We start from the raw sequence: 72,089 nt of genomic DNA on the forward strand, positions 1-72,089 counted from the left end.
TTCATTTAATAGGATCTATCATGATTTTTAATTTATTTCAAAAATAAATTGGGGATAGAGAGATAGATGGCTCAGGGATTAAAAGCACTTGCTGCTCTCCCGGTAGGCCTGAGCTGAGTTCCCAGCACTCACACTGGGTATCTAACAAGTGACTCCAGATCCAGGGCATCCTCTTTTGGCCTCTGAGGAAACCCATTCGCCTCATGCATGTGGATATATGTATTACAGACACACATAAAAACTGATTAATTAATGAAAAAAAAGCTTTCTAAATTCACAACTATTATAGAGTAGATAGAATCTAAGTGAAGAACACAAAGTTTGGAATCAGATGTATCTGGTTAAAACTTTTCCTCTGAATCTTCCTATTCAAGCAAGCTTGGGAAAATGTTTCTAGACTGTAAGATAATAGAAGCTTCACAACATGGTTTGAAGGTATGCAACACACAACAGTGTGCTAAAAAAAAATGCTGTTCCCATCCATACCTAAAAATAAAAGTTTTTAGTAATTCAAACCACAAAAAAGTTTAAATTTTGGCAGATTCAGGCAAGGATATTGGAAGAAAGAAAACTTCAGCTATGAAACGAGTTGGTTCAAGAAATTAGTTCACTTTTATTCATGGAAAAATCTGAAGATAATTTATGGAGAACAGTTCCTGTGAACCAAGACCCAGGGTCAAAATAGTAGTGAATCTAAATGGTAAGTGAGAAAGACTCGATTATAGAAAAAGAAATGGCTCTAGCAAAGCCAGGAAGTGAGAGAACTATTTCATGGGTTAACATATGAAAATATATAAACATGGAGAAAAGACAGAATTATCATTTGGGTGCTTTGTCCTGTGTACTTCACATACCTCATTTGGACTAGTGTTCTCAGAAATCCTCAGATGTGGGTATCAGTGTGTCCTTAGCAGGCTCCAAGAATCAATAATCTCAGCCATGAGCAGAATAAAAATCCATGCTCATGATATTCCATCTGTTATGGAATGTCTCCAGCCATTTTATGTTGGAGCACCTGACCCTAGTTAGCAGAACTGATTGGGAAGCTGTGGAACCTTTAGAAGATGGAGCTTGGCTGGAAGAAGCCCATCACTAGAGCAGGCCTCACAGGTTAAGGTCCAGTTCCAACCAAGTCCTCCCTTCTTTCTATTCCCTGAGATGTAATAAGACAAGATACAGCTCCTGCTTCTACAGAGGAAGATCTATCCCCATGTCTGCCTTCCCCTGATGGACCTTATCTCAAACCACAAGCTAAAAGAAGCTCTTCTTCCTTGAAGTTGTTTTTTTTTTCCATGTATTTTGCTGCAGCAACATGGAAAATACCACCTCTACACTTTCATTAAATGGATCATGAAAAATAACTTACTGAACCTTCTGGCCACTTAATCAGTTGCCACTAAAGCAATGAGAGAGATAGAGTGAGTGCGTAGGTGAGTGAACAGATAGATAGAAAGATAGAAAACTGGCTACATGGGGGAGACCGTGGATGGATGGATGTGTTAAGGAGTTTGGATCGTGTGTGAAGAAATTGAAAGGAGGGTGAATTGGATGTAAGCTCTTCTGCCCAAGGCGCCAGTAAAATCTGGCAGTGCTAATAAAGACAAATTGAAAGAAGGAACAATTCACTAAGAAATGGAGAAGAATTCAGTGCTGTGGGTCTGAATAAAATTTTGTATGGGAATTCCCCACTGAAGTACTACTAAATACAAATATGCTCATTGGATGACCATGGCTACAGAGATCAGCCATCTTGTCCCAAGGGCAGGTTTGTTTCCTGAGTATTGGTGCTAAACCTCCAGAGAGGAAGTCAGCCAAGACTGTCACAGGGATCACTGTTCTGCTGGCGTCTGGATCCTGAAGGAAGTAGTCAATTAGTGGGAAAAAATAGGAACATAAATTCTTCAAATATTTGGCAAGCCAAAGAGGCTGTTATTTCAGTTTCCCTTTAAACATTATGCTGGAGTCATTTGAAAATTGATCTCATTGAGCTCATTCACGTATTCTGCCTGGTAGCCCCTCACCGAGGCTCACCGAGGCCCGTGGACTCTGAGCATATTCAGTTCCAGGGTCTCCACCTTCTATTTCCCCAGCTCCTAGGCTGCTTAGGCATTAGCTTCCCAATGAAAGGCAACATTTCACCTGCAGTGCTTACCCGTCCTTGAAGCTGAAGGCTTGAAGGAAATGAGAGACAGAAGCAACTTTTGCCATCTTCATCCCTATGAGCTCCAATTTGCCTCTTTCCCACCCCTCTGCATTTCACACAAATCTTCCTTATCTATCTTCCTTCCCTACTGACTCCTGGACCAGTGACAAAAATGGCCAGAGTGACACATTAAGCCCTCCCCCCAAGAAATCTGGTCCTCTTCCTAGTTTTTAAAAATGTCTTAATGGAATATATTTGTAGCATTTGTTTATGAATTATTTAGGGGTGTGTGGTGGACACCATAGAGCTTCAAAAGCCTTAGATATCTACTATTTGGTTCTTTTTTAAAAACAAAAACTAAACTACAAGTTATGGCAAAGACAACAACCATTTATAGACTGTTATGTCAACTCTACAAGCATGTAAGGCCAATCCCTAAATATTTATGTGTGCACAAATATTTAAGTATTTACATACATTTATCAGGCATATCATTTCTCTTGACTGCACCTAGTTCTTAAAAAGTGGTACTGAGTACCCATGTTACCATGACAGTTTGCTCTCATAGGATTAGCTATACTGAATTGTAATTGATTTGGGTCTCTACCTATATACTCCATTTTTACTGAAAAAAAATTAGATGCCTTCTTTATCTAATACCAAGTGTTTGATACAAGACAAGCAATTGCATGAATGAGTAAGAAAGTAGCAATGGTTGAGTGAATGCACACAGAAAAGGACCAAAGAAAACCTTTCTTTCCTTTGTAAATCCTTTCTGTCTTTTCTAAATCCTATGGCCATGTCCAGTCCACACAAGCAAGGCTTGGCCCACAGTGGTTCACTCTGGATAGTGTGGACCACACTCAACTCAAGTGCAGTCATGCCTGCCCAGCATTATGGGCCATGGACTTCCTTTCTAGAGCCACTGTGTTGTCTCTGCCTCCATAGGAACCAAGTACCATTCCAGAGAGCAAACCCCCTGATTTGACAGGAGTCCATTTGTTGGAAGAGAACTCTGAAGTTACTTTGTGTTGGTGGCCCTCTGCTACTGTTCTGAAGAGAGCTGTGTGTTTGTTGGTGGCCCCCCTGCCACAGTTCTGAGGAGAACTGTATGACAGTGGGCCTTTGCTGCTGTTCTGAGGTGGGTTATCAGGTGCTGGGGAAAAAGGCAGCGGCAGGTGGTGTGCACCTAGGCCATGTTAAGCATCGCCATGTGGATGACCTGAAGCTGGAAGCTGAGCTGGATGGAACCCAGCTCTGTGACAGCTAGGGACACAGAGGAGGTCAAGCCATGTGACTTCTCTGCTTCAGGTCTATGCTTCTAGGATCTAAAGCCCTGTGGTTTTGTGATTGAGAACTTGGCAGCAAGTCAATGGGTTTGGAGACCTGCTTAATAGATTTCCCTCCACCCCTATGTAGCCTCTGAAACAGAGGCCCCCTTTAGACAGGAGGCTGAATTGAGATGGTGTGCTACTCAATAAACTAAGTAAAGAAACATGACAAGAACTATCACTGGCTTAGTACTTACGGGCCCACATGGGTACTAAGCCTTTCAGTGTGTTATCATAAGTGCAGTTGCCACAGCCTTTAGAAACTGAATAGTGTATGTATGTGAGTATGCGCACATAAGTGAGTGTACGTATGTGTGTGCGTGAATTAGAATATTGTTTGCTGTCGATTTAAATAGTGTGAGAATTGGTTTCCTGCCTTAAATCTCTGGCATGTATGCCTGCATGCCTTCATTGTTTTGGTAGCAACAATAAGATCACACTGTATTGTTGAGTACCTGCCATCTACACTGCAACAAGCTCTTTGGATTTGTATGCTTCCATTTAATCTTCTATCTGCGTTTCATAATAAATATTATAGCCATGTGATTACAGAGATACAGGGCCAGAGAGGTTAAGTAACAGGTCTGACATCTCACAGGTTACATTTAAACACATCTGACTCCAAAGCCATTGTTACCTTTGTTTTCTATGTTTAGCTATCTCCCTACTGCAGTGTTTTGAGAAGGAAGCAGATACCTTGTGTCTACCGATACAAAGGTATATCCATATCCTTTCACGTTCATCCTATGAACAAAGTGTAAGCTAGCATCATAGTGGGTTTTTCTGTTAGCACAACCCACATTCAGACACTCGGTAACATTGATAACCTGCCACATGAGAGGGCGATTATTTGTTGTGTTGCTGTCCAAGCTGTGAGGAACTCAGGATGAGTACCCAGTTTTTTTTCCAGGTGAGGACACTGAACTTATAGAGTTAACTGCTCATCCAAGTTCACACTTAATATCTAGCTATCTCCTTGTCAGGTCATCTCTCTACTCCATTGCCACTGCCTCTTCAGCAACTGCTCTTCTCAGAAATTTAATGTGTGTTTGACAGACACAGACAGGCAGACAGACAGACAGACAGACAGACAGACAGAGAAACAGAGAAGCAGAGAGAAAGCAGAGAGAGAATAAAAGAAGGATAAACACAGTTGCAGGAACTGGCTAACAGAAGAGAAGGAGGGTGGGGGGAGCTGGGATGCTGGCATACAGCCTTCCAAATAACAAGCCAAAAGAGACAATATCTTGGTGATGGCTTCCCATGATGGACAGAAGCACATGCAGGCCTTCTAGAGTTTTCCTGAGATGGCCCGCTGCTTCCTTGTAAAACTCCTGTCGGGGAAAGCCTGATCCTGAATGCCCCAGTGCTTTGGACTTTAACAAGCACAGAGAACTGGTGTCACTGGGATCTGGAGCTGGTGCTACCACTCCATTCCCTTTCCCATGGGAAAGGGGCGTCCTGAGCTTTGAGGAGCTCATGCGACCTCCTGTACCGACCTTCCCGTACCATCTCCCCAAGATGCCTTTCAAATCCAATGATGCTTCTCCTGGCACAAATCGAAGAGATCCACTCCTCTTAGCCCCACTCCAATCAGCGAGGATTTGTCAGTGTGAGCCCCGACAAGGGTAGGCGGTGAGAATATATGAAAGAGGAGGCGACCAGAGTGCCCTAGATTCTCAGCCTCCACTATAATAAATAACGTGTGAGACGGGGCTGAGGGTGGGCAGGGAAAAGACGCATCATCCACTCTCATGGAGGTCGCACTGCCCTTCTCGTCTCTTTTCAGAGAAAAGCCTTTTTTATACATGCACACCACACTCACGCACGCACGCACATTTCCCTGTGAGAAGCCAACAAAGCGTTCTGGTCATGGATAGGCCGCTCAGCTTCTTCAGAGTTGAGTAAGATTAAAACAGCCCGACATCTCCAATCTCCCTCAGCTGGCAGTCCATGCTCTTGCATAGGCAGATGAAAAGGGGGCTTTGGGGATGTATTAAAAAACATGTATGGAGATGATGGATGGAGAGAGAAAGCTGGTGTGTGCAGGAATGTGATAGAAACTAATGGCTTTCTGTATTTTTTTTTTTTTTTTTGGTCTTTTGTTTCAGGGCCCATAGTGGTAGTGCATTGGAAGGGTTCTGGAATTTCAGAACACAAAGTAGCAGTTTTAAATAATGAGAGAAGATTCCACATGGAACGCTCATCTGGCTGTGGCAGCCTGTGACTGAATGAGAGAAAAGTGCCCTAGAAGCTATTCATTACGAATTCACTGGAAGCTCTCAAACGAGGCTGGCAGAAGCTGAAATTGAAGTGGTCTCTGACCTAATTTTCTTCTGCATGAAACATCTGCATCAAGGCTCTCTTTGATGTATTCCACTTGGCTCTGTCTACAGGATTGTATCACATGGCCTCCGTGTTGCCTTCTTATTGAAAGACATTTTCAGCCTGAGCAAGGTAATGCTCCATGTTAGCGTTACCCAAACTAATCACTCAATGGGCTCCGAAAATAGAAACAATAGCAATTCAGAGCCACTGTTGTCTGCTGGCTGTTCCTGCAGCTTAGGCTCCTGGTTTTCCAACTTAGATTGCTGGCATTTGCCTCATGTAATTCCAAAACAAAGGACAGAGAAGACAGGCGAGGCCATGCAAGATAACATTGGGGCCAGGAGCACAGTGGATGAGACTCTCTCCTCTTGTTTGATCCTTCAAACCATTGGCTAGGATTTGGGATCCATTTCAAAGCACACAGAGCAGGGTTGAGAGGTCTCTACCTCAGGAAAAGAAAGGCTCTCCTGATTTAGGCGTTGCATATTTTTCTAAATGCTGATCGACAGAAAGGTGTGTGTGTGTTTGTTTGTGGTGTGTGTGTGTGTGTGTGGAGTGTGTGTGTGTGTGTGTGTGCTGAATGTTGACTGCTTTGTGATTCTTGGTGATCTGTAAAGTACTTAAAAAAAATTCTCCCCTTTCTTAAGCTCTCCCATCCTAGGTGGAATTCAGGAATGAATTTTAAAGAGAAATAATGGTAATAATCTCTTTTTAAAGCCACCATAATGAGGCTCCTTCTTTATGCCCGCAGAATAGCTCTTGGCTTTCCCCCACAGAGGCTGCAGAGCATCTTTTTAATAGTACACTCCTTTCCCACCATCCCAGCATTATGTGAAGAACCATGGTGTCTTTTGTGTCCCACCCGCCAAAGAAGAAACCTTTGAAATTCTAAATAACTGTGCTGCAGGTTTTAATGTCTGCTTCTGAGAAGAGCTTGTGAGGCACACTCAGTGACGTAGTAACCTGCCTTTGAGAAGTCTTTGAGACTCCACTGTCCCATGAATTCAGATGACCAAGTAGTCTTGCCCACACTCTCCTGTTCCTCTTCCAGGAAGAACTCCGGACATGATCAACAGCTCCCTTTTGTCCAAATATTGATACTCCCAAGTACAAATGTATGCTTACTCCCTTCCCTTCTGAAGGGAGGGCATCAGCCAGGCAGCATGTGAGCCCTGGTGGGGACTCTGGTATCAGGTAGCTGTCCATTCCTCTGGTAATGGCTGTATAACATACACAACACAGTGGATATCACAACAGATGCACATCCTGAATTGCTACAGAAGGCTGGGGAGCATTAGAGTTGGACTCACTCTGTGGACACCCTTCATCATCAGTAATAATCAGACCAGATGGTTCCTTCCTCCAGGAAGTCTTCCTTGAACATGCTTTTTGTGCTTCAGCCTGGTAAGCTGTCACCATGCCAAAGCAATGGTAGTCCCTCAGTCAAAGCACCTGGAATTTCATATTCTTTGTCTTGTCCACCAGACTATGACATCTTGCAGGCAGGCATGGTACCTATCATTATAGTTACCTAGGCTAACAAGGTCATCCAAAGTTAACCAAGACTTTCCTAGTTTCAGTATAGAAATTCCAGGGTCTTAGAAATCCCTCATTCCTATCCAACTATCCATGCACAGGACATACTCAATAAACATGCTATGAACTTCAAAGAAAACTATCACAATGTCACCATTACCCTATAGACAGTCAACGCTAGGCCTGGCTTGGGGGAGCTGTCCCTCTCCCAAGACTTGGCAAAGACCCGAGCTACTGGCTCTGCAGTCCTGGAATCTCAGCCCTGGACTGAGCAGCCGCTGCCTGCTGCAAGCCCTGTGCTGTGTGCTACTTCCTTGGGTGACAGAAACACGGGTTATAAGGCACATGTTGTAAAGGAAAAAGAGAGGGAAGGAAAAATGGAGTTAGGAGAAAAGAAGCAAGGAAAGAGGGAGAAAAGGAGGGAGGAGGGAAGGGAAGATGAAAGGAGGCAGAGAGGAGAGAAGGGGAGACAGGAAGATAGAGCAGCGAGGAGAGAGGAGAGAAAGGAGTGGAGGGGAGGGGAGCAGTGACAGATGATAAGAGAGGGAGGGGAGGGCAGGCAAGAAGACAGAAGAGTGGAGGGAAGGGGAGAAGAACTATCAGGCCTCCTGGTGCTCAGCCCTTAAGGCAAACCCCCTTCACTGCCCATTTAACCTCATCTGCATCTGTCTAGGCATCCTTTCTGACCCCATCCCCTCCAATCTCCCACTCCCCTTCAGTGACTGCCCTTCCAACCCAAGAAGCCGCTGCCCCTTCTGAGACCCACCTGTCTGGTGTGTTTATCTGTGAGCGTTCATGAAACCCTCTTTGTCTCTGTCTCTGTATCTCTGCAGAGAACATACCCTTGCCACCCTGCACAAATGACTTTCTCTCTCTCTCTCTCTCTCTCTCTCTCTCTCTCTCTCCCCCCCCCCCTCTCTCTCTCTCTCTCTCTCTCACTCACTCTCCTGTCTTCTCACCCAGCCATAATTGTCTTCCTTGTCCTCCTAAGTGCTATTACTACTACCTGCAATATTATGGATCTAGAAGAACACTTACTGAAGTGTGTTTGTCCCATTTCACGTGTTTGTCACTAGTTGCACATGGCAACCAAAACATCAGAAACTCATGGATATGAGTTCTTCAAATTAGAAAAGGAATTGATAGCTTGGATTTTTCTTTTTTCCCCAACTTTGAGTAATTTAAAGCTGGTTAGCCATATACAGATACTATCTACAGTTTTTGGCAATGAGATTATTTTAAAAAGGCATTAACCCCCTGATTTCTCCATTTTGTTTCCTTCTTCACTCCCCAATTTCTAAGCAGTGCCAGGTACAGAGAAGACCTTCAGCCAAATTTTAAGAATAAATTAGTGAGTATAAGCATGAAATTGACATCCGTGATTAGGGCATTTCCCAACGTATCAGAATAAACCCCCATCATCCCAGGCTATGTTTCAAAATGATAATGTGCCTTAGGGAACACATTGGATATGGGGTGCCAATGGATTTTCTACTATGAGTAGTATCATTTTCCTGTACCTCGGTCTTCTTAGTTGTTATATAGGAACATTGACTTCAAAACAGCTGAGATTCCTTAAGATAAATCTTAAATACAGCATCACTTGTAACAAATAAAGTTGATGTGTAGTCATATGCCTTTGTTTGTGAAGGGAAAAATACCTTTCAGGGTGCTACATATTGCCTACATACCAGTGGTCATTATCTTGGATGCAGGGCATCATTATTTGCAGCATATAATGCTTTCTATCCAGGTATGGTAGCTCATATCTGCAATCCCAGCCCTGAGATGGCTATGGCAGGAGGGTCACCATGAGGTTAAGACCAACTTGCACTACATAATCAGTTCCAGGCTAGCCTAGATTAAATGAGAACTAGAGTGAGACCCTGTCTCATAAGACCATAGTCAATAAATCATCAATATCAATCACTCAGTTGATCGATTCTCTAACAAGAGATCTTTAACAAGAGATTATTATCAAATAACTTCCTCTCAAATTGACCAAATTTAATAAATTTTCCAAAAGAGCCTATTTCATGATACATTTTGAGATTTATTTTTATTTATGAGTATATGTGTGTTTGCAACCTGTATATGTGTACCAGTGGGAGACAGAAGAGGTTATTGCATTTCATGGAGCTGGAATCACAGGAGTTCTTGAACTGGAAACCAAACTCAGGTCTACTGGAAGAGCAGCACATGTTCTTACCCAGAGAGCCATCTCTCTAATCCCCCAGATACATGTTAAATAAAAATATGTTCTAAAAGATTCAGAGTCTTTGAAAATTATTGCCTAAGACCAGATTCACTCATATTTTTGAAAGGACAAAGTTTTTGACATGATTGTTTTCTAGCAACTTCTTTTTCTAATATTTTGCTTTAATTTGTTGGATGCAGTCTTAGAAAGAATACAGTATTCATTTCTTCTCTTGATTCAAACAAGTGTTTATTGAATTGAAAATAATGTTAACCATTTGCTTGGTACTAACAGTATATGTCACAATAGGAAAAATAGATTAAGATTATATCTGTAAATCTTTTAAAAACAATACCAAAAACATACATTGAACACTCAGTAAGCATGAGTAGTGGTTACAATTATCGTTATCATATGAACTTTATAGTCATTTAGTAGAGAGAGACAAGAGTCAAGATATATATGATCAGAATTATCTCTAGTAGAAAAGGTTACAAAAGTAAGATCTGTCTTACTATAGGTTTCAGTAGTAACCTATAGTAACCCCAGGGGCAGTCCCTAAGGTTAGACACTGAAGTGGCCCTGTGTCTGGCCCTTTGGTACTAGGATTTCTGGTGGCAATTGTAGAAGTAATGAGATCTGGACTCTAGAATATGGTTGAGTGAGTCCCAAGTGGACTTTAAAAGAAAAAAAAAAGTATGGTCAGACCTCTTAAAAGGATGGAGCTACGATTTCATCTTGTTAGGCAATCTGGTTTGCTTGCTTGCTTGCTTGCTTGCTTGCTTGCTTTTGCCTACTGGCTAATGAAAGTAGTTTATTGATTGTCTGCAGATGCAGGGGGAACATTCCCCCAACTAAGGAAAATCCCTCCCAAATAAAGCAAGTGATCAAGTCCCTGAGGCAGGGGCCACTTTGCATTAGCCAAGGAGGCTGCTGTTAGGAGGAGCTATTCTTTGTTGACAAGTAGGAATGCAGCCAATAATCTGAAGGGCTTAATTCTTTGCTGGCAGCTGTTCACTGGGAACCCACTTGGTGCAAAGATAACACTGGGGACAATGGGAAGCCAAGAGACAGGTAAGCCAAGTGTCCACCTCTAATCACTACAGAGCACAGGGGAGACAACCTAAAGCAAGTGAGCAGAAACAGGAAAGGGTCTAGCGGGTCTCTTCTCTTTCATCTTCTCTTCCTTTCCCTTCCCCCTCCACACTGCAAGCCCTTGCCCTGGGCCTCCCCAAGGACAATAGAAAAGCTGCCCTTGAGGAGCAGCAGAGGATTCTCCTTGCCTGCCCCCTCCCCTACGGTTGCCTAGCTTTGACTTTGTAGAGAATAAATCACAACCACTCCACTCCCTGGTGAAGGTCCCCCGGGAGCTGAGACCTCATCTCCTCCCGGAGAGCCTGCCTGTAACATGGGATTGTCAGGTACAAAGAGCAGGGAAACCTTCAGAGGCCCACACCCCTGTTTGGAGAGCAAGGAGGGTCAAGGGGAATAATTGCTAGCAGTTGAATGTGAGCAACTGTGGACGGATTGGAAGGAAAAAGGTTTTAAGAAGGGAAGAAAGCAAAAGAGGAAAAGAAAAGCCTGTACGCCTCCCCCCCCAGCCCCGCCTTCTCCCCAAACTCCATAGTCTATGCACAGAGAACTGCATGGTGGTCTGGGCCCTTGTAGAACATTTGTGTGCTGGACAATAGCACGGCCTGGCTTCAGATCATCAGCTGCTGGTTTCTGGTTAGCTCTCCCTTTATGTGAGAGTACAATGCGAGCCTTCAGTCACACTGACTCTTGAGAAATACATCTGGTTTTTTCTTTCAGACGCTCTGAAAAGGTCAGCCTGTTCGTTTCTTAGACGCGAGACACCACATATTTTTTTTCTCCCTCTGAACTGGAAAGACAGACCTACACCTTTTCTTGCCTCCTGGTACATAATTAGACATGGTGCTGCTCTCACAGTCAGCCAGCCCATCCCGTGCACTTTGCAGAGACACAGCCCAGCATCCCTGGCTGCTGAACTCCTGGGCTGATCACAAAGGCTCCATACAGTCTCTCCCTTCCCCGCCTGGAGACCCTGGGATTCTCTAGCTGGTTGTTTTGTTAATTATGACAAGGACTCCCCCCAGCTTGCCCCCCAACACAGTGCATGACCAGTGATGCTGTCTGTGGCAGAAGGAAGGATGCAGAATTTTACCCACACAAAACAAAACACACAAGCACACACATACACACACACAAAAAAAAAACCCCTCACATTTTAATCATTTTCACTCCAGTGATGGTTAAGATTCTCCATGTGCATTGTAACATAATAATAAATGTGCCCATGAGGGAGGAATGCTCAGCAGCTGGTGTCTGACAGATTATCTCATTCCAGACAGGCAAACGGTCCATGGTAAGGAGAGGCTGGAGCCTGAAGAGGCAATTTGGCACACATTGGGGTTTCACCTCTCGATGACGGAGGTCCAAGTGGCCCACCATGTCCGGGCCTGCGTTCCTCAGAGCTTCTCTCTGGCTCATCGCCTCCCAGAGCTCCTGACAGCCATAGAAAAGGGGATTATTCTGTGAGCTAATCCAACTCATCTCTCACCCCTCCTCTAGGGCACTCATATTCTAACCTGAAGAAGCAATTATGGGCCCTGCTCTGCTCCCCACCCCCGCATGAGCCCTGCTCTTTCAGGCGTGGTACAAGCTATTTCCTCTCCCCCTGATGTCTTCACATCCATAGCAAATCCCTGTGTTCCAAACCCACCTAGAATCCTTCTGGAGAAGAAAACTAGTCCCTGACTTCCAGAAGCTTCTAAAACATTTATCCTGTTATTTTATTACTCAGTTTTGCAGTCACTTTTTGCCTATGAAGTTCAGCACAGGAGCTGGGGGTGAGGGTATGTATTTTCTAATGAAGCCCATGTGTAGGGTACCATTATAAATGCTTTTCTTCCATGGGCTTGCTTGATCCGCATAACCCTAACAAGGAGAGAGAAAGTGGGTCTTTTCTCATATTGCATGCAGGGTCCCAGCAAAATTTCCCCAAAGTAGCGGGGCTGGAAAAGCCCTGTCTCACCTCCGTTCCTGAATTCAAAACAGGTCGTGGACCCACCAGCCTCTCTGTTCCTATTGCCTTCTTACATGAGATGCTGGGGACCTCCCTTGCTGGGTGGCCATTCTAAGGTTTTAAGGCAATATTCTTTGTCTGTCTACAGGTTTATTTTTGAATGCCAGTTTCCTTCCCGAGTGGACACTTCATAGAGATGACAGCGCTGCCTGCCTGTTCACACCTATCTTCCCAGTTTCTAGAACACTACTTGTCACCCTGTAGGAGTTCGGTCAATTTTTTGATGAGTATATAATGAATGAATTGAGCAACAGCTAGCTATGAGGCCGGTCTATGTTTAACCTGGGTCATGACTGCAGCCAACATCCTGTGAAATGTGCCTCAGAGGAGACAGCGCCCACTGCGAGCTGAAGACATTTGAACAATTATCCCTTGGGCTGCTGACTTAGATGCCGCTTAACCCCCTTCTCTGAGTTGCCCTGGGTATGAGTGGGAAATTAGAATAGCCCTCCCTCCACTGCGTGAGGGAACTGAGGAAGCTGTCAGTCCACTCAAAGAAATAAGTTTCCAAAATCAAGTCTGAGAAGCAGTTTAGCCACTCAGTTTCGGTGGTCTGCATCCCTACTATGTGCTGGCTAGTTACAGACACTGGTAAAATTGTCTCATGGTTGAATATGAAGACCACATCTTAGTCAAACACCATGTAAAGGTAGTGACACCACCTCCAATGGTATAGAGGACAAACCAAACCAAACAAACAAGATCTCTAAGTGACTCTTCAGCCTGCCTCAGACTTGCAGCTTTTGAAGAGCAGCTCAGAGACTTGAGGGCCTGTGACACAGGTAGACACTAAGTGCTAGGAATAGTGTAAATTCTGGGAAGCATTGTCAAGTGAGCAGTTTTGAGATCCCAGTGGTACTCATGAGCATGGTTGAGGTGCTTCAGTGTCAGATGGCTTCAGTGTTTAGCATAAGATAAAGGGCTGCTTCTCAGCCTGGGGTAGGTCACTCACAACCTGTGTGCTTGTCTGATGGGCAAGACAAGGAAAAGACTCTAAAGGAGTGAAATATCCTGCTCTAGCACTTGGAGCAGAGAATTAAAAATTGTGTTTTGGAGTAGAGGTGCGGCATAGTGGGTAGAGTGATTGTATATGCGAGATTCTGGGCTCTCTCCTCAGCACCGATAAACTGGGTGTGGTAGTTCACTCCTGTACTCTCAGCACTCAGGAGGTAGAGGAAGGGGGATCGGGCGTCTAAAGGCATCCGTTGCTACATAGGATTCAAGGGTGCATGACATTCTGACTCAGAAAACAAGCACTCTAAAATATGGATTTTTGCAGTTCACCCTTTCTTTTGTTTATTTTTGTGTTTATGTTAGCATACGAAGACTCCCATTCATCTGTTACTTTCCAGGTTTAAAAGCAGCCATACCTGTTCTTGCATGTCAACAACTAGAGAAGATAAAAGTCAAAGGAAAAACTAATTTCTGGCCTTCAGTTTCTGGATTGGTTAACAGCAAATACTGTCCTACTTTTACTGAGACACTTGACAGAACCCACATTACCCACAACTATGGATTGTGAGTATACCCCGAGGACTCAGAGGGAGAGATGAAAACTTCACTACCCCCCCCCCCCACACCAGAATAGCTAAGCTGAGGAGTTGATGAACAAGTTGCCTTTTGGAATTCTGGTTTTACAACTATCTTATGTGAGGGCCTCCCTTCCACATGTGCACATGCGTGTGAGTGTATGTTGAGTCCCTGAAACTCCACCCTAAAGAATGTCTTCCTATCTTCTGATGACTAAGTCTCACTTTGGAATTGCCTCAGACCAATCTCCAGCAGCTGCAGCATCTATATTGTCCCTCTGACAGGAGGCAGCTCTAACCAAGGCCATTCTAGCCACTGACACTGTATGTTCTGCTAATATTCATAATCACATAAAAGGAATTCCAGTTTTCAAACCCATTCTATGTGTGTGCATGCATGTGTGTGTGTGTGTGTGTGTGTGTGTGTGTGTTAATATTCTCTGATGTTGTCCACATTGGCTAATTGACCATTACTGTAGAAAGGATTTTTCTTTGTACCACATAACAAGTCTGGGCCTCCAATGATGATGTTTATGATGATGATAAAAACAATGAAGAGGAAACACTTTTTAAAAAGAGAAATTAAAAAATAAACAGGATGTACAATTAACTTTAGTAATATATTTCATTTGGCCGTGTATATATCACCAATCTTACCCCCAACAGAATCAAAATATGAAAGTCGTTTATAATATCCTTTACACTTCTTCCCCCTCCTGTCATGCTAAGTCTATAAACTCTGGTATATGTACTTATAACAAAGTAAGACCTGAACTAGTTACTCTTCATGACATCAAAAGCCATATGTAAGCTAGTAGAGACCACATTGGACAGCACAGCATTGTTCTATGCTAGAAGTTTGTCTTGGGTAGAGTTTCTATTGCTGTAAAGAAACACCATGACCACAGCAACTCTTTAAAAGGACATCTCATTGCCATTGGACAGTTTCAGAGGCCTACGTCATTGTCATCATAACAGGAAGCATGGCAGCATGCTGGCAGATATGATGCTGGGGAAGGAGCTGAGAGTTCTGCATCTGGATCTGCAGGCAGCAGGAAGAGAATGCCACTGTGGGTTCTGCTTGAGCATCTGACACCACAAAGTCACCCACAGTGACATACTTCCTCCAACAATGCCACACCCACTCAAACAAGGCCACATCTCCTAATAGTGCCATTCTCTCTAGGCCTATGCGAATCATTTTTATTCAAACTCCTACAAAGCTTTATCCTCCCATTTACTGCCTGCGCTAACAAAGATATTTTTTTATTTTGCGCAAATTTAATGAAATTCTGACACATCATTCCAAAAGCAACCCCTTGTACCATCAACAAAACCAGCTGGCGAGATGCATCAAGATAATTCCTGTTCTTAAACTCCAGAACTCTGTCCAGTTCAACCCTTTTAACCTAATAATCACTGTTTTTGTTATTGACACATTGAATACAACAGTGCCCAAAGGGGTTCTATTCCAAAGATTTCCCTATTTAAAATTTTGCTGAAACAATATCAACTAACCCAGATTCCCTCAGAGTTCCCAGAGTCACCAACCAAGGAGCATACACAGGTTGGTCTGTCTATTCTCCTGCCCCTCTCATCCCCAACCCCCACCCCAGCATATATGAAGCAGAGGACTGCCTTGTCTGGCTTCAGTGGGAGAAGATGCACCTAATCCTGTAGAAACTTGATGCCTTAGGGAAGAAGATGCTGACAGGGGTGAGGTGGGGATGAGTAGGTGAGTGGGTGGGTGGGGAAGCTCCCTCTCAGAAGCTAAGGGGAGGAGGAAAGAGGTAACTGAACTCAGGGAGGGGGAACTGGAAAGTGGGCAACATTTGGATTGTAAATAAAATAATTTAATAAAAAGAAAGAAAGTTTTGTTGATGATGGTGCTGATGGTGGCAGTTGGTTGCTTGTACTGAGGCAAGATGACACTGTCAAGATTAAAAGGATCTTTTAAAGTGTTTCTTTTTTTACTAGAAATACTCTTTATTTACATTTCAAATGTTCCCTTTCCTGGTTTCTGCCCTGAGAATCCCCTAACCCATCCCCCCTCCCCTGCTCACCAATCTACCCACTCCCTCTTCCTTGTACTGATATTCCCTTTTATTGGGGAATTTAGCTTTCTCTGGACCAAGGTCTTCTCCTCCCTTTGATTTCCAACAAGACCATCCTCTGCTACATACGCATGTGGAGCCATGGGTCTTTCCATGTGTACTCTTTGGTTGGTGGTTTAGTCCCTGGGAGCTCTTGGGGTTGGTTCATGTTGTTGTTCCTCCTATGGGGCTGCAAACCTCTTCAGTTCCTTTCTCTAGCTCCTCCATTGGGGACCCTGTGCTCAGTTCTATGGCTGGCTGAGAGTGTCCCCCTCTGTATTTGTCATGTACTGGCAGAGCCTCCCAGGTGACAGCTATATCAGGCTCCTGTCAGCAAGCACTTGTTGGCATCCACAATAGTGTCTGGGTTTGGTAACTGTATATGGGATAGACCCCTAGGTGGGGCAGTCTCTGGATGGTCTTTCCTTCAGTCTCTGCTCCACATTTTGTCTCTGTATCGCCTCCTGTATTTTGTTCCCCCTTCTAAGAAGGACCACAGTATCCATATTTCATTCTTATTTATTCTTGAGCTTTTTAAAATGTGTTTCTTATTAAGATTTCTTTTTATTTTTAGTTATGTGTGAGCATGTGTGAGTGTGAGCACTGGTATGCTCAGAGTCTAGAAGAAAGCCCTGGAGTTAAAGTTAGAGTTTAGCCACCAAAAGTGGGTGCTGGGAACCAACTCATGTAGTCCGCAAGAGCAGGATCTACTCTTAATTACTGAGTTTTCTCTCCACCCTCTCCTTTAGTTCATTGATTCATTTGTCATGTTTGTTTTTCCTATTCTGTTGTTTCCTACATCTGGATGATGATGTCAAGCTCCTTCCTTTGTGATTTATGAGGTTGCGTGCCCCTCCTTTTTCTGGAGCTTGCCAGATGTAGAATGTCCAATAGATCACCTCTGAGCTGCATTTCACCCCAGTGGGACCAAAGAGTGAGAGGACATGCGGTAAAACTCAAGACTGAAAGATGTTGACTTGAGCAATAAGACATGCTAGGGAGCAGGGGAAAGAAACCCGGGAGAGGGAAAACGACAGGAAAGGAGGAAAAACAGAGAACAAAGGAGTCTGCAGAGATCACAGAACGTGACTGCTGATTACAGGCAAGACAGTATTCTAAATCTGGTGGGACAATCAGCATGTGTGGACTGTAAAGGTTAAATGAAATGTTTATTTTATTCCTTTCTCTTCTCCAGTCAGCCTGACTGAATACGATTAACAGAGACATGGCACTTGCTGCATACTAAAATTAGATGTTAGTTTGACTTCCCCAGCATCCATGCACAGAAGCCTATTACACAGAAATGTCTTTTGCAATGAGATCAGCCACCTTACACATCCGCCCTCAACACTGAAGGCCAGGAGCAAGCATGGAGCTTCGATTTCACTGGGTGGGTCGAAGGAGAGGCCTCAGAACCAAGGTCCAGTCCTAGCTCTAGTTTGCGAATTCGAGCAAGGCTATTGACCTCCCCTAGGCACAATCCCTCCCATTCTATACTTACAAGAATTTGTCAGAAAACAAGACGATATATAGGGAGCCACTTGAAATCTCTCATCTTACCCAGAAGGACTTCGGTGATTATATTTCCATTGCCTTGTGTGTCTTGACACTTAAGTTGCTTCTAGTTTACAAAGGGAGAAAATAGAGGCGTGGGCAAGCAAGCCCAGCTCGTCTCACCTCCATTCTTACCCCAGAAGCCAGGGCATGAGATGCAAGCCTAGTCTATGGTCCTGTAGTCTCAGTCTGTATCCTCAAACCTTGTAGTCTTCATTCCAGTGCTATCCCAGCATAATGGCTGTTAGGCCAGCCAGCAAAAGCACCCAAAGTGCTTTTCAGAATTATAACAAAAACATCTGCCTTTAGTAAAGCCTCAAAAGGTTGATACTGGAACAATTGCTTCCCCAAATTTCTTTATATCCTCCATCATTTTTTTCTCTTATGTTCTTTCTACATATAAAAGTAGACATTCTTAGAGTTTGGGTATAAAAATAGCTAATACATGCATCTTTAATTTTTTTTATTAAACATAATGCCAAGAGAAATACATAGATTTTTTTCACTTGCTAAATAGTCTCACAAATAAATTCTAAAATAGTAACACAATAAATAGTTCTTTAATAAATTGGTTTTCAGAAATAATTCATTTTAATCCCTCAGTTGTGGCTTATACATACAAAGCCAGAGGCCAAGTTTATATTTATATTTCTGTGAACAAAAACAGCTAATATCACTTAAAGAGGTATACCTCACACAGGACCACATTTAATAACATGTAATGAAGGCAATACAGCTGAACTTCATAGAGGGTCCAAGCTCCAGAAGCACTTTTAGCTAGGAGACTCTGGGCATGCCACAGCCACCAACTTCAGTGTCATTATCAATAAGGCAGACATCCTTTGTGTTACATAGTTCTTCAGTGAAAGAAAAGAAACAATTCGCACACAACAGTTTTGTAGAATCCAAAGCAGTGTGGAAATTTTCTATTTTTGGCATTACAATTCTTTCAAGTGGAAGTCATGAATACACAGCTCTTGATTGGTGCTCTCCTTGCCACAAGGGTCAGTCTTCCTTTGTGCTAATAACTGATAAAGAAGGCTAAAAGCCCATGGTAATAAAGAGTGTAGGAGACCACCCTGAAGAGGGTGGGACCCTCAGAATAAGAAGTGTGGCCTGCAGTGCTCAGCACTGAAGGACTTGAGAGAAACTGTGCTCAGTCTCCTCATTCCTTGCGTGGGAGAACAGCTTTATTTTCAGTTGCACACAAAAAACTCAAACCCAGACCCAAGAAAATACTACTCACCATTTTCTGCTGCTATTTCTCTTTTATGAAGAACCACTTTCTCTGGGTGGTGGCAGGACACCTGTGTTATGCAGCTTTGAGGAGGTCACTTAAGGACTCTAAGAGCTGGAACAGTAAAACTGGCTTTATCATTAGACCTGACAAGCTGCTTCTCTGCTGAAAACTTCTGACAAGTGTCCTCTCCAGAACCTGTCCAGGTCTTCTGATGGAATTTTCAGCCATATGGTTCTGCAGAGTGTAGGTGCATCTCTACAGGAAGCTTCAAGCTCTCCTTTCTCCTGGGTAGCTGAGACCCATGTAGCCAGGGTAGAAACATCTAGCAAATATGTTTGCTAAAAGTTTTATAGTCATAGGCTTGTCTAGGGCTGCACCTGGAGATCCTCTGGAGTATGATGTCTGTGTGAAGAAACAAGCAACAAACTCTTTGCAGAATTAGGAATTTCACAGAAGTTGCTATTAGAGCGATGAAATAAAAGCATCAGGTACCACACATAAGTGTAACTACAGAACCATGCTCTCTCTGTGCTCAAAACAAAGTATGCCTGGGAGTTGAAGGATAGGTAGACCGTGCTGCACAGGAATTAAAGGAGTATGAAGACAGAGTTACTTGCCATGGATTCAAATTCTCAGAATTCACTAGCCACTCACATCCCACCACTCCTGCAGAGAGACAGAGACACAGAGAAAAATCCCAGGCTAGTGAGCCTGGTATGGGAAGCAGAAAAGGTACCGTGAAAGCTTTGAAAGGAAGGGGCTAAGAAGAGCTAGGGAGCAGAGTGGCGGACCATGGCAGCTGTACACAAGTCAGGCTCCTTTGACTTTCAGTGATGTCTATAATCCCTCCAGAGCAGGATGTCTAAGAAACAGCATAAGGCTATAAACTTCACCTTTATAATGAACTACATGGGTACAGACTCTAGCTATAAATTACCGTGAAACTTTACAGTAGTTACATACTGTGAGCCGTCTATAACTGATGTTAACAGTAGTTTCCACTCATGGTCTCTTGAGGATTAAATGCATTTATAAACACAGATCTTGTAGAACAGTTCTTGTAGATGCATAGTAGGTAAGGTATAAGACCAAGGTATCACAGTCAGTGGAGAAATGACCTGGCTCTAAAATGTGCTCTATTATTGCATTGAGATGCACAAAAGCCAGAAGAGTTTCAATCTTCAATCAATCCCATTCTGAGAACTTCAGAGACTCCCAGAGAAGCTCCTGAACAACACTTGGCAACACTGCTCAGGTCCTGGTTTTGCAGCTATCCTTGTTTGCTGGCCAGGGGCTACCCAGGAAGAGTGGCATCAAGCAGCAGAAGTGTTTACCTGATCCTTCGATTTTTATTTTCAGGTGTATTGTGATCTATCTGCTGGTATCACCTCATAAGCTGATGTGTTAAAATCCTAGCTCCCAGGACTGAGGAGAGGGCTCCAAGGTTAAAGCATTCACCATTCAAGTATGAGGATCTGGATTTGAATCCCTGGAACTCAAAACCTGGTCTCAATTGCATTTGAGTGTATAGTACTAGCACTCCTGTGATAAGATGGGAGATAAAAATTGGAGAACTCATCTGGAGGTTCCTCAGAAAACTGCACATGAGACTTCCGGAGGACCCTGCTATACCTCTCCTTGGCATATACCCAAAGGATTCTCCAGCATGCAATAAAGACACATGCTCCATTATGTTCATAGCAGCCTTATTTATAATAGCCAGAAGGTGGAAAGAACCCAGATGCCCCTCAAAGGAGGAATGGATACAAAAAATGTGGTATATTTACACAATGGAATACTACTCAGCAATTAGAAACAATGAATTCACAAAATTTTTAGGCAAATGGTTTGATCTGGAAAATATCATCCTAAGTGAGGTAACCCAATCACAAAAGAATACACATGGAATGCAATCTCTGATAAGTGGATATTAATTAGCCCAGAAGCTCTGAATACCCAAGGCACAAATTGCATAACAAATGACTCCCATGAAGAAGTATGGAGAGGGTCCTGATCCTGGAAAGGATCGATCTAGCATTGGAAGGGAATATAGGAACAGAGAAAAAGGAGGGAGGTGATTGGAGAAGGGATGGAGAGAAGAAGGTTTATGGGACATATGGGGAGTGGGGGATCCGGGAAAGGGGAAATCATTTGGAATGTAAACAAAGAATATAGAAAATAAAAATATTAAAAAAAATTGGAGAACTCTCACGAAACTTGTAGATCAGCTAGCCTAGAATCTACAGATGAAAAACACATCCCATTAAGGAGACATTGAGAATCAATACCTAATATTGTCATCTGACCTTCTCATGTGGCACATATACTCATGCACATGAATCACACAAATACACATACTGTACATACAGACATAAGCACACACATACACACACATTTAAAAATTACACAGAGAGAAAAGAACTCCTAATTCCTAGTGTGATGAGGTTGGGATAGTTTGGGTTATGGTGGGGCTGACCCATTCGTGAGAACTTGCCCTCCTGCATGAAATCAATGCCCTGCAGATTAGGGCACAATAAAATGTTATTTTCTTTCGACCAAGTGAAATCACAGGGAGAAAGGAGCATCTGTGATTTGAGAATTTGATCCCCAAAAAACACCAAATTCACCAGGACCTTGACTGAGGGCATAGTAGCCTCCAGGACTGTAAGAATGACCTTCTGTTATCTAGAAGCAGCAGCATGAATAGGTTCAGGCAGGGTTCAAGGAAGTCAAGAGGTCATCCCCACTGTAGTTTCTCACTCCTTGAAGTGGTCCAAGCTCCCTGACTCTCCCACGTATCTTCTAGACTCACATTTAGATCAGTGTCCGCTGACGGTTGCTCTGTGGTCTACGTGCTTAGCACACATCCTTCCTGGTGGAGCTCCTAATTCTATTATTGCTGGAGACTCCATTCCAAATAAAGTTGTGGACCCATAAGCACACTCCCTGCCTTTAGTCTTTTTGTTATGGGTAATAGGGCCTTGTCCTCCCAACCACTGACAGTCTTAGAGAGCTTAAAATAGTGATCTTGTGACAGTAGTATAGTTGAAGGGCACTGACACCCACCAGACAGAATTAGAGCTGGCCCTATCATTTATTAATTATGCCTCTTACTAAACCTCAATCAATCTCAATTTCTGTCTAATAGAATGAATAACCACCATGTAGGATCATGATTCAGACTGCAGGCGAAAGGATGTTCTGTATCTAAACACAATGACTATATCACAGCAAGTCCTTCCTAGCTATTGGTTTTCTTTCCTTCTTTCTGGTATTTTGTCCTTTCTAAGCTGTCACCTCCACTTTCCTTTTACAAGTACACTTCTTTTTATAACATTCCAATAAAACTCCAAGTCTATAATAATTCAAACAGATTACTTACAAAGGAGGATGTGATATTTATACCATATTGTGGTCATAGGAGCACCCTGAAATAAATGATAATTTTTCACTAAACCTACATGTTATAATGCTCATTAAACCTTCTAAACATCCAAGCTCTCTCACATGGCCTTTGCCATGCTGGACCCTGTGCCTGGATTCCCTTTCCTCTCACACTCTGGCTCTGCCCTTCCACTCTCTACCAGTTCCCTTCTCTTACAGCTCCAGCTCAGTCAGGTCTCTCTCAAGTGTCTCCTTGTTCTCTTCTCCTTTCCCTCTAGGAACTTATCACACTTTAAAATGACTCCCTGCTCTTCTTGTTAAAATTGTTTAATGTCTATCTTCTCAAAAGACATGACACTCCATAAAGGCAGGAACCATACAATATCTACATCAGACAGCAAACAGGAGAAGACTCAGTAACTGCTAAGTGAATACATGATTTATCTCACACCACTCAACCCAAGATTACACACATGGTTTTTGGCAAGCTCATATCATGGAGGTCCATTTCCAGTTCACCACCATTTTTGTTTCTTTTCCAACATCCATAGTTTTTGTTTTTAATTTTTTAAAATAAGAGATCCATGGTTAGTTTTTATAGCCACAGCTGGTTCTTCTGCCTCTGGCATGCTCAAACTTCTGGCCCTTAGAAAGAACATAGGGTGTGGGGTGAAGTTGTTGGGTTCCTAAAGCCTTGCCGTTCTTTTGAAGATCATACAATAAGTATGGTGCCATGGCCTTTGGGAAGCTCCAGGGCTAGCTGGACAAAACTGAGGAAGATCGTACTCACGAGTCTTGAAGACACAACTTCTGCTTGCTCACCCTAGTGAAGCTGCATACACCTTCAGCTTGGGAACTTCCAAAATCCACACATCATCTGTGACTATCTCTTCAACCACAACTGTTTTGTTCTTTTGGCCAGGAAGCTTTACATTACCTAGGACAGGGACACAGGTGGCTGGTTATTGCAACACATAAATAACCTTTTCATCACAACCTGATTGAAGGTAGAGTTGGTTTATCTGGCCAGAAACCTGTTCAGCTTGACTAGCAGCCTTATGTAGATGCCCTGGCTCTTGGGCTCCTTATGCTGAACCTTTTTGTCCTTGTTGTGGCAAATGTCAACATTTCTATGGCATTTTCTGCTTGGCAAGGTCAAGAAAAACTCACCTTCATTCTTAAGGGGTCTCTTTCATGCCTGCTGCAAGTCAATTACATGGTTTATATAAGTATGCATTATGCACATATACACATGTATGCATGTGTCACATGAGCAGAGATATTTACTTGGATAAACAATGAGTTTTTAAGTCATCTAAAAAAAAAAGGCATGGTAAATGTATAAGAAAAAAAGGATGGTATTAACAAGAGACCTCTGAATGAAATCATGGAGAACTTGATAGCATCATGAGGCACTGGGGGTAATATCCCATGTGCAATGATGTACTAAAAGCATTATTCAAGGATCTTTACAGTTGCCATCTATAGCTGGGATCTAAGGCTATTTCACAGCCCTCTGTATACAGGTCCCACCAGAAGAGAGCTGGTCTCCAAGGAGTGCTGACCCAGGCTTTCCGGCCCACAGGAGGGACAGGCTCCAGCCAGGTACAGTAAGACCAACTAACACCAAAGATAACCAAATGGTGAAAGGCAAGCACAAGAAACTTACTAACAGAAACCAAGGCTATTTGACATCATCAGAACCCAGTTCTGCCACCACAGTAAGTCCTGGATACCCCAACACACCGGAAAAGCAAGATTTGGTTTTAAAATCACATCACATGATGCTGATGGAGGACTTTAAGAAGGACATGAATAACTCCTTAAAGACATACAAAAGAACACAGGTAAACAGGTGGAAGCCCTTAAAAAGGAAACACAAAAATCCCTAAAGAATTACAGGAAAACACAAACAAGTGAAGGAATTGAACAAAATCATCCAGGATCTTAAAATGGAAGTAGAAACAATAAAGAAATAACAAAGGGAGACAACTCTGGAGATAGAAAACCTAGGAAAGAGATCAGGAGACATAGATGCAAGCATCATCAACAGAATACAAGACAGAACAGAGACTCTCAGGTGCAGAAGATACCATAGAAAACATTGACACAACAGTCAAAAAATGCAAACTGCACAAAGCTCCTAACCCAAAACATACAGGAAATCCAGGGCACAACGAGAAGATCAAACCTAAGGATAATAAGTATAGAAGAGAATGAAGATTCCAAACTTAAAGGGCCAGTAAATATCTTCAACAAAATTATAGAAGAAAACTTCCCTAACCTAAAGAAAGAGATTCCAATGAATATACAAGAAGACAACAGAACTCCTGATTGGACCAGAAAAGAAATAATACCTCCTGTCACATAATAATCAAAACACCAAATGCACAAAACAAAGAAAGAATATTAAAAGCAGTAAGGGGGAAACGTTAAGTAACATATAAAGGCAGACCTATCAGAATTACACTAGACTACATGCCAGAGATGATAAAAGCTAGAAGATCCTGGACATATATCATACAGAGCCTAAGAGAACACAAATGCATGTTCAGGCTACTATACCCAGCAAAACTCTTAATTACCATAGATGGAGAAACTAAGGTATTCCATGACAAAACCAAATTTACACAGTATCTTTCCATAAATCGAGCACTTCAAAGGATAACAAATGGAAAACTCCAAAAAAGGAGGGAACCTACAACCTAGAAAAACCAAGAAAATAATCTTCATTTAACAAACCAAAAAGAAGACAGCCACATAAACATAATTCTACCTCTAACAACAAAAATAATAGAAAATACCAGTCACTTTTCTTTAATCTCTCTTAATATCAATAGACTCAATTCCCCAATAAAAAGACATAGATTAACAGAATGGATACATAAACAGGACCCAACATTTTCCTGCACATGGAAAACTGGCAAAGACAGACAGTTCCTCAGAGTAAAAGGCTGGAAAACAATTTTCCAAGCAAATGGTCCCAAGAAACAAGCTGGAGCAGCCATTCTAATATCCAATAAAATCGACTTTCAACCTAAAGTTATCAAAAAAGATAAGGAAGGACACTTGATGCTCATCAAAGGAAAAATCTACCAAGAAAAACTCTCAGTTCTGAACATCTATGCTCCAAATGCAAGGATACCCACATTCATAAAAAAAAAAAAAAAAAAAAAAAAAAAAAAAAAAAAAAAAAAAAAAAAAACCTTTACTAAAGCTCAAAGAACACATTGCACGTCATACAATAATAATGGGAGACTTAAAATCTCCATTCTCATCCATTCTCAGCAATGGATCCATCATTGAAAAAGAAACTAAACAGAGACACAGTGAAACTAACAGAAGTTATGGACCAAATGGATTCAATAGATAACTTTAGAACATTTTTGGACAACAAAAGAATATACCTTCTTCTCAGCACCTCACAGTACCTTCTCCAAAACTGACTATATAATCTGTCCTAAAACAGGCCTCAAGAGATAGAAGAAAATTGAAATAGTCCCATGCATCCCATCAGATCACCACTGACTAAGGCTGGTCATCAATAACAACAGAAACAATAGAAAGCCCACATACACATGGAAGCTGAAAAAACACTCTAATCAAGGAAAACTTGGTCAAGGAAGAAATAAAGAAAGAAATTAGAGATTTTTTAGAATTTAATGAAAATGAAGCCACAACATCCCCAAACTTATGGGACACCATGAAAGCAGTGCTAAGAGGAAAACTCAGCCTCCAAAAAGAAAGTGGAGAGAGCATACACTATCAGCTTAACAGCACACCTGAAAGCTCTAGAACAAAAGAGCCAACAGGAGTAGAAGGCAGGAAATCATCAAACTCATGGCTGAAATCAAACAAGTAGAAACAAAAAGAACAATACAAAAAAAATCAACAAAACCAGGAGCCAGTTCTTTGAGAAAATCAACAAGATAGATAAACTCTTTGCCAGACTAACTAGAGGGAATGGAGGCAGTATCCAAATCAACAAAATCAGAAATGAAAAGGGAGACATAACAACAGATACTGAGGAAATCCAAAAAGAAACATCAGATCCTACAAAAAAAAAAAAAAAAAAAAACAAAAAAAAACCTGTACTCAACAACACTGGAAAACCTGGATGAAATGGACAATTTACTAGAGAGATATTAGGTACCAAGTTTAATTCAGAATCAGATAAATGACCTAAACAGTCCCATAACCCCTCAAAATATAGAAATAGACATTAATAGTCTCCCAACCAAAACACCCCAGGACCAGATGGGCTTGGTCCAGAGTTCTATCAGATGTTCAAAGAAGACCTAATACCAATATTCTTCAAACTATTCCACAAAATAGAAACAGAAGGAACACTACCCAATTTGTTTTATGAAGCCACAATTACTCTGATACCTAAACCACACAAAGACCCAACAAAGAAAGAGAACTTCAGACCAATTTCCCTTATGAATACTGATGCAAAAATACTCAATAAAATTCTTACAAACTGAATCCAAGAACACATCAAAATGATCATTCACTATGATCATGTAGGCTTCATCCCAAGGATTCAGGGATAGTTCAATATACAGAAATCTATCAATGTAATCCACTACATAAACAAACACAAAGAAAAAAACCACATCATCATTTCATTAGATGCTGGAAAAGCATTTGACAACATTCAATATCCCTTCATGTTAAATGTCTTGGAAAGATTAGGAATTCAAGACCCATACCTAAACATAGTAAAAGCAATATACAGCAAACCAGTAGTCAACATCAAACTCAATGAAGAGAAACCATTTCTTCAGAACTTCTTCAGAGAAGTCTCTGAAGAAGAAATTGAGGATTTCAGAAGATGGAAAGATCTCCCATGCTCTTGGATTGGCAGGATTAATTTAGAAAAATGACCATATTGCCCAAAGCAATCTACAGATTCAATGCAATCCCCATCAAAATTCCAAATCAGTTCTTCATAGAGTTAGACAGGGCAATTTGCAAATTCATCTGGAATAACAAAAAACCCAGGATAGCTAAAACTGTTCTCAACAGTAAAAGAACTTCTGGCAGAAGTTCATCGTCCCTGTACTCAAACCATACTACAAAGCAATCATGGTAAAAACTGCATGGTACTGGTATAGTGACAGGCAGGTAGTGGAATAGAATTGAAGACCCAGAAATGAACCCACACACCAATGAACACTTGATTTTTAACAAAGGAGCTAAAATCATACAGTGGGGAAAAGACAGCAACTTAAGCAAATGGTGCTTGTTTAACTTGAAGTCAGAGTATAAAAGAATGCAAATGGATGCATTTTTATCTCCTTGTACAAAACTCAAGTCCAAGTAGATCAAAGACCTCCACATAAAACCAGATACACTGAAACTAATAGAAAAGAAAATAGGAGAGTACAGTAGTATCAAGATCACACAAAGGTATTTGTAGTAGCCAGAAGCTGGAAACAACCCAGGTGTCCCTCAACAGAGGAATGGATACAAAAAAATGTGGTATATTTACACAATGGAGTACTATTCAGCTATTAGAAACAATGAATTCATGAAATTCGTAGACAAATGGATGGAGCTGGAGAACATCATACTAAGTGAGGTAACCCAGTCTCAAAAGATCAGTCATGGTATGCACTCACTGATAAGTGGATAATAATCTAGAAACTTGGAATACCCAAGAAATAATCCACATATTAAATGATGTCCAAAAAGAACAGAGGAGTGGCCCTGGAAATCAGTTTGGCAGTTCCTCAGAAAATAGGACTTAGCTCTAACTCTCCTAGGCATATACCCAGAATATTCTTCAGCATGTAATAAGGACACATACTCCACAATGCAGCCTTATTGTAATAACCAGAAGCTGGAAAGAACCCAGATGTCCCTCAACAGAGGAATGGATGCAGAAAATGTGGTATATTTTCACAATGAAGTACAACTCAGCTATTAAAAAACATTGAATTCATGAAATTCTTAGGCAAATGGCTGGAACTAGAAAATATCATCCTGAGTGAGGTAACCCAGCCACCAAAGAACACACATGGTATGCACTCATTGAGAAGTGGATATTATCCCAGAAGCTTGGAATACCCAAGATACAATTCACAGACCACACAAAGCTAAAGAAGAAGGAAGACCAAAGTGTGGATACTCGGGTCCTTCTTAGAAGGTGGAACAAAATACCCGTGGGAGGAGATACAGAGACCAAGTGTGGAGCAGAGACTGAAGGAAATACCATCCAGAGACTGCCCTACCAGGGGATCCATACCATATACAGTTACTAAATTCAAACTATTGTGGATGCCAACAAGTGCTTGCTGACAGGAGCCTGGTATAACTCTCTCCTGAGAGGCTCTGCCAGTGCCCTACAAATGCATAAGTGGATACTGTCAGTTAACCATTGGACTGAACAAAGGGTCCCCAATGGAGGACCTAGAGAATGGACCCAGGGAGTTGAAGAAGTTTACAGCTCCATAGGACGAACAGTAATATGAACCACCCAGTACCCCCAGAGCTCCCAGGGACTAAACCACCAACCAAAGAATACATATGGAGGGACCCATGGCTCCAGCACCATATGTAGCAGAGGATGGCATTGTTGGACATCAAAGGGAGGAGTAGTTTTTGGTCCTGTGAAGACTTGATACCCCAGTGTAGGGAAATGCCAAGACAGAGAAGCAGGAGTGAGTGGATTGGTGAGCAGGGGGAGGGGGAATGGGAAGGAGATTTTTGGAGGGAAAGGAGGAAAGGGGATAATATTTGAAATGTAAATAAAGAAAATATCCAATAAAAAAGTGTTATTCATTAGCGATCAGACAACTAGGGAAGGAGAAAAGAAATGACAGGAAGTATCCCAAACTACAGGCAGCAATAAAGCTTGAGCCCTAGGAAACATAAGACGTAAAACACAGAGGCCCAAAAAATTCAATGTACAATGGTTATAAATCCAGTGTAGATTGCTCATCAATATAGACCTAAAGAAATTGAGATTAGCATGCCACAGAGATATCTCACATCTGTGTTTTTTATATTTCTATCCCCTATAGCTAAAATATGAAATAAGTGTAAATGTCCATCAACAAAGGAACAGATAATAAAAATGTGGCATGTCTCTCTACATTGAAGTTTTGTTCAATCATGACATTTCTGAGAAACATAACTGGAGAGCATCATGTTAAGCAAAATAAACCATGTTCAGGATAAAAAATACTGCATGTTTCTTCTCATATGAAGAACTTTGATTTAAAATATATATACACACATTTACTCTACTCACAAGTGAATATTAGCTATAAAGTAAAAGATAATCATGCTACAATCCACAGACCTAGAGAGGCTAAGTAACAAGGGAGGATTAGGGGAGGATGCATGGATCTCCCTGGGAATGGGAAACAGAATAGATTTTGAGGGTGAACTGAGGGTGAGTGGGGATGGGAACAGTTGGGGGCATGGAGGGAAAGAATACTGGGAGAGACGGCTGGAACTAGGAGGGGGGTGCATTTCTAGGATGAGGTAGAAATCTAGCACAATGGAAACTCCTAGAAATCTACAACAGTGACCACAGCTCAGACTTGAAGTAACAGGGGACATGGAACCTGAACAAACCATTTTCTGTGACCAGGCAAGGCTTCCAGTGGAGGAAATGTGACACTAATCCAGGCCCAAACCTTTGAGCTACAGTTTGTCGTACCTGCAAGATGTTCTAGGGTAAAGGTGGAGCAGGAGTTGTGGGGGTGGCCAACTAATGACTGGTCCAATTTGAGATCCATGCTGGAAGAGGGAGCCCTTGCCTGACACCACCTGGGAGACCAGGAACCAGAGGTTGAATAGCCCAAAGACCTAAGATAGAGCCAAAACCAACCAGCAAAAAGAGTCAGTGAAATGATTCTTAGTGATACTCTACTGTGTAGACTGAAGCCTGGCATAATCGTCATCAGAGAAGTTTCATCCAGCAGTTTGTAGGAACAGAAGCAGAATCCCATAGCCAAACATAGATGGAGATATGGGGATCCTGTGGAAGGATAATGTGAGCCAGGGAAGGCCAGGAACCCACAAAACACAGCAGACAGAATCAACTAACTATGGCTCATTAGGGTTCATGGAGACTGAACTGACAATCAGGGAGCCCGTATGGATCTGAGCTAGGTCCTCTGCATGTGTGTTATGGCTGTGTGACTTGGTGCTCTTCTGGGACACCTAGCAGTGGGAGCGGGGGCTGTCTCTGAGTCTTTTGCCTACTTTTGGGATCCTTTTCATCCAACCCTAATATAAGGGTATGAGCTAAGTCTCACTGCAATTTGATGTGGCATTTTTGGTTGGGAGGTCTGAAGGGAAACAGAGAAGTGGATCTTGAGGGGAGTGAAGGAGTGGGAGTAGAGACTGGGAGAAGAGGAAAAGGAAAGTGTGGTCATGATGTAATATATGAGAGAAGAATAAAAATATAAACATGTACATATAAATAAATGTGCATGTGTGAAGCAAAAGGAGACTGTTGGGGGAAGGTTGAGGACTGGGGATGGGGCAAGTGAGGATACTAGAGGAGCGAAAATGGATGAAGTCAGTGATATACATGTGTGAAACTCAGGATTTGGCATGTCAAATAAACATATTAATAGCTTTATAAAGAGAAAGAGAGACAGCAATGGAGTCTTGTCATCAGGACTCATCCTTGAACAATGAAAGTCACTGAATGCATTACAGAGTGGTGCTTGCATTCATTACAAAAAAAGGCCCCCAGGACGGGGAAGGGTAGATAGGAAAAGTAGCTGAGCCTGGAACGCCAACTTAGAATGTGCACTAACAGTCTAAGTTGAAGGCGGAACATCATTTTTTGTTTGTTTGCTTGTTTGCTTGTTTGGGGTTTTTAAAATAAATGTTCATTATTAGACAAATTTTGAAAACTCATATACAACATGAGCAAATTATAAGACATATCAAAATCCTGATCTCAGAGGATGAAAAATCATAGATGAAGAAAGAGAATGGAGAGCCAGGAAAGGAAGTTGCCAAAAAGGATTTGCTAATTGCTGAAGTGTTATAGATGAAATATAGGATGTATGAACATAAGGTTTGGAGCTTAAACGGTTCCTAGTCTTGAGTGAAGAAATTTAAAAGACAGTAGAGGAACCCTAAACATACAGTGACAGACGCATGTGCAAGAGAGGTGATGTGAGTGATGTCCCCATGGGATCTGGCATTCAAAGACTTGGTCCTCAGTTGATGGCACTGTTTGGGGAGGATTACAAGGTATGGCCTTGCTGGAGGAAATATGTCACTGGAGGTGACATTTGAGGTTTCAAAGCCATGTACTAACCAGTCTGTTCTCTCTGCTTCTTGTTTGTGGTTGAGATAAGAGCCCAGAGCTCTCAGATTTCATGTCTAGCTGCCATGTCTGCTACTTTCTGTCATGCAGTCCCTGTCATTATAGACACTAACCCTCTGGAACCCTAATCCCCAAATGAATTCTTCCTTCTACACATTGCTTTGACCATGGTGTTTTGCCACAGATATAAAAAAGTAACACAGAGCAAGGGTGCAAAAACGGAAACATGATGTGAACTATCGTGGCTACCATGGCTAAGCCGTGCCTCCCTCCAATCATACTTATTAGCCACTTCTGACCTTTGTTTTTTTTTTTAATTTTTTTTATTTATTTTCTATATTCTTTGTTTGCATTCTAGAAGCCTTCCCTTTCCCAGTCCCCCCCCCCTATGTTCCATAAGTCCTCTTCTCTCCATCCATTCTCCTGTCTTTCCCACTCCCTTTTCTCTCTCCTGATACTCCCTTACTATGCTGGATCAAGCCTTTCCAGGATTAGGGCCCTCGTCTTCCTTCTTCATGGGAATAATTTGATATGCTAATTGTATCTTCAGTATTCAGAGATTCAGGGCTGATTAATATCCACTTATCAATGACTGCATTCCATGTGTATTCTTTTGTGATTGTGTTACCTCGCTTAGGATGATATTTTCCAGTTCCATCCATTTGCCTAAAAAATTCATGAATTCATTGTTTTTAATTGCTGAATAGTATTCCATTGTGTATATATACCACATTTTCTGTATCCATTCCTCGATTGAGGGATAACTGGGTTCTTTCCAGCTTCTGGCTATTATAAATAAGGCTGCTATGAACATAGTGGAGCATGTGTCCTTATTGCATGCTGGGGAATCCTCTGGATATATGCCCAAGAGAGGTATAGCAGGGTCCTCTGGCAGTGTCATGCCCAGTTTTCTTAGGAACCGCCAGACTGATTTCCATAGTGGTTGTACCATCTTACAATCCCACCAGCAGTGAAGGAGTGTTCCTCTTTCTCCACATCCTCCCCAACACCTGCTGTCTCCTGAGTTTTTAACCTTAGCTATTCTGACTGGTGTGAGGTGAAATCTCAGGGTTCTTTTGATTTGCATTTCCCTAATAGCTAATGATGTTGAGCATTTCTTAAGGTGCTTCTCGGCTATTCGAATTTCTTCAGGTGAAAATTCTTTGTTTAGGTCTGTACCCCATTTTTAATAGGGTCATTTGGTTCCCTGGGGTCTACCTTCTTGAGTTCTTTGTATATATTGGATATTAGCCCTCTATCGTGACATGACAGTATACTTAAGTGACCCAAACAACTCTACCAGAGAACTCCTACAGCTGATAAACAACTTCAGAAAAGTGGAAGGTTATAAAATCAACTCAAGCAAACCAGTTGCCTTCCTATACTCAAAGGATAAGCAGGCTGAGAAAGAAGTTAGGGAAATGACACCCTTCACAATAGCCACAAACAATATAAGGTATCTTGGTGTGACTCCTACCAAACAACTGAAAGATCTTTACATCAAGAACTTCAGGTCTCTGAAGAAGGAAATTGAAGAAGACCTCAGAAAATGGAAAAATCTGCCATGCTCGTGGATTGGCAGGATTAATATAGTTAAAATGGCCATCTTGCCAAAAGCAATATACAGATTCAATGCAATCCCCATCAAAATCCCAACTCAGTTCTTCACAGAATTGGAAAAAGCAATTCTAAAATTTATCTGGAATAACAAAAAACACAAGATAGCTAAAACTATTCTCAACAGTAAAAGAACTTCTGCGGGTATTAGTATCCCAGACCTCAAGCAATACTACTGAGCAATAGTGTTAAAAACTGCATGGTATTGGCACAGGGACAGGCAAGTGGACCTATGGAATAGAATTGAAGATCCAGAAATGAATCCACACACCTATGGTCACTTGATCTTTGACAAAGAGGCTGAAAACAACGAGTGGAAAAAAGATAGCCTTTTCAACAAATGGTGATGGCTCAACTGGAGGTCAGCATGTAGGAGAATGCGAATTGATCCATTCTTATCTGCTTGTAGTAAGCTCAACTCCAAGTGGATCAAGGATCTCCACATAAAACCAGTAACACTGAAACTAATAGAAAAGAAACTGGGGAAAACCCTTGAGGACATAGGCACAGGGGCAAAGTTCCTGAACAGAACACCAATAGCTTATGCTCTAAGATCAAGAATTGACAAATGGGATCTCATAAAATTACAAAGTTTCTGTAAGGCAAAGGACACTGTCAAAAGGACAAAACGGCAACCAACAAATTGGGAAAAGATCTTCACCAACTCTGCACTTCTGACCTTTTTGCTGTCCAGCACTTTGAGCACGAATAGACAGACTGTCTCTGCAATGGCTCCTCATGCTTTCTTTGGTTCAAGTTCTTTCTTTTGTCTTGCTTTACTTCTTTACTCTCAGGCTCTTCCACGGAATTCTACTGAAACAGTTTGAGAATTACTTCATCTTTCCTTCTTGCTTCTCCAGCTCAGAGTATCATCCTGTGAAATCATGATTAGTTTTTCTTTAAGATCCTTAAAATCTTCCCCACCCCAATGTCTAGAGACTTTCATCTCTTCATCTCTTTAAAAGCATGTATGTCTGACTATATTTGTCAACATATTTGAAAATTTGTTGAAGACTACTCTTTCCCTATAGATTGTGATTAATATATATACCCTCACCCAAAGGCTCTGGAGAAAGATAATCTGCCATCTAGGATGATGGAACAAGGAAGCTGGCATTTGGTTAACAAAGTTTGATAACTGTGTTCTTCTGGAAGATAGGAAGATGGATAAACTATACATAATCAGCAACACAGAATTTTCTTGCTTCTTGCAGGCATCTTCCTTCCAGAATATCTTGGAATGACGGCCATACAGAACAGGTGGAGTCTTGTCTATACCTTTTTTCTCATTAATTTTTGTATAAAATGATAGAAAGACAATTTTAAGAGATAAAAGTTTTCAAAATCATAATATTAAAATGAACAAGTAAAATAACACTCTACTTGTAGATTTCATCCAGATGGTGAGCAGGTTGTTTAGTTTGTAAGTATCTGTCTTCTTTGATCATTGATGCTGTCTATGGAGAAATCACCTTCCTGCTTTGTGTGACTTTTCTGGGGGAGATCTGAACCACAAACCAAAGAAATGATTCCAACCACGTTTAGCTTAGTGAGCCAGTGAGTTTATCAGGGTTGTTCACAGGAACATGAGAGAGGAGATGGTTATGGGTATATGGATGACTCAAAGACAACTGCATCACCAAAAATATTACCCCATAATGGGTAGCAAATCTTGAAAAGTACATCACTGGAACAGTCTGTCCAATCAGAGAGTGTCTTCTCTCTACACAACAGTTGCTATTGTCCATAAAACTTTGGGGAGTGGCCATGTGAATCTAATAAGTATCTGGAGCTTCCTGAGACTCCTAAGCTTTGTTTACTTCCTTACCGTTTTGTTTCAATGCAGAGGGAACAGCTATACAACAGATATAATGACTAGAAACAGCCTAACGTAGAAGCAACCCCCAAGACTATCAACTGATGAATAGATAACACAAATGGACTATGTTATTTAACCACATGAAGACAGTAAATACTCATTCATACTACTACATAGGTGAACTTTAAGAAAATCACACTTAGTAACAACTACACAGATAATTTCATGTATTATATTTGTGATGATTACTGTTAAATTTCAACTTGACAAAACATAGAATCACATGGAAAATAGGCCTCTGAATCTATAGGGATTTGTTGATTACATTAGATAAGATGGAAAGATCTGTTCACTATCAGTGGCACCATTCCCTAAGTAGGGGCAAGTGCAGAAAAAGTCAGCTGAGCTTATTGTGGTGGATCATGCATTTAATCCCAGCACTAGAGAGGCAGAGGCAGGTAAATCTCTGAGTTCAAGGACAGAGTGGTCTTCCCAGTGTATTGCAGGACATCCAGGGCTATACAGAGAAATCCTGTCACAAAAAAACCAAAAAACCAAAAGCCATGAAAACATAAAGGAAAGTCAAGTGAGTACTAGCATGCTTGCATATATTGTTATCTCTTTTTGACTGTGCATAAAATCCAATTCATTCCCACAAGCTTCTGATACCTTGACTTCCCTACCATGACAGACTATAACCTAAAATAAACTAAGCTAAAATAAATTCTTTTACCCCTTAATTTGCCTTTGTCAGTGTGTTTTACACCAAGAGAAAGAAACTAAAAAAATATTACTCTAGTTGTACAAATATATGGAATAAGCAAATGCATAGAGACAATATAGATTCATGAATCTCTAGGACTAGATAATAATGGAGTGTATAGAGTGTGATCGCTAAATCATACATACTTTGGAGGAAGAGAAGGGCCCACGAGGAAAAAAGTTCTGGAATTAAATAAAGCTAATGGTTCCAGTTGTGCAATTTCGAGTATCTATTAAACCCACTAAGGTATATACCTTAAAGTGGTTTCATATACCATTCATATGTGTAATGGTTTGTATATGCTCATCCCAGGGTATGGCACTATTAGATGTGCTTTGTTGGAGGAAGTGTGTCGCAGTAGGGATGGACTTGGAAATCTTCCTCCTAGATACCTGAGCATGCCCAGTCTGTTCCTGACTTCCTTTGGATAAAGATGCAGAACCCTCAGCTCCTCCTGCACCATGCCTTCCTGGATGCTGCCATGCTTCTGCCTTGATAATGGACTGAACCTCTGAACCTGTAAGTCAGCCCCAATTTAATGCCGTCTTTTATAAGAACTTGCATTGGTCATGGTGTCTGTTCATAGCAGTAAAACCCTAACTAAGACAATATGCTATGTGAATTATATCTTGATTTAGAAGTATGAAGGAAAAGGAATGGAAACTGTGATCAGGGGTGAAGAGGAGGAAAGTAAAGTAACCAGAACAGTGATCCAAGAATACAAAAACATAACAAGAGTAACCAGATAAGTTGACGTCTTGCCAATGATGATTAGGGTCATTACAATTCCATATTCTATGGGTCCTTTCATTCACCACAAGATGACCAGAGTGGGAGTGGAGTTATCTTATACTGCCCTCATCAGCTATAGTATCATTACCAGCATACTCAGCACTAGCTTCTGAACCACAGATAATATACATTTGGGTAGATAGCTCATGTATCCAAGACAACATAGAATGTGCTGGACAGGCGTTTTTAAATTGCAGTTCAGATCTGAAAAAGATTTCAAAGATTATCATCACCTTAAAACAAAATAATCACAACTAATCTTGAAATAGGATAAAATATACTTTCAGTGGGCTATAGTGACCTTCCTGTCTTCTGAGCTCTTCTGACTGAATTACATCTCATTTCGACGCTTGCATTGTGCTTTATCTTTTATAATGCTACTTCACATCTGGATAGAGTTCAAATTCTTAAGTATAGCAGCATCTCTACATTCCTGATTTTTGGCACAGGGCCAGTCAATCATATCCTGGGCTTAACTGATATCTATTGCTGGACAACCTATGAGTCTCACGATTTGAATGCAAATGGCCCAAAGGCTCATGTATCAAAGATATAGTTGCCAGCTGAAAAGCCTTGTGGAAATTAGATCATGAAGGTATTAACTTCATTAGTGAACTAATACCCGATGAGTTCCTAGCTGAATAGGCTATTGGGGTGTGGCTTAAGCAAGGAAGTTGATCATCTGGGCCATGGCCCCTCATTCTTTCTCTTTCTCTTTCTTCCTTTTTCCTGTCTCTGTTTTTCCCTTATTCTCTCTGCCTCCTACCCATCATGAAAGGAGCCACTGTGAATTAGCAAGTATTCCATACCATGCATGATATTCTTCTCATAGACTGAAATCGATGGAACCACCCAGCCTCTGACCGTGAATTAGAAGAAATCCTTTCTTGTGAGATATGGTGGCACAATCTTGTGGTCCTGGCAGTTGATGCAAGAAGATTAGAGATTCAAGGTCATTCACAGCTATATGAAGAGTTCAAACCTAAACAGGGGTACATGAGATCCCCACCTTAAAGAAATATAAAAATGCAAACCAAAGGCACAATGATAAATATCTTTTCCCTTTAAGGTAATTTTGCTTGGATGTTTTGTCATAGTTACAAGAAATAATGCAAGTCTCTGTCTCTAAACCCATTTGGATCTGAGAAAAATAAGTTGGAATTTAAAATTAATGATGATGATGATGATGATGATGATGATGATGATGATGATGTTTGTATCAGAGGCAGAGGGACTTTGTAGCCTGTGGCTACTCTGACTGCTCCAAATTTAGTTTATTTTCCCCAGTGACAAAGTCTCCAATTCTATCCTTCCTGTGTTGAGTGGCATCTGTTCATGTTGTTTATGTTTTTCAATAGCCTTAACAAGACAGACAACTGAATCATTGGTCTCTTTACAACATGGGTAGGTTTTAAAGCCATAGAAAACTATGGCTTGGCTGCCTACCCATCCCCTCTGGAAGAAGTTCCTTCCCTCTATAGACGTTCTTTGAAATCCCAATGAATCCAGAATTCTGAATGCAGATGAGTAATTTCCTTTCTGGATCTCCTGTGGCCACCCAGGAGCACCCCTTCTGAGGTTACCACACACCCCAGGACCAGAACTCTTCATGGCTTCTGGCAGAGCAGTACTTTCAAGGGAGTCCTGTGGGGAGTGAGCTGTTCAATGGAAAAAGTGCAGCTTTGTATGGGATTTAAAGAGCCCCGGAGATCTGTGAAGCCCGTCTGTCACGAATGCCTTCATGGGCTTTAATTTGCTCCCATCCCACAGCAGACAGAAAACGTTTTCAGGAATTTTGTTTCTGTTTGAAAAATTTGATTTGTATTTTGATTTTAGAGAGGAGAACTCAGAATTCTGTGGAAGAATTACGTATCTATCCAGTGCATATTTTGATGTCTTTAGAAATCAAATGTCTATCCAGTTATGGAAAAAATACGGCTTTGACAGAATTTGGTTTGCTCATCATCTATCACACTGGCTGTTTTTCTTTAGTTGCAATAATAAACTCAAATCACTCTCAGGTTCACAAAGCCCTTCCGCAGCCAGCCTGCATCTGCTCACAGATGATTATGACCCTAGCTTTATAGAAGGCATGGGGACTGAGAGGGGCAGGAAAAAGGCAAACACATGAAGATAATAACAGAATAAGTACTCTAAAGTTAGGCACTAGGCTCGGATTCTTTCATCTTTATTTGGGATCTCACCTTATCCCATTTGTCTGTAGACATATGAAGACCAGACTCCAGAGGAAGACAACCAGAACAATTGGAGGGTATATTTTCTAAAATTAATATTGAGAGGAAAAAAATAAGCCTGAAGACTCAGAGATGATGTATATTATGACTTCCATTGCTGCTCTGTTCTCCTTCCTCACTGGCATGAAAATGTTGCCCGTACCTCAGAGTGAATTTATGGATAATAGGAACCTCGACTCCTGGGTCTGGGATTCAGACAAGCATCCCATCAAAGCAGAAGTTCACTGTGTTACATGCTGACATAAAATGGAAATGCTATCATGTTCCCATATGCAAACAACTTGCCAAAAAAATATAGTGCTTCAAAAGCCCTGTGCTGGATGGAGACAAGATCTCGGTACAAGCCGTGGGAGCAGGGTGAATCTATGAAGCAGAAAGTATGGGCTGAGGAAGAGATCAACCCAGTGACAGTTTACTGGCCTTGCTGTTCTCTTAAGAGGCACTAATGGTAGTGGACTGGTGCAGTGGAAGAAAACCCAGCTTCATTTAAAGCACTAGCATGAAATTGGCTGCAATAAAATTATGCATTAAGTGTGCATTATGTTTAATAAGACTGGATTGTACTTCCCATGTTTACTCTGTGACTATTGAGGCTGATCCAATTTTCTCAAGTTCTCCAATTGGTTCACGATCGAGTTTCTGGCCAGAAGGTCAAATTTCCCTTGCTGTTATTGTATGTCTCTATTACTTTACTATGGCATTTACACTTTATATTCATTACTTTTTTTTTCTATCTCCGGAACCTTCCCCATTCCAAAATGTTCCCTGTAGATGGCCCGTTTGACACAAATTAGAACAACCTTGATAGCTGTCAACTGGAGACTATCTGAGAACAAAAGGACATTATTGCAAGCCAGCATTGGAGGTAATTTCATGTGCTTTCTCTGAAGGCTTCTTAATGGCCTTTGAGAAGTAATACAGTTCAGATCTGCAGCCAGGAGACAAAGAATGGATGTTGGACAGCATGACTCGAGTGTGACTTGGTCTTTAGACTCTACTGTCCTGAGGTTAGGAGGGTTATCATCAGAAAAATTGAGATATCCAGCCTCGCTTCACTGATGTATATAGCCATTCATTCATGTAACTAGCAAATACTCCATGGGAGCCTACTGTGTGCCAGTACGACTGTGAATGTGATGGTGCTACAGCAGTCCATGTTACAGTCCTGCTGTGATTTCATACCATAATTAGAATGGGAAAGAGCAATATTGAGCCATAGAAACAAATCCTAATGCATGAGGGAAGTAGATGAAGGTGAGATAAGGGAAAAATTAATTTCTTTTTTTTTCCCGAGACAGGGTTTCTCTGTATAGCCCCAGCTGTCCTGGAACTCACTCTTGTAGACCAGGCTGGCCTCGAACTCAGAAATTCGCCTGCCTCTGCCTCCCAGAATGCTGGGATTACAGGCGTGCGCCACCACCGCCCGGCTGAAAAATTAATTTCTAATTAAAAAACCAGTAATGTTTTATGGAGAGAGTGGGATAGCTCTCCTAAAGATGGGGAAAGGAGAAATAGCAGCTCTGCAGGCAGGAAGAATATGGAAGTATCTAGGGGAGGACATCTAGAAAACCACAGGTGGAAAACCATATGGAGGGCATCCGTGACATGAGGGTTACAGGAGGACATGAAATACCAGGAAATGAGGACAGAGGACAGAGAGAGAGCTCTGCATAAAGCCATTGGGGATTTAGAGATAATCTCACAATCATAGAGGAGTAATAAAAAATTCACCCAACCCATAGTATAAGGTTTAATTTTTTTTTCTACAGATGGGCTCAATTAGATGAAAAACAGAGAACATGTCTTTGGAGCATCACCTTGTGTTCTCCCACATGCAAATGTGCAACAGGCATTGGTGTGTGTGTATGTATGTGTGTGTGTGTGCGTGTGTGTGCATGTGTGCACATGTATCTCCCTATACACACATACCTTATTCACAGTACTTCAGGCCTTGACCCTATAGTGGGTACTTGACATTGCAAACAGTGCTATACCTTTTATAAACCAGGGTTATTCTATGCATATACACTTAGAGAAATCATAGTAAGAGATCAGCAAAAGACCATGTAGGTTTTGGCAACCTCAGCATGAGATTTTTCATATTTTCTTTTTCCTTTCTTTTTTCCTTATTAGAACCTTTCAACTTTTCACTTATTGGAACAATTTATGGCTTTCTTCTAATTTTTCTTAACTTCCAAATTCTTTATTTCTGTACTTTGAGTGATTGCTAAGTAAATGATGAGTTTCAGCTTACTTTAACGCAATAAATGCAATACTATCACAGGTTATTTAGTGACTGAGATGTCTACCGTGTACTATGGATCGTGGATATGCCAAAGGATATGAGCTATTAATGAATACTGGGAAATAAACAGAAAAAAATTACATGTGGCCCTTATGAGGTAAAGATTTTTAAATAAAATTATAGATGTATTTGAAACTGTAAAAATAATGTACACAATGAATAAACAGATGAGAAGTGTTAGTCAAGCAAATAAATGGAATTTCTTAAAGGAGTTAAAAGCAAATTCTGAAGCAAAACATTGTAGAATATGTACATAACTAAATTTTAATTGAAAAATTTAACAACTGGTCTTAATATTACATTGAACACTATTGAAGGAAAATCAGAATCGTAAGACACAAACTAGAAAGCATGCAGACTAAAGAAGTGAATGGAGGAGTAGACACTAAAATAAAAAATTAAATGAATTGCATCTGACTTTAGGAAATCATAAAATGGTTTAGTATATGTTCTGTTGCAGGCCTGGATAGATAAAATAAAGAACTAAGGAAAGAAAAATAAATTTTAATAGTAACTTTTTCCCAAGAGCAAATGACAATGTAAGTTGAAAGACTGAATAAACATGCACATAAAACATATACATATACACACATAAACAAATACATATATAAAATAGTAAAATTTCTAGAAAACAAAGAAATCTCAAAGGCAAATAAAATATTATATTTATAAGTTAAAAATAATAAAATTACTTTAGAATTCATATCAGACTCAGTGAAAAAGGAATATGCGTGTTTGTTTGTTTGTTTGTGTTTCTTGAGACAATTTCTCTGTGTAATGGCACCCTGGCTGTCCTAGAACTCACTCTGTAGACTAGGCAAGCCTTGAACTCATAGAATTCTGCCTGCCTCTGACTCCTAAGTGCTTAGATTAAAGGCATGCGCCACCACCACCCAGGAATATGCATCTTTATAGTGCTGGAAGACGCATTTTAAAAACCTGCTTGATACAGGTTTGTGTGTGTGTGTGTGTGTGTGTGTGTGTGTGTATAGAGACATATATATTCTTCAAAAACAAAGGTGAGATAAAGACATTTTTTAATAAATGAGAGCTAGAAAGCATGGTGACAGCAGATATCCCTTATAAGAAATAGAATGTTCTTCAGGCTTAAAGGATTATACCACATTGAAATTCAGACATACAAGAAGAAACAGAGATGCTTTATATGTGTTAAGTATACTCATAAGTAAAGGAACACTACTCCCACTTGCTTTAAAATACCTTTGTCCTACTTGCTTTAAAATATTTTAAGGTTAAAAATAACATTTTATAGGCTCTAAAGAATGTGTAGGTGTAAAAGATATGACAATAATGAAAAGGAAAAAGAATAAAGCTTGCTATTCTCAGTATAAGGTTCTTTCTGTTTCTGAGAAATGGTACAATGGAAGTAATTAAAATATAAATTAAAGTAAGTAGATGAATTACCATAGAATTGTTTAAAGGGGCTGATCTAGTAAGTTAGAAATGGGGGGGGGGGGCAGCATGGAATAAGGACACATGTTCCACTATGTTCATAGCAGCCTTATTTATAATAGCCAGAAGCTGGAAAGAACCCAGATGTCCCTCAGTGGAGGAATGGATACAGAAAATGTGGTATATTTACACAATGGAGTACTACTCAACAATGCAAAACAACGAATTCATGAAATTCTTAAGCAAATGGTTGGAACTGGAAAATATCATCCTAAGTGAGGTAACCCAATCATAACACACATAGAATGTAGTCACTGATAAGTGGATATTAGCCCAGAAGCTCTGAATACACAATTCACATATCAAATGATTCACAAGAAGGAAGGAGAAGGCCCTGGTCCTGGAAAGGTTTGATGTAGCAACGTAGGGAATTATCAGAACAGAGAAGTGGGAGGGGTGATTGGGGAATGGGCAGAGGGAAAAGGGCTCAAGGGACTTATGGGGAGGAGCAAACCAGGAAAGGGGAAATCATTTGAAATGTAAACAAAGAATATAGAAAATTAAAAAAAATAAAATAAAAAAGAAAGATATGGGGGCAATACAAATGGAAAGTAAATAAAACAGTAGATTTAACATTATTCATATACATAATTAAACACACATAAGCCAATTATACCCAACTAAAAGGCAAAGATTAATGAACCATATAAAAACATTTGATCCAGTTATATGATATCTGTGAGGTTCATATTTTAAATAAATATACCTGAAAGTAAAAGTAGAAAAAATAGGAACTCTACAAACACTAATAAAAAAACTTCTTATAGAATGCCTGCATCAGTATCATGGAAGGTAGTCTCCATCATCAAAATAATCAAGAGTATGTAAGCATTCCAGATGATAATTCTCATGATACCAACTTCCTAATGCTGCATGAGAAATGATTGAGGAGAAGCAAGTGCAAGATTATAGTGGAAGATTTTAATAGGTCTGTATCAATAGTCAATGGTATGAATATATAGATAACTAATGAACATATTGTTTATATATACACCAGTAATGAACTTAAATAAGACATTTTTACAGCAGTTCAATTAGTCACTGCAACACATTATGTTCCAAGCGAGAAACAGACTATTCATCAAGATACACCATCTACTGCAACATAAAATCAACCTTAACTATATTTAGTTAAAGAGAAATGACATGTAGTCATTCTCTAAATATAATATAATTAAATTAGAGATTAATAATGAAAAGATAACTGGAAATCTCCAAGTATTTGAGAATGAAATAATACTTATAATAAATGACCCACAAAGTCTGATGGAGAGCATTTCCCTAACCCACAAGGAATCCTGGGTTCAATCCCTAGAACTGGATGACATAGGCATGCTGCTGCACAGGTGTAATCTCAGGACTTGGTGGGGTACTGGAAGAAGAATGTGGAGTTCAAGGTCATCATTGCCTATATAGCAAGTTTGAGGTAGCCCACTGTCCTGGAGAGTTTTATGTCAACTTATGACAAGCTAACTTGATCTAATAGTAGGAAACCCCAATTAAGAAAATGTTTTCTTAATTAGTGATTGATAAAGGAGAGCCCAGTCCGCCGTGGATGAGGTCATCACTGGGTCTTGGGTTCTATAAGAAAATAGGCTGAGCAAAGCCAGTGAGCAGCACCCCTCCACAGCCTCTGCATCAGCATCAGCTCCTGCCTCCAGGTTCCTGTCCTGTTTGAGATCCTATCCTGACTTCCTTCAGTGATGAACTGCTGTGATGTTGAAGTGTAAGCCAAATAAACCCTTTCTTCTCCAACTTGCTTTTGGTCATGGTGTTTCATCACACTATGACAGCCACTATGTATGAGTGTCTAAATAAACAAATAATCTATAGTTAAAGAAGTTCTACAGAAAAGTAGAAAGCACATGTTGAGCTCAGCAAGAAGGAAAACAAAACAGAGCTTGCAGAATCCAGATATGATGTCGCTCAGAAGGAGGGGGACAGCTTTAAACACCCGTACTAGAAAATAAGAAAGGTTGATAATCAAAACATCAAAACTCAAGTTTTGGCTATTATAAATAAGGCAGCTCTGAACATAGTGGAGCATGTGTGTCCTTATTACATGTAGGAGCACTTTCTGGGTATATGCCCAGGAGTGGTATAGCTGGGTCCATAGGTAGTACTATGTCTAATTTTCTTTTTTTTTAATATTTTTAATTTCTATATTCTTTGTTTACATACCAAATGATTTCCCCTTTCCCGGATCCCCCCTCCCCATATGTCCCATAAACCTTCTTCTCTCCATCCATTCTCCAATCACCTCCCTCCTTTTTCTCTGTCCTTATATTCCCTTCCAATGCTAGATCTATCCTTTCCAGGATCAGGACCCTCTCCATACTTCTTCATGGGAGTCATTTGTTATGCAATTTGTGCCTTGGGTATTCAGGGCTTCTGGGCTAATTAATATCCACGTATCACAGATTGCATTCCATGTGTATTCTTTTGTGATTGGGTTACCTCACTTAGGATGATATTTTCCAGATCAAACCATTTGCCTAAAAATTTTGTGAATTCATTGTTTCTAATTGCTGAGTAGTATTCCATTGTGTAAATATACCACATTTTCTGTATCCATTCCTCCTTTGAGGGGCATCTGGGTTCTTTCCAGCTTCTGGCTATTATAAAAAAGGCTGCTATGAACATAATGGAGCATGTGTCTTTATTGCATGCCGGGGAATCCTTTGGGTATATGCCCAGGAGAGGTATAGCAGGGTCCTCCGGAAGTCTCATGTCCAGTTTTCTGAGGAACCTCCAGACTGATTTCCAAAGTGGTTGTACCATCTTACAGCCCTACCAGCAGTGGAGGAGTGTTCCTCTTTCTCCACATCCTCGCCAACACCTGCTGTCTCCTGAGTTTTTGACCTTAGCCATTCTGACTGGTGTAAGGTGAAATCTCAGGGTTGTTTTGATCTGCATTTCCCTAATGACTAATGATGTTGAGCACTTCTTAAGATGCTTCTCGGTCATCTGAATTTCTTCAGGTGAAAATTCTTTGTTTAGATCTGTACCCCATTTTTAATAGGGTTATTTGGTTCCCTGGGGTCTAACTTCTTGAGTTCTTTGTATATATTGGATATTAGCCCTCTTTCAGATGTAGGGTTGATGAATATCCTTTCCCAATTTGATGGTTGCCGTTTTGTCCTTTTAACAGTGTCCTTTGCCTTACAGAAACTTTGTAATTTTATGAGGTCCTATTTGTCAATTCTTGATCTTAGAGCATAAGCTATTGATGATCTGTTCAGGAACTTTTCCCCTGTGCCCATGTCCTCAAGGTCTTCCCCAGTTTCTTTTCTATTAGTTTCAGTGTGTCTGGTTTTAAATGGAGGTCCTTGATCCACTTGGAGTGAAATTTAGTACATGGAGATAAGAATGGATCAATTTGCATTAATTTTCTGAGGAATCGCCAAACTGATTTCTAGAGTGGTTTTACCAGCTTGCAATCCCATCAACAATGGAGAAGTGTTCCTCTTTCCCCACATCCTCTCCAGCATCTGCTGTCCCCTGAGTTTTTCATCTTAGCCATTCTGACTGGTGTAAGGTGGAATCTCAGTGTTGTTTTGATTTGCATTTCCCTGATAACTAAGGATGCTGAACATTTCTTTAGGTGCTTTAGAGCCATTTGAGTTTCCTCATTTGAGAATTCCCTGTTTAGTTCTGTACCCCATTTTTAATAGGGTTATTTAATTCTCTGGAGACTAACTTTTTGAGTTCTTTGTATACGTTGGATATTAGCCCTCTATCGGATGGAGGGTTAGTAAAGATCTTTTCCCAATTTGTTGGTTGCCATTTTGTCCTATTGACTATGTCCTTTGCCTTACAGAAGCTTTGCAGCTTTATGAGGTCCCATTTGTAGATTCTTGGTCTTAGAGCATAAGCCATTCGTGTTCTGTTCAGAAACATTCCCCCTGTGCCCATGTGTTCAAAGTTTGTCCCCACTTTCTCCTCTATAAGCTTCAGTGTGTCTGATTTTATGTATAGATCTTTGATCCACTTGGACTTGAGCTTTGTACAAGGAGATAAGAATGGGTCGATTTGCATTTTTCTTATTTATAATAGCCAGAAGCTAGAAAGAATCCAGATGCCCCTCAACAGAGGAATGGATACAGAAATTGTGGTATATATACACAATGGAGTACTATTCAACTATTAAAAACAATGGATTCATGAAATTCTTAGGCAAATGGATGGAACTAGAAAGTGTCATCCTGAGTGAGGTAACCCAGTCACAAAAGAATGCACATGGTATGCAGTTACTAATAAGCAGATGCTAGTTCAAAAGTTCAAAATAAACAAGTTAAAATTTACCCAGCACAGTAAGCTCAAGAAGAAGGAGGACTTAAGTGAGGGTGCTATGGTTCCTCTGAGAAAGAGAACAAAATGCTCACAGGAGCAACAGGGAGGCAACTGTGGAGCAGAGTCTAAAGTAAATGCCACCCAGCGAGTGCCCTACCTGGGGATTCATTCAGTAAATAGTCAGCAAAACCCCGACACTACAACGTGAAGTGTGTACCAAAAGGAGCATGTCATGGCTGTCTCCAGAGGGACCCTGCCAGAGTCTTACAAATTCAGAGGCAGAAACTAGCAACCAACTATTGGACTGAGCTTGGAGTCCTCAACAAAGGATCTGGAGGGTGGTTCAGAGGAGCTGAAAGGGTATATAGCCCCATGGGAAGAATAATGACTTCGGACACCCAGACACCCCAAGATTCCAAGGGACTGAACCATCAACCAAGGGATATACATAGTTCCAGCCAAAAATGTGGCAGAGGAATTCCTTTTTGGGCATTAGTGGGAGGAGTGGTCTTTGGTCAAGTAAAGGCTCAATAGAGGCCACAACAAAGGGAAACAGATGGGGGGGGGAAGCTGGGGGGGAAGGTGGGACTGTTTCGGGTAAAGGGGCATATACATGGAGGCAGGGGTGGGAGGAGGGGTAGGGAATCGTTGGGGAGGGGGCTTTTGGGAGGGGGGAAGTTGGGAAAGGTTTTACCATTGGCAATGTAAATGAAGAAGATACTCAATAATAATAAAAAAAAAAAGCTCTAAGTTTTTAACCTTAAGATACAAGAAGTTAAATTCAAAGAGTTGAAAAAAAGAAAAAAGAAAAGAAAGATGACAAACAGCACGAACTAACCTGGGCCCTTGAGGTTCTCAGAGTCTGAACCACCAATCAAAGAGTACACATGGGCTGGACCTAGACCTCCCCACACATATGTAGCAGATATGCAGCTTGGTCTTCAACTGGAATGGGGGCTATCCCAAAAGCTGTTGCCTATTATGTGGGATGTGTTCTTCTAACTGGGCTGCCTTGTCTGGCCTCATCTACAGAGACTTGAAGGGACATGGTGGGGAATAGCCAAGGGGGGCCCCATCACTCAGAGGAGAGGGGTAGGGGGGATGGAGGAAAGATTGTGAGAGGGGTGACTAGGAGAGGGCAGTAAGCAGGATGTAAAGTGAATAAGTAAAAATTAAAATTAAATCGAAAAATTAAAAAAGAAAGAAAAAAGAAGATAAACAAATGAGGTATGTTAAATGATAGAGAAACATTTTAAAATCCAAACATTCATTCTTTTAAAAGGATAGTTGGCAACCCCATAGATAAAATGATCAAATAAGCCAATACTAAACATTGAGAAAATAGGATCGTAACTTAAGAGATAACCAATAACAAAATGAAAACATTAAGACATTACACTGAGTCTATGAGCATTAAATAATAACAAGGAAGTATTTTGATAACATCATGCCAATACAATCATTAGTTAGAATTGAAAACTTACAGTCTGATCAAAGACAAAGCTAGTAAGTTATAGTCCATCAAGAGTGACGCTTCCAGATTAAAAAAAAAATATTATTTAGAAGATTAGCATACAAACCATATTGAGAAAAATATTTATTTTATGACTTTTGACAAAAAGATTTGTATCCAGAATATGAAAAGAGCGTTTAAAAGTCAATATAAGTTTTTAAAATCAAACTGTGTTTTCAGGTGTCAAAATGTTATTTAAAGGCTACATTCAGTAAAGAGCTTGTGAGGATGCAATGGATTAAAAAAATAAAAAGACAACAGACCACAAGGCCTCCTCTACTGCTACACAAAACAAAAGGGAAGAAAGACTGATGAGCAAAAACTTCAGGCCACAAAACAACCTGAGCCTGTCTCTGGCATAGAAGGACCTCAACAACAGCTATCCTTTAGAGGCACCATGTGCGGCAGAAACAGGTCCCACTTGTATTCCTACTAGGCTCTGGCATTGGCTGGGAGCAGCAACTGGTACTGTCAGTCAGCTCTACTCCCTGAAGTAGATTGTTTCAAAGGAGATTTGAAGTCCATGCTTCCACAGCCCACAAGTTGTACTGGTTCAGAAATGGGTAAAGCAACAAGGTAGACAGTGACCAAGGGGAGATATATAAACAGCCAGAAAAGACATGAGAACTGGCTCGGTATCAGTCACTATCAGGAGAATACAAATCACTAGCTGACCCTGAATACCCACCAGGACACCTGTGAAGTAAACAATTAACAGCTATTACTGGTAAGGACGATTAACATCTGGGATCTTCACAGACTAATGCCAAAGTATGAAGTGGGGAAACCTCCCTGGGAAAATGGCAGGCTCCTTATAAGGGTGTGTACTCAACAGAAGCGAACAGTCTTCAACAATGGTCTAACAACTCCTGGGCCAGAGAGAGGGCTCAGCAGTTAGGAGCATTTGCTGTTCCTGCAGAGGACCTGCATAGGTTTTGAGCACCGCAGGACAGCTCACAACTATCTCCAGTTCCAGGGGATCTAACACCTACTGTCCTTCCCAAACACCAGAAATACACGTGGTGATCAGGCATGCATTCAAGTTGCCACTCATACCTATAAACTTAAAATAAATAAGTAAATAAATAAGTAAATCTTAGAGAATGTTCTAGCAACTTTAGTAGTGATAGTTTTAGCTGGAAACATTCTAAGCATCCATTAGTAAGAGCAAGGTAAATACTATTCAGGAATTTAAAAGAAATGACCTATTAATATGCACAGCAACATGGATGAAGCTAAAAATCTTAGTGAGCAAAAGAGATTACACACACAAAAAAAGAGCACAGATCCTATGATTCACTCCAGTAAACTGAAAACCATCATTTCCCATAATAATTGAAAACAGATCAGTGGGTGTCTTGGGAGGAAGACACAGTGGGTAAATGCAGAGGGACATGCAAAATGGAGTGACAGAAATGCCTTGTGGCCTGACAAATGCTTTGTGTCCATACATCCCTCTGTTATCCTCAAAATGCATAAAAAGAACCATGAACATAAAGATCCACATGCTACTCACAAACTATAAGATTATAAGCATTGTTTTTTTTAAAGTAACACATTTGCACACTGCACTAAGATATGAAAATAAAATATAATTTCTCTGTTTCCTGAAAGTGATCGGTTCTCCACCTAAAAGGAAGCAGGGAAGCCTACAGCTGAAATTAAAATTATCTCAATCATCCTCCCTGTTTAACCAGATTAAATATTGAATATAGTTACATTCACCTTCCACTCTGAGGAAGCTCACATTTTCACCAATTTGTGAACACTATTGCTTTGGGTAAATATTTCATAATACAACATGTCTGACTCCCTCTGTTCTTTATCCTAACAGAGTTTCTGGATCCCCCAACAAAGCTTCATTGCACATTCTTGAAGAGAGAAAGGAGGCACTGGGTGCAAATGGTGATCCTAGTCTTCTCTGATCTGGTCCCTGGGCTGGCCATTGCTAAAATGTTCCATCCATAGCAAGGCAGTACTATTGAAAACATCTATCACCACTCTAAGTGCATATCCCTGTTTGAGGGTCCCTACGTGCAGTGACGTCTTTACCTAAACAGAGTTCCACATAAATCCTGTCTTACAGTTCTTCAGGATCCCCTTATTATAGAGGCTCATAGAAAGTTCTAGATGCTCGATTGATTTGGAGACTAAAAGCAATGTCTCCATTCCATCTATCAATCTGTCACTGTCATGGGTTATGTACACACAGTAGGGAAAAAAACTCAGGAGGGACTGTCCTTGGTAGCATACTACCCTCCATGGAGCCAAAGACTATCCTCCCCACCTTATATCACCATTTCTATAGTTCTCTAACAGCTGCCATGATATTTTGGCTCACCTATGGCAAGTGTTCTATTTCCTAACTGCAAGTATTATCAAGATGTATTTTTTATTACAGTGTGTGTGTGTGTGTGTGTGTGTGTGTGTCCATATGCATATGTGTGCAGGTGCTCACAGAAGCCAGGAGTGGTCACTGATTCCTCTGGAACTGGAGTCATGTGCTAAATGTGTGTGTTAGGAATCAAACCTGGGTCTCCAAGAGCCGGAAGCTCTCTTGACCTCTGAGCCATCTCCCCATCCCAACTACTAGGTTTCTAAAGCCTGAGTTGCTTACGCTTCTGTTCCGACTGCCCAGGACTCACAGCAGCTGGAAGGCACAGACAACCTTGAGCAAGGGCTGGCTGTGAAGAAGAAATGCACTAGCACCTATCATTCCACTATCATCAAACTCTTATCCCTTCATATACAAAATGTTTCTTCCTACAGCCACTCTCATAAGATCAGTGGCCAAACTATTCCCACTGGGTTTTCTTCCTTTCATTATCCCCTCTAGCCAACGGTCAATTGTTTCCAGCTCTAACCAGTAGCAAAGAAAGGGGTCACCATGGACACTCAGCAAAATAGTACCTTTTTGGTAATAAAATGCCCGTCCATCTTTCACCTTTAGGATGTCAGAATTATGAATCAAGGTGCCCCTCTCCCCCCCCCCAAAAAAAAGTGGAAGATAGAGGAGAAGTAAATAGAATAATACCCAAGGTAGGAAATTGAAATTGTTAAGAACCAAACACCCCATTGGGCTCAAGATTGCCCATTGGAATTTTCCTACCCCTCTACCTCACTTTGCCACTATGCTGAGCGCCCATCACACTCAGCTGTCATCTTCAGGGCAAATTAAAGACCAGTCCCTGCAGTTGAACAAAGCTGGCCGAGTTCATTTCAACGTTTGGAACTGTATGATCCTGAGTGCTCTCTTCACATCTTGAAGACATCCTGTTCTTTATCCTGGTACGGTAGGAGCACCCCAGCTGCCACCGCCATCCCCGCTAGGCTGTCCTTGACATTTCGTTCCACCGTACTTCACAGTGTTGTAGTCCGTACAAGCAGGAACCTTTTGTAAATGAAGAGGGAAGCATTATCTAGAACCTCTGTATGAAAGTAAGTTTTTCTCCTTCACAGTGGCTCCTGGGATCCAGAAACTATTGTGTTTTCAGCTAGTGAGACCCAGTTAATAAAATTATTGAAAAACAACCCAGCATGCATATATGTTCATGGTCAATACATATGTCTTAACAAAGACACCCAAGCCAGAAGTTCCCATCAAGTACTGGGCTGTGTGGTCTGAGCCCCTTTGTGAGTCTAAACTCCCTATGCTTGGTGTGTCCACAGAATACCAAGCTCTACTAGGATCAGTTAAAGCCACAGTGCAGGTCAGGCGAGTCTTCTTTGTTTTGAACTGTGTATTAGATCAGAAGAAGCAGCTCTGTGCAGGTAAAGTGAAAGCATGTTACATGACCCTTCAGAGATCCCTCTCCAAGCTGCCACATTCATGGATTTGGTATGTGTCCTGGCCCATGCTTATCGGTTCACTCCATCTCCATCTACATGTGTCCCCAATACACTTCTTAGATGCTGTCATACTGCCTGCATTGTTCTGCAGTCCTTTTTTCCATTTAAAATAATGTTTATAAGATAAATTCACATTGATACATATGGATCTCATTCATTTTGGCAACTGCATGCGGATTCTATCACCGGAATAAAGCGCCATTTGCATATCCTTTCTGCTAGAGATGGACATTTATGTTGCTTCTAATTCTTCTCTATTTTAAACAATGCTGCAGCACATGCCTTTGTCCAGGTCCCCTGTGTACATGCAGGAATGGTTATAGCAATCCTTAAGGGAGGGGCTTCTGGGTCCTGGAACGTGTCTGCCTTCTACTTTCTTATTGATATTGACATTAATTCAAATGCATACTATGAACAGTGTGGTGACTGTTCTGTAACTGCCATGCTGAGTGACCCATCTGGGATTCTACTTTACATCCCATACAGCAGGGGCTGGACAGAACTCTCATCACCATAACTACCTTGGGACTCAACTCTTTCTCCCAGGGGCCTTTCTGGTCCCATCAAGGATACCCTGCAAAGATCAGCTGCTCATACCTGGAGCCAGATGAGTTATGTGGTCTCAGCCACCTCAACTCCCACATCTCTCTCCCCCACCCAAGCAGCATCAGATCCCACTCTCTCCTGGTCCAAGTCAGCCTTATCTCTGTGAAAGGCTGTGACAGCTTCAAGTCTAAAATTTCATTCTGTATCTCCCTCATGGCAGCAAATGGGAGTTTTACCTACGGCTGATCATCCTGCTTCCTTGCTTAAAGTCGCTCATCACCCTTGGAGCAAAGCCTAAATGTTTTAGTTTGTCCATTGTACGCACTCTGCTCTGGGATCCTCATAGCACCAATTTGTCTCTGAATTCCCCTGGACTCTGCTAACATGGAATGCATGATAAATAAAAAGTACCTGAATGAGTGAATGGTACCTGTCTGCTCTTGCTGCAGTGGTTCAAACAAAAATGAATATAAAAAAGAAAGAGAAAGAAAGAAAAAAGAAAGAGGGAGGGAGGGAGGGAAGAAGGAAGGAAGGAACAAAAGAAAGAAGGAAGGAAGGCAGTGAGACATTCCTCTCCAAACTGGACAGCAATAGTAGCCCCTGGCTAGTATTCAATGTTAACAAACAGAGTAAATCTGGAGGGTTCAAGTGACCACCAAAAGAAATCTTGTTTTTCCAAACACATTTTAAATCATAAAATTTGCTCACAGTATAGGAAACCTTTTGGTATTGTACATAGTCAGCTTTTAACAGCCTGTGTTAATATAAATACAAAATATCCCGACTACTACACCAATATTCTATTGCTGAACTTACTCTCTTAATTAAGTGGGTTTCGGTATCATCTAAGTAATTTTTTTTCTTTTTAGTTCTGTCTTGAACAGTTATTGTTTTCAAGCATGTTTATAGGAAAGTTTTAAAAATTGTACAATGAGCATTTTCACACTTATCATCTAGATCCAGTAATTATTAGTATCTTGCCATATTATTTTAGAACTCTTCATAACATATGTAAGGATGATTTATGTTTTTGTTTAAATTAGTTTATTGTGCATATTATGACACTTCCCTACAATTTCTACATAAATGTCTAAAACTACAAAGCATTAGTCTACATAAACAGCTCTTCATGTCATCTAATAACTGGCCTATATTCAAATATTTCCCAACTTGTATCAAATGATACTTTATAAATTATTTTCAAACCATGAGGGCTGATAGGTTATGCATTATTACTGCCTCTTGTATTTTATTCTATACCAATACTTCCCATAAATCCTGTGTGTGTATATATGTGTGTGCATGCACACTCATGTGTGTGCTATGTAGGTGTACACACAAAGAGGCCGGAGGAGGGTGTCAAGTGACTTGCTGTATTATACTTTGCTTTATTTTCTTAAGAGAATGTCTCTCCCCAAGCCCAGGGCTACCGTAACAGCTAGCAATCTTTTCATCATCCTTTACGTCCCTACAACTTAGGTTACAGGTATGTCTATAGTCATGCGCTGCTTTGTTCCCCATGGATGCAGACACTCGAATCAGATCTTCATACTTGCATAGAAAGTGTCCATACTCATTAAGCCACTTCTCCAGCCCCACAGGAAGTTTTGGGTTTTTTATAGACTGACTTTTGGAGAAGTCCAAGTCAAGGTGCCTTCTAACATTTGGAATCTGTAATGTCGTTTAGCTTTTTCCTTGATTGCCTGTTTTTCTTCTAAAAGTCTAAAAGTAAAGACCAGAAGCTTGATTACATTCTGGTTAAATTTGTTTGGTTGGTTTTGAGAAAAAAAAGTTAAAGATAACCATGAGTATTCCATATTCTCTCAGAAGTACATCACATTGGACTACTGTGTGACTAGTGATAGTAAATGTGGTCACTCTTACAAAGATGGAATTTTTCCTTCAAGATCAACAATTTCATTCTGAGAATCTAGCAGAATTGGCATGAGTGCAGCCTTGTATGCACCAGGCCCAGGCAAGCATTTTTATACCTTCCTATGAGTCCTGGAAGAGAAAAATAACTCCTGTCCATACAAAGATGGAGAAACAGATTCCAGTCTGTGAAGACACCTAGTCCAAAGAGAAACTCTGCTTCCTGTTACATCCTTTTCAGATTAATGAGGATGCATGAAATAGAGAAGGGCCCACATTTGGGGTTCTCAATCTCTTGCCTTAGTTTATCTAAGAACACTTGCAGTCAGATAAAAATGAAAATAATGCCCCCACACACACACACACACGTGATTGAGGCTTTATGAGTTGCTTTTAGCTCTTACTTTAGCACTTTCTACACGGTGTTTTCCATTCCTAAACCATCTTAAATGCAAAAATTGATGAATGATAGAACTAAGGCATATTTTATTTTTATGTTTATTAGTGGTACATCTTAATTTTATATTTTTTTCCACTGGAATTTGACGGGCCGGAAGTTGGGATGATGGGTGACTGTATCATCCTGGTACCACTGTCAGCTTGTGAGAATGACAGGTAACCCTATGGTTTCAATGACAGAAAGCTTGTTCATTGCTACTGTTGTCTAAGCATGACTGGCTTCCTTCCATCTTAGGGGAAAAAGAAATCCCCGGCATTTCAGACAGAACCTTGGCTTTGACATTCCTCTCACATGGACTCTTCATCAGAAGAGCCATCTTGTTCTTTGCATCCATGAAGCTGGGACTCCCTGGGCTCTGATAGACACATACAATAAAAGGAAAATAAGTTACAAGGCACAGCAATTGTAGAACAAAAAGGGTAATTACTACCATGTGGGGATTAACATGTTTCTTTTATATTTGATAAAGAACCTTCTCCTCAGATACACTGGGAGTAGAATAGTCTACACTTGTCTATTGCCTGTATCTCATATTTGATATCCTATATTCTGGCTCCTGGAACATCCTATAAACTTCTCTTTAAAACTGTTTAGTCCTTAGGTTGAGGAATTTGCTCAGTGAATAAAATTTTGCCAAGCAAGTATGAGGGCTTAAATTGGAATCCTCAGAATGCATATAAAAGTGAGATGTGGTAACACACACACACACACACACACACACACACTGCAGCTATAGTACAAAATGAGAGACAAAGACAGGAGAGCTTTGTCACTGAAAAGCTTGCTTGCCAGCTAGCTTGGTGTGCATAGCCTCTAACAAGAGACCCTGTCTCAAGTTAGAAGGAAAGGAAAAACTCTTAAGGTTCTCCTCTGACCTCTATATGCATTATGCATGTATACATACACACACACACACACAGAGAGAGAGAGAGAGAGAGAGAGAGAGAGAGAGAGAGAGAGAGAATTGCTTAGCCCATATGTTGCTTGATTTTCTTATAACACTTTATCAAGTTCCTTCTCTTTTATGTGCATGTTCTCTCTCTCTCTCTCTCTCCCTCTCTCTCTCTCCCCCCACCCCCGCTTCATATCTCATCACTCTTTACTCCCTTGACCTTTCTCTCATTTCTCTGACCATTCTTCCTATTTCCTTTGGCATAGAGAAGATGCTGATATACCCCTGAGGTCATATTCTTGGCTATCATTATAGTTGGCATGCTCTTCATGAATGACCTCATCACCACTGTGGCTTCAACCACTTTTTATGTTTGGATCAGTCCAGTTTGACCTTGAGGATCCAAATCCCCACAGTTCTCCAGTGCGCAGCATACTTGAGTGTTTAACTTCCCATTGTTCATCTCCATTGTGCATCCCCAAAGAAGAGTCCCTTCCTCCATCCCTCAACCTGCTCCTCCTCTGTTCCCCATTCACTCAGATGTACCTCTGTCCACTCCCCAAAGTGAGAAATAAAGGATTCAGCTTTGATGCCTCGCTTCTCACCTACACCATATCCTGTAAGTCAAGTTCTGGGCACAAGTTTTTAAGTATGTTTTCATCTTTTTTTTTTTAATTTGACTCATAATCTCACTACTCTACTCCATTTGGGGAGCACATTTCTGCAAATTTTCTAAGTGGCATTTTTGTTCTAACGTGTGCTCCCTCTATTCCCCAAGGCTTTTGCATAGCCAAATAACTGGTATGAACCACAAATCTGATATTAATAATCTATTTAAATTGTATCAATGGGTGAATTCTTTTGCACAATCTTAAAGGTCTTCATGACCTTCCTGCTGGATACATATTGGTGTATAGCACAGACACTTTAGTCATCTGAACTACAATGTCTAGGGTAGAGAATGCTCATACTGTGTTTCAATGTTTCTTGCCTCACGATCACTTAAACAGCTCACCCATGACCTCCAGATTAGCTTCAGGGATGTGAAGATGATCTGGATGCTAAATCTGTCAACCCATTGTTTATTAGAGTTGGTTTGGCTGATCTGGCTTGCTAAGCAGGTATCTCCCTTCTCCCTCACCCCTCCACCTATCTCCCTCCTGAAGTGCTGTACTTAGTTGAAGAAAATGACCTTCTCTGGATAAGAGAACCATTCTGTTGATGGTAAGTGGTGGTACTCCCCTGGTAAAACTTCCAAACAACCTCTTAAGATTAATTTCAGATGGCACCAGGAATTTTAACAACTTTATTTTCACTATTCTTCCCCATTTACAGATTTATTCATTAAACATGCTCATCTTTAGAAACAATTGAATATATACTTTAAGATCTGAAATATTTATATACATGCTTACCTACTATGAATAAAATTAGTTTGATTCTCTTCATTAACATTGTTCTGGTTGAAAATGATGTCCAGTTTGCCAGCCAAGAGGAATAGCAACCATCTATGGAAAAGTGAATGCTATCAATATTTGTTGGCCATTGGTCCAGACAAAACCATCACATACGGTTGCGTAGGATATGTTCTTTGCATATGCACCAATAAAACTGCAATGGTTAGAGTTACCTGTCAGCTTGAGGAAAATTGGACTCTCAAACAAGGCGGGCCTCTGTTCTTGCCTGTAGGTTATCATGATGATATTAATTAATGTGGGAAAACTCATGCTAATTATACACAGGATCATTCCCTGGGAAGGGGATCATTTTGCAGATAAAAGGTAGAGAGCAAATGAAGCATCATCATGTATTCATCCCTCTCTGCTTCTGGATCATGGATCAGCTGAAGATATGAAGAATTCCAGGACCTCTTGTCTGCAACAGTCCAAGTTAACTGATGGAAAACTCAAAGCAAAGGAATCCAAGCCAGAGACTCTGGAAGACAAAGTGTCCCCAAGTTCAAAGATGACATCGAAAACTATCAAGGACAATGCTTCTAGAGTCTGTGCAGAGTCTGGGAGGTAGGGAACATGTTTCCATGGTAAATGGAATGAATATCTCCAGTGGAAATGAAATATTCTATTATTGTTTTGTACTTATGTTCCAGGTAGATCTTAGAATAGCTCACTTAGGACAACATTTAAAACAGATTTAAAACAGTTAAGCCTTCTCACAACAGTCCAGTCTTAGAGTCTCACAAGGAAAAAGAAATTAACTTATACTAATGTCCAAAAGGTTTTATTCTGAGAAAATAAGAGAAACTACTCAACAGCAGAGATTGTCAAGGAAGTAACAAATGGCTTTTCCAGAGGTTTGGATTGCTTGGGTCAACCTCAGGTTTGATTTCAACATGTAGCATAGCGCTCTTAACCTTCCTATGCTGTGACCCTTTAATATAGTTCCTCCTGTTGCGGTGAGCCTCAACCATAAAATTATTTTGTTGCTACTTTATAACTGGAATTTTGCTACTGCTATGAATCATAATGCAATTACTGATATACAGGATATCTGATATGTGACTCTCAAAGGGTTATGACCCACAGGCTGAGAAATACTGACCTAGCATGAAGAGAAACTGCCCAGTGGAAAGGACACGGCTGTTCTGAGATAAAGGAAACGAATTGGATGTTTCCATAGCACAACAGCCACTGCTGAGTCTGCATACAGACAGTCCAAGTCTCTCTCCCAGCCACATGGTAGGATGGAATTTTCCACCCACTTAAGTTAACTGTGACCAGTGAAATATGAGCTCATATTTCAAGCTGAATTGTTTCTGAATGGCAGATCTAAGAGTATGTTTTTCCTCTTACGGTGATGATGTCAGTACTACAGTGACAGCTGCTCTGTCAGCCTGGGCCCAGAGTGAGGACCCTCCATGAGGATGGAGGACAAGTCTCCAAGTGGACACTCAATCTTACACTCAAGTAGAGTGACAGGGAATTAAATTTTTGTTATTTGATGTGCCTAAGATGTGGGCATTGGTTGTTATTGTCACATGATCTGGGCTGTCCTGACATATCCAAGTTCTTTCTCTGGATTATTAAACATAGTCCTTACTGGTTTGAACACTCTGGTTCTCGTTTCAGAAATAGAGATAGCTGTAAAAATATCTACTGCCATCCAAGGATCTAAAATTAGCACCTAAACGGTAAATCTTCTTAAGAACAGCCATTTTTAGCCTTGACAGGTCTCCATTACCAAGAGTGGAGGACTCTGTCCTCCTAGTAACTTCAGAATGTGTTTCATTTGAGAGCTTTGGCTTTGTGTGAAAAAGAGTAGACTCACAACTGACAAACCATCCAATAAATTTTACCATCAGCCTTTTATTGAGAGGCAGAGTCTGGGCTGGAGCAAGGGCTCTGCCAGGGAGGGTACTTATCCCAGGAGCCTGGTGACCTGAGTCCTGTCCCAGAGAGGCACAGAAAGATTCAAGGAGAGAAGCAATTCCTCAAGGTTGTCCTCCCCCAACACACACACATCGTATACACACACACACTCACACACACACTCACACACATACACACACACACTCACACTCACCCACTGACAATGATAATAAATACATTATTTTTAAAAAGCAGAATGCACTTGCTCACATATTATCTAACAAAAGTAGAAACAAGCTAAAGATCTTTTCACCTGAAGGAGGTCAGATGTAATATTAGAACTCCTTTTGGTCTGTGACCAGGAGTTGATTGAACAGTAGAGTATTCTAACAGATCACTCTCCCATTCCCCAAATCTGCAAGGCCATGCCTTTACTTGGCAGGACTATGCATTCCAGGCTACAGCCAGGCAACTTCAGCCTGCCTCGTTGCACAAGCGAGCATCTCTCTGGAATGAGCCACCTTCTGGGGTCAACTGTGTTAGGTGTGACTGTCTGTGAGCCACAGGAAACTGCAAATGTCAAACCCACATTCCTTACCCAAAAATGGTTCCTAAATAGTCTCCCTCTATAATAACTGTCAGGCAAAACTTGCAGCATTTTCTATGAATGTTGACCTTACTGTACTCCAAGATTCCTCAACCCACAATACAGTGTTTTTTTATATTTAAATGATAGAACAGAAGCCTTAGAATGTTCTGTCTCCTAAAGTGAAACAGAACAGACCTATCTTTTCTTCTATGGAATTTTCCAACATCTTTATGTGTATCCTTAATCTCTAGTTCTTCTCTGGACTCTGGTTTTTGGATTTCTTATTGCATATCAGACCTATGGCTTTCATTAACCTTCTTATAATACAAAATATAGTGATATTTTGCTAAGTAAATGTAATTTTGTTGGCAGCATAAAAACCAACTATTGTTATATTGGATCAATGCCTAGGCAAGTTTCTAGCTCATTATAGGGAGTCAGTAAGTATTACTGAATAAACACACAAATGCCAGTCACGTTGCCTAGCATGGTCTCTATCAGCTCTGCTGAGGCCACATCTTTCTATTGTGACCACAGACCTTTTCTATCTCAGCCAGTTCTTCATGACACTTCCTTTCTTGTGTGTGACCACAGGAAAACATCTGACTAAACCCCATGTCTTATCAGAGCAGGGAACTCAGAATATCAGTCTACCTCCCTGCCCTGCCCCTGAGCATCACAACTATGCACTCCAGACAGCTGCTTCCATGGTCTCACCCATGTTGTAGAACCTCCAGGATTATCTCAGGATATACCATCTCCTGGAAGATGGATGGGGTCTTTCCCTGACCCAAAAATATCCATGATGTCTAGGGCCTGTCTCCTCCAGATGCCTTTGACTTCACCGCCCTCCGCTGCTGTGCACCTGCTCTCCTGACCACACTGCTGTCTTCAGCTCCTTGTAAAAGTTGGGTTTGTTTCTGTCTGAGGCCTTTCCACATTCTTCTTTCTCTATGTGAAAGCTCACCTCCCTCTTCCTTCCACACCTATTCAAGTGATGACCCTTGAACTCATCTGCACTCCAGCATCGTACCCTCAGCAACTGCAGCACAGCCCAGATTAGGACAGGACATTGTTTGGTTTTCCTGGTATAATACCCCTTCTTTAAGGGAATTCATCATCCTTGTAAACTGTGCACTGATTTATTTCCAGCTCTCAGCTCCATAGAGTCAGAATCCTTATTTAGTTTGATAGTTTTCCCCCAGGGTCTAAATGGAAAGTAGCTATGTAGTAAGTATTCAAGGACTATCTATGTCTTGAAAAAAATACATTAGTATCTTTCTTCTTCATTGAATTTAGTTTCCTGATTGCAGACAGTATTATTTTTTAATTTTTAAAAATGTATTTTATGAGGATGAGTGTCATGCCTGTGTTTGTGTGTGTATAGTATACATATATATGTATATATATAAAACATATATGTGTGTGTGTATATATATATATATATAACATGTGGGTCTTTATGCATATGTATTCATATGTATGCATATGTGTATATGTGTTTGTGTATATGTATAAAATACATGTGTGCCTGTGCCTATGAAAGGTAGAGAGGATGCTGTTTCACTTGCAACTGGAGTTACTGATCATTGTTATCTGGACTTTGAATGCTAGGAATTGAACTGAGATCCTCTCAAAGGGCAGCTAATGCTTTTAACTCCTTATTCACCTTCCCAGCCACTCACCAGTTCTTTTGTTATTTTATTTATGTGTTTGTTTGTTTGTTTATTGCATGTCATTGGGCCCTTGAGGAAGGGTCTACTAAGAATCTACCACAGAGCATCTAATCAACAATCATGTGAATAGATAGAGACAGATAAGGAGGCAGAGAGACAAAAGAGAAGAACTTGATTAGTAAGAGTGTCCATTATTTGCTCTTTCTAATACCTCAGTTTGAACAATAAATTTGAAATTACAAGATCTCCATAATTGTCATTAATGTTTTAAAAATTCCCTTTTCAAACCAGGATCAAAGCATTGAACTGTGGTTTGGAATTGACAATTTAACTTATGTCTCACGAGAGCCACGGGGCGCTCAAAAGGACAAACAGAACAATTTAATTTAATAGGCCCTAAGGAATGTGCTATGGGGCTGGAAATCATGAGGTGCATGCAATTTTAAGTAGATTCAGGAATAGCTACTCAGATCTGAACTTGATTTCTTGGTTATATGAGTAGAGAACTGTGATGCCTCAGAACATTTGCCTCTCATGTAACACTCACGCTACTCTGTCAGCAGGTCTCAATTTCTTTGAATAAACATGTGTATATGTTCGCCATAGTATTTGTGAGTAGAGACATTACCACTCTTAATGTACTATATGGGATCTAGCAACTGCATATGTATATATACATATATATTTGTAAATGTAATTTTTATAGTTTAGTACTTATGCATTCATTCATTCAAAATTTATACATTAAGTGTCTTATATGAGTCAGGGTTCTGCTTTTCATATACCAGTGAACAAACCTATAAATACTGCATTCAATATGAACAATAAAAAATAATTTCTTGGATAGTGTAGCTACCAGTATGGAATAAGAAAGGTTTTAAATATGTGGGGGACTGCGTACTTCTAGGAGTGGTGCACTGGTTCTGTAGAGTTCACTGATACACTGAGATTTGTACAAAGGCAGGAGGAAGCAAGGAAGTAAGGCAGTAAGGAAGAAGTTTGTGTGAGCTTTGCTGGAGAAGATGTTTCTGTCTAGCGAATCAGTATCACTGAGGTGGGACTGTAGCAAGCATCTGCAGAAGAACCAGGAATCACTTGAAAGTTAATGATGTGGGAGAAGTATTCAAGCATCAAAGGACATAATCAGAAAAGATGGAGAACAGATCACATACCACATCAGGAACTGCACATAGCTGCTGTGTGTGTATGCATCATACATGTGCCTGGATATACTTTTTATTTTGAATGCAACTTTTGTACTTTATTTTGTGTGTGTTTATGCCGATTACAGTGTTTTTCAAAATAAAAAGGGTTGTTTGGTTTTTGTTTGTTTGTTTGTTTGTTTGTTTAGGGGGAGTGCAGCTTGTAGGGGTCAGAGGACAACTTGCAGGGGTTAAGTTCTCTCCTAGTTTGTGGGTCCTGGGAATCTAACTTAGTTCATCAAAATCAGTGGCAAGGCCCCTTGTTCACTGAACCATCTTACTGACTGCACATGTATATTATTGAAGAATTATGTTATAAACATCTTTTGGATATAAATAGGTGACACTTATATAATGGTTTTATTTAATACTATCTCTATCTGCTGTACACTTGTGTGCCTATATAGATTCACTTATCTATTGGAAAAGTGAATGAATGTGGAACACTATAGATGTCATATGTGGCAACCCATATGTGTGTGTGTGTGTATATATATATATATATATATATATATATATATATATACACACACACACACAAACATAGTTTATATTCTGATACCTCATAGTCATGCATATCTATGTATTCATCACTTCAGGTGACCAAAAAGCCTCACAGATATGTAATGTATGAACTGTACATGCACATAGGAGCTCTTTGCCAACATCTGGTTTCCATATCATTTGTCCTGGTCATTTCTCATCTGTAGTAAACTCCTTCTCAAGCAGAAAGCATCAGTGCTGAAGCAACAAGCAAAGCAGACAGGTTTTAAAGATGGTTAGAGCTCATAGGATCAGACAATGCCAAGTCGTGTCCACCTAAATCTGGAGGTCATACAACAGTCCCATGACAGTGGTAGACCATTGGCCTTGATTCAGCGTTTACTCATATACCCCGGGACTTAGAAATGCTAGTCTATTCTATGACTTCAATAAAAAAATTTCTTTTCTTCCCTGTATGTTGTGGGTTTTTTTTTCCCTTCAACTTGTTGCTCTCAAATAAATCACTGATCCATTTGGATTTTAATTTACAATTTTATTCATACAAGGTTCTGTGTATAGGATGAGATATGAGGCATGGTTTGTTTTTTTTTCTTTTTCATTTTCCATACTTTTCAAAGTATAAACCTAAGACCAAGTTAATTAAAGTCAATGAACAGTGTATTTTTATTAAACTCTTTCCTTCCTATTGATTTTTCCCTCTCACACAAATAGTACAAAGTTAGTTCTCAAAATCAAAAATACCACAGAGCAAAGAAAAGGAATAATCAGCCTCCCAAGATAACTTACCAACTACAACATAGATTTCAACAGTGGGAAGATTTCAGAGATGACTGCACTGGAAGGATGGCAGGAATCTGGGTCAGCTAAAGATAGGCAGACCCAGCTATGTCCAGCTACAAACTCCCAGGTACAATCTGTTATAAACACTCGGGAGATTCCTTTGCATTGCAAACACAGGGGTTGGCCATCACAATAGCCTCTCCACTTACTGCTCATTCTCTTCTATCATTCTCTACCTGGCAGTGGGATATACTTTCCCAAGAAACTATTCTAATAATGTCATCTCTAGTCTCAATGTCTTTGATGGCTTCCTCTAACCAAAGGTCAGCAAACAACAGCTCTCAGGTCAAATCCATCATGTGTTTTATTGCCTATGGCCACCATGACATCACAGTTGGGTAGTTTTGAAAGGGACCACATGACTTGTGGAGCCTAAGATGTTGACATCTGACTTTTATAGAAAAAAATCAACTTGTTTTCTGACCCACTGAATAAGAACCATGGTCTTCGTCTATTTGCACTCAGTATCTTTAAGACAATGATAGGATGCTGACTTCCCACTTGAATTCCTGTACCTCTCCTTTATATGTCTCACTTTAGGGCTTGGTGTCCCCAAAACATACACCGGTAGACCGACCACACCTATGTACTTTCCTTCTGGAAGCATCACTAGACTTGTCCTTTCGGAAACTGATCCTTTTCAACTTATCTTATACTTTTAGAAAGGGCTAGACTCATCCCTCCCAATCATCCTCTCACTCAGTCCCAGAAAAGAACACAGGACAAGATATGGTGATGGACACATAGTCTCTTTAGAACCAAAGAAGAACCAAAAAGACAACATTTGTTTTAATGTTTACATGGAACTATTGAGAATGGGAAAGCATTTTTCCCACTAGGTTCATGCATCTATCAATTATAACTTATCACTGGGAAAGATTATCTTAAGAGTGAAGGCAATACAAGGGGCACCAAGACATGGAGACAGAAAAGGACTCTGTTCCTAATGGCATATTGTTAGGTGCCTGGCTCAGGCTATCCTTTTTCTATATTTTCCCTTTACATACATAAGCTAGAACGATCCCTCTGTGTTCTTTATGGTGGCTTGAGCAGACTTTTGTCACTTGTAATTGAAACAGCACTGTAAACTTCTTCCTGGTTACTTCACACCATTACTCTGTCTTCTCTCTCCCTCTCCCTCTCCCTACTTTCTGATTCTCTCCAACCACATCTTTTCAAAGAACTACTTCACAAATCTAACATCATCCTTGCTCAAGGGCCCAACTGCTCTTCTGTATCCTTTGAGCTTTAGTCTGTGAGTTTCCTAAGCAAGAACTTGACTATATTTTATATAGTTTTGAAAGTTCCATCTCAAATGTTTCTCTATGGAACTATCTCCTGGCCAATTATGAGATACAATCACTTTCACTTTTAAGCCTTATGTGTTATTTCTACCCTTCTTAGTATTTTTGGTTACACATTTTATTACACCCATTCTGATATGCACTAAATAAGTAATTGGTGTGGAAAGATGGATCCCTGGAATCATTATATTGGGGGTGGAAGAACTGCGAGATAGGAAAGGCTTTAGACTACAGCATACTTCCATTTGCCTTTATAAAATTAATGCTGATTTTTCTAATATTAAACTTGTAGAGCTGTTATAAGACCAATGCAAAAAGCTCTTATGTCCTCTTTATACAGATTTTTCAAATGTCAACCTTTAACTATTTTGATGTCCACCTTTCTAAGATACACACATACATACACTACAAAGACACACGTTAAATTATTTTTATTCAGTTCTGAGTCTCTCTCAAGCACTATATTCTCAAAGCAGACACAAATTTTGAACTATATACAATATAAACCTAGTGCACCATGGCTGAAGATATCTCAGCAATTAAAGGTGATTGCTACTCTTGGACCTGAATTCAGTTCCCAGCATGTCCAGCAGCTCACAATTGCCTATAACTGTATCACCTAGAGGACCCAAAACACTCTGCTGACCTCTAAAGGCACCTTCATGCATGTGTCTCACACACACACACACACACACACACACAGCTACACACATATGCGCACACATAGATATGTGCACAGCATAAACACACACATTAGATAGATAGATAGATAGATAGATAGATAGACCAACAGACAGACAGACAGTCAGATGTTAAACAGTGAACCCATCTAATTTACACTGTATCACTAGGATAAAAGGTCTGTGCTACCAGGCCCAGCTATTTTCAGATCTTGGTAAGTCATCTGTATCTTTTATGAAGAAATGATCTTGTGATCTTTCTCCAGTTTATTTCTAGCAAATAGTTTTTATCTTATTGAAATCTTTTAAAAAATGGTATACATTAAGGTAACTGGGGCACCAATATGTTGTATTGTTCCAAACCTTTCTATTTTACAATATTTAAAAATCCAGATGGACCTTTCAGCTACCCCTATTGAAGTGGCAGGTGTTTCTAAAAGGCGTGTTTGTGTAACTTCACCAGGATGTCTCTGCTTTTCATCATAAGAGAAGGTGCAGTGTTCTTGAACCAAATCTGGTTTAACACTAGAAACCATTGACTTATTTCCCATATTCCCCCAATAAAGGTATGCCCTCTGTCTAGGCATTATCCTGACTTCCTTTAAATCTTTGACTATGAGAGAAAAGCTGAGAGAGCCCCAAGGTAAAATGCTTTCCTCAATCACTTTGAATTCATACACACACAGAGATAAGTTCAGCAAGCAGAGCATGAATTTTGGAAGAAAGTTCTAGAAGCTATGTTAGAGAGCTCAGTTCCTTGAGTCATTTGAATTATATGTCCTTTAAGAAAGTACTTGAAGCATCCTAGTGACGGAGAGGAGGGGATCCTTACAGGATCACTTAGGCAGACACCCTACAACTTGCTCTGTCCTCCACCAATATAGACAAAGGTCACACACAGTCATTGAATTAAAAAGGGTGTTTTATTCTGATCTACATTTGTAAGTAGGATGTAAGAAGCCTGGCCACATTGTCCTTGAGGATGGACTGTTCATTTAGAAACCATGTGGCACCAACCTGTCAGATTCATCATCTAAAACAGCGTCAGAAATATAGAGCAGGGAAAGCCATATTTCTTCCAGGTCGTGGCAAGTGCTAAAGCCAGATTTCCAGCAGCTTGCATGTTTATGGTAAGTAAAGTGCCCAGAGTGGCTTCTGTCAGCTGATTATAGATCAAAGTTAATCACAGGTAAAGATGGCGTTATCCTCCTAGGGTTCTAGGAGGCATTTCTCTCTATAACTCACTTCTTCCTAGTGGATGAAACAGAACATGGAGAGTTGTATAGTATTTGGCCTTTTTAACTTAACCAGAGACCAAGTGAGGAAGAGTGACAGGCCATCTCTGCTTGTAGGTACTGTCCTCATTGAACTGAAAGCCTAATGTCTCTGGGAAACATTCAGTTCCAGGCTCAAAACAGCACTGTGCCACTCTGGGTCTATATAGCTGGTTCTTTCTTTAGGTCTGGGCTTAAAGCTAAGAGGAATTTTGCACTATGCAATTAGGATCACAATTTGGAAGGGAAATGTTAGGACAAGATGAACTAAACCCATGCTCTCAGAAGATAGAACAGGCTTGGAAGACCAAGTCTGTCATTTGCCTAACTCTGCCCCACTCTGTCATTTTGAAAAAGCTAGGTGAACCACTAGCACAACAATCTTTATACCTTTTACCAACTGTTACTAAGTAGCAGATATTATGTTAACTGTTTTATTCTCATGGGGTATAGATAACTGTTTGCCATAAGCCACAGATAAGGAAACATGCCTGAAGAAGGTTGGTTCCTCCCAAAGTTATTTGGCCAACAATTGATGGTAACAGAATTTGAATTAAGATCTTCTTCCTTCATTTTCCTTACTTCAAAAATTATCCTGAAGTGTCATTTCCACACTGACCTGCTGTGAGTCTGTCAGTCCAGCCTTAGAATGCGATCCCCAGAGACTGGAAAAAAGGGACACAAATGACATCCGTCTGCACTGTGTATTTCACATTTCAAATTTCTATTTGTTTCTATTGTCACCCAAAATACCTAGGAAGCTACTGGTATTGGTATCATCTTTGTGTGCGTGGTGTTGGTCAACTCTTTGGTACACAGGGGACGCCCTTCTATGGTATATCATTCCAGTCCCTTCAGAACTCCAGTCAGTTCTGAAAAGACCAATCAGTTCTGACTGCCTTTGTTGTGCAGATTGAGACAATCTGTTCAACTTCATTTCCCTTAATTTTCTATCTTCCTCATGAGTCTATAAGCTTCTGGGGGTACACTCAAATGTCTGTTTACTAATCTCTGTATCCCCTGAGCATGACACATAGGATCCTAGCACATTTTTGATGAATAAATGAACAGCTTCCTTGTTGCTAAAATCATTCAGCATCTGAAAATACTTTTTCCTTCCACTGACACTTATTAAGTGTTGGTTACATCACATGTTGTTAGATCAGTGGTTCTCCATCTCCATCTTTTTTTTTTGTTTTTAGACAGAGTTTCTCTGTGTAGCCCTGGCTGTCCTGGAACTCAACTCTGTAGACCAGGCTGGCCTCAAACTCAGAAATCTGCCTGCCTCTGACTCCCAAGTGCTGGGATTAAAGGTGTGCACCACCACCACCCAGCTATTCTCCATCTTTCTAATGCTGTGATCTTTAACACAGTTCCAGGGGTGTGGTGAGCCCCAACCAAAAAATTATTTTTGTTGCTACTTCATAACTGTGATTTGCTACTGTTATCAATCATAATGTAAATATACATGTTTCCCAATGGTATTAGGAGACTCTTGTGAAAGGATTATTCAACCCCAGAAGGGATTGTGATTACAGGTTGCAAATGATTGTGCTAGATATTACATAAGAAGAATATGTCAAATATGGTGTTAGTAGGGCATAACTTGATTGTCTGGCAATGGCACACATATAAATAAATGGTAGTAACAAAAACAAATGAGCATACAAATAGAAAGACCATATAACCCAGAATTATCACTTGTGTTAGTCAGGGTTTGCACTGTGTGAAGAGACACCATGACCAATACAACTCTTATAATGATACCATTCAATTGGAGCTGGCTTACAGGATCAGAAATTCAGACCATTATCATCAAGGTGGGAGCATGGCAGCATCCAGGCAGACATGGTACAGAAGTTGCTGAGAGTTCTGCATCTTCATCTGAAGGCCATTAGGAGAAGATTAGCTTCCAAGCAGCTAGGACAAGAGTCTGAAAGCCCTCACCTACAATGACATACTTGCTCCAACAAGGCTTCACCTACTCCAGCAGGGCCACACATTTTAATAGTGCCTCTCCCAGGACCAAGCATATTCAAACTACCACATTGTACTCACTCCCTGGCAAGTCTATGGGGGCCACACCTAAACATAGTATAATGTAAAATATATTTAGTACAACTAAAAAAAATCCCCATAGTCTATAGCAGTCTCAACAGTGTTAAAAGTCCAAAGTTCAAAGTCTCTTCTGAGATTCATCCAATCACTTAACTATAACCCACAAACCAAGACAGGAAACAGCTGGGTAAACTCCAAAATCTGCATCTCTGGGTCTGATGTCAAAGTGGTCTTCAGATCTCCCACTCCTTTTTCATCTTGGTTTACTGCAACGAAGTTCTTTCTCCTGGGCTGGTTCCACTCCCTTTAGTAGCATTCCTCGGCAGATATCCCACAGCTCTGGCATCTCAAATATCTTGGAGTCTCCAAGGCAACTTTAACTTCTTGTTACAATGTCTGGGATTCACATATAATTTTCTGGGATCCTCCAAGGGGCTTGCATCACTTGTCCAGCTCTGCCTGCTCTAGCACTCTAGGTTCTAGTTTACTCTACTCCACTGCCACTGCTATTTTGGAGGGTCATCTCATGGTCCTGGCATTTGCAATACACTGGGGTCTCTTGGTGCAAACAGGCTTCACCAACAGTGTCTCATGGGCTCTCCTCATGGAACCAAGCCTCAGTTTCCTTACATGACCCCTGCAGTCCTGGGCTTTCAACTGCAACTTAGGCTGTACCTTCACCAATGGCCTTCCCTGGCCTCTCACAGTGCCAAGACTCAGCTGTTCTCCATGACCATTTCATATCTTCAAAACCATTACCACCTGGGTGATTCTTATAAATTACCAAGTCCAGCTGGAGCATAAGGTACAAAGTTGGTTATCTCTGGAACACAGCTTCTTTGTGTTGTGTGTCAGAAAATACTTCCCAGAAGATGTCACCTCAGTGATGCTAATCTCTTCTTAATCACCACTGATTTCTTAGCTCCAGCTAATCAGCATCAATTGTCCCAGTAGTCCCTTCTATTTTTGACTCTAAAGCCAGAGCCCACATGGCCAAAGTTACTTGCTGGGACTGGAACATGACACACAAACACACACCTTATTCTATTACCTGATTACTGTTTCCCAATGATTTTTTTCACTGATTGTCCTGGAACTTGCTCTGTGGATTGACTTTAAACTCAAGAGATCTGCATGACTCTGTCTCCTGAATGCTAAGATTGAAGGTGATCACCACCACACCTAGACTTAAACTTTTCTTCACCTACAACTTGCTCTGTCCAAGACTGGCCTTGAATTTAGAGATCTGCTTGTCTTTGTCTTCTGGGATTAAAGATGTGTACCACCATGTCTTGGCCTAAGTTTTCCATGGCCACTGTTTCTTAACATCTGGAGCAAAAGCCTGTGTCTTCTGGCCTTAAGATCCGTGTACTCTCCATTTCTGGACTGTAGTTCATTCCAAATTTAAAAAGGCCAAACTATTCTTTGTTCAACTTCAAACACAAACAATAAGTTATCAAGGTGAGATCTTGCCCTGAGATCACTACTCCCTTAATCTCTTTATCTCCTTGAACACAGGATTCAGCTCCATTTAACTTCCTAGTGCCCCTTTATTATTACTTGAACCATACATTTTGTATTTTTTTCTTTTTAAGTTTGCTCTGCTTACTACTTTTCATTAAAATGCTCTTCATAACAGTGAACTTTAGTTACCATACAGCAGAATTTACACCAGGCTGTTTGGAAACTTCCTTTGTCAAAGCAATTAATCCCTTCTCCTTAGCTTTAGGCAGGCTCTTTGGACAATGGCAAAATGCAGCCACATTTTTCACCAAAATATCACAAAAACAGTCTCTGGGTCACATATTAAAATTCTTCTTCTCTGAAACCTCTATAGTCAGGCTTCCACAGTTCAAGTTAGCCTCAGCAGCAAAGTCTTCCATATTCTTACAAGGATAGTCCATTAAGCCTCACTTAAAGCATTCCACTGCTTTCTGAAGACCCAACTCCACATTCCTTCCAACAAAAGCATGGTCAGGCCTATCACAATCTGATACCAACTTCTGTCTTAGGGTTTGTATTGCTGTGAACAGACACCATGACCAAGTCAACTCTTATAAGGACAACATTTAATTAGGGCTGACTTACAGGTTTAGAGGTTCTGTCTATTATTATCAAGGTGGGAACATGGCAGCATCTAGGCTGGCATGGAATAGGAGTTGCTAAGAGTTCTACATCTTCATCTGAAGGCCACTAGGAGAAGACTGGCATCCAGGCAACTAGGACAAGGGTCTTAAATCTCATGCCTGCAGTGACACACCTCCTGCAACAAAGCCATACCTACTCCAACAAGGCCATACCTACCAATAGTACCAATCCCTGGGCCAAGCATATCCAAACTACTACATCACTCTTGGCAAATATATACATTTATATTTAGAGGCTTCTACATCAATTAAAAACAGAGACACTTAAGTACCCATATCCATAACTACACTG

At 40.7% G+C, this 72,089-nt stretch overlaps 1 pseudogene; it reads right to left on the reverse strand.

Annotated features, from left to right (window-relative positions):
- Nucleotides 1-23,029: 23,029 nt before the first annotated feature.
- Nucleotides 23,030-51,899, reverse strand: LOC127680248 (60S ribosomal protein L18-like; annotated as a pseudogene).
- Nucleotides 51,900-72,089: the final 20,190 nt, after the last annotated feature.

This window comes from Apodemus sylvaticus, chromosome 3 (genome assembly GCF_947179515.1).
Source record: "Apodemus sylvaticus chromosome 3, mApoSyl1.1, whole genome shotgun sequence".
Classification (NCBI taxonomy): Eukaryota; Metazoa; Chordata; class Mammalia; order Rodentia; family Muridae; genus Apodemus; species Apodemus sylvaticus.